Genomic DNA, 72,089 nt, shown 5'->3' on the forward strand with positions numbered 1-72,089 from the left:
TTAGAGTAATGACTTCATGGTTCTTCCATGTTGTGGTGAACAAGGCTTCTTTACTTCTAAAATACATGAGTTGTCCACCTCATGGATCATTTAATTATCAGATTCACTGACTAATATTGTTTCATTTACAAATTTGAATAATTTTTGAATTTGTGACTGAATATATCTATCCAAAGACATACTAATTTTAGATTTTTCTTTGGTTTCATAACAGTCAATATTTTATTTCAGAATTGTTGGGCTTCTATTGAGTTACTTATCTGCTTAGTTAGTTAATGCTTGTTGGTGACACTAGCTTATATGCATTAATACAGAAAGTACAGTATGTCCCATAAAATACAAAGAATGCTCAAAAATCTCTCAGGAAGCACGTAACAAATCTTCAGGCAAATTGAAATGTTGTTTGAATGAAAGAATAAACCAATGATATTTGATCAAGTTAGAAAATTCAGGAAAGTTTTCAACAAAGGGGAGGTACTATATATAAATTCTTGATACATGTGAGCATGCTGTATTTGGAGACTGTAGCGTTTCTAAAATTAGGGCTGTACAACAAATGCTCATTCATAACATTTTAAACATTGGGAAATTTTTGTTTCTCTTGTATGATGAAATATAATTCTAGAAATACAAACCCAAAATGTGTTTCTGTGTGTGAAATATAAACATTTAACCTCATCTTTTAAGTTTCACTTTTTTCAGACCCTGTTTCACATCTTTGTTCATTAGACTGTGAATCAGAGGGTTTAACATTGGAGTCACAAGACTGTTAAACAGTGAGGTCATCTTGTCTTGATCTAGAGAATTAGGATGAACTCGGCCTGGAATACATAAAGAGCATAGTTTTATGCTCTTTATGAGGAAAATTGCCACTGCAGTTAAGTGGGAGGTGCAGGTGGAAAGAGCTTTGAACCTCCCCTCAACAGAGTGGATCTTCAAGACTGAAAGGGTAGTATAACAATAAGACACAAGGGCTCCTGAAATGGTATTCAGTTCAATGAAGGTAAAACATTGAATAACACCAACTCATTGACCTGTATATCACAGCAGGAAAGAAGGTAAAGTGGAGGTAAGCCACAGAAGAAATGATTAGTCTCATTTGACCCACAGAAACATAAGCAGAATGTTAATGTTGTGTGTTTCAAAGCATCTTCCATTCTCACCAGGTAAACCCCAGGCATGAGCAGGGAACACACCCTGCTGGACATGCTGACTGCATAGAGCAAGGGGCTGCTGATGGCCTTATACCAGTCATAGGCCATCACTGCCAGTAGAAGAGATTCAGAATCTGTAGAGATACAGAAGACAAAGATCTCCAGAGCACAGCCACTGAAGGAGATTGAATTGTTTTAGACAAATTGGTCCACCAGCATCTTGGGCACAATTGCTGTGAATAGCAGAGATCACAGAAGAAGAGGTGACTGAGGCAAAAGTACATGGATGTGTGCAGCTGGGGATCCATCCTAATCAAGGTTATCATTACAAGATTTGCCAGAAAGTTAATGAGATAAATAAGAAGAACCGTGGTAAAAAGAGCCATCTTGTTCTTGGTGTTATCAGTAATTCCCAAGAAAATGAATTCAGGCAGAGAGGAACAATTCCCTCTATCCATCCTTCTTCGTTCTGATGTAAACTTTTAGAAAATGATCAAGAAAATGACACATGGATATAGAACACTTTTGCACAACTACAAGATATCATAAGGAAGAACGTGATCTTTCTCTGTATTTGTGTTTTTATAATTACAAAATAATCTAGATCATGGATATCCACTGTTTAAAGGTAGATAGCTATCTGTTCAGTTCAGTTCAGTCACTCAGTCATGTCCAACTCTTTGCAAACCCATGGCATGCAGCACGCCAAGCCTCCCTGTCCATCACCAACTCCCAGAGTTTACACAAACTCATGTCCATTGAGTAGGTGATTCCATCCAACCATCTCATCCCCTCTGTCATCCCCTTCTCCTCCTGCCTTTAATCTTTCCCAGCATCAGGGTCTTTTTAAATGAGTCAGCTCTTCGCATTAGGTGGACAAAGTACTGGAGATTCAACCTCAACATCAGTCCTTCCAATGAACACCTAGGACTGATCTCCTTTAGGATGCACTAGTTGGATCACCTTGCAGTCCAAGGGACTCTCAAGAGTCCTCCAACACCACAGTTCAAAAGCATCAATTCTTCGGCACTCAGCTTTCATTCCTTTTTTTTTTTTATTTTTAAGGGATAATAATTTTATTATTTGTGAATTACAGATAAGGTTTTAATTTTATTTTATTTTTTTAATATAAATGTATTTATTTTAACTGGAGGTTAATTACTTTACAATATTGTATTGGTTTTGCCATATATCAACATGAATCCGCCACAGGTATACACGTGTTCCCCATCCTGAACCCCCCTCCCTCCTCCCTCCCCGTATCATCCCTCTGGGTCGTCTCAGGTCGTCTGTGGGAGAGGGAGAAGGTGGGATGATTTGGGAGAATGGCATTGAAACATGTATAATATCATATATGAAACGAATTGCCAGTCCAGGTTTGATGCATGATACTGGATGCCTGGGGCTGGTGCACTCAGCTTTCTTTATAGTCCAGCTCACATCCGTACAAGACTACTGGAAAAAGCATAGCCTTGACTAGATGGACCTTTGTTGGCAAAGTAATGTCTCTGCTTTTTATTTATTTATTTTTAATTTTCTTTTTTTTTTTTAATTTTTATTTTTACTTCATTTTACTTTACAATACTCTATTGGTTTTGCCATACATTGACATGAATCCACCACGGGTGTACATGCGTTCCCAAACATGAACCCCCCTCCCACCTCCCTCCCCATAACATCTCTCTGGGTCATCCCCTTGCACCAGCCCCAAGCATCCTATATCCTGCATCAGACATAGACTGGCGATTCGTTTCTTACATGATAGTATGCATGTTTCAATGCCATTCTCCCAAATTATCCCACCCTCTCCCTGTCCCTCTAAGTCCAAAAGTACGCTCTACACATCTGTGTCTCTTTTGCTGTCTTGTATACAGGGTCGTCATTGCCATCTTTCTAAATTCCATATATATGTGTTAGTATACTGTATTGGTGTTTTTCTTTCTGGCTTACTTCACTCTGTATAATAGGCTCCAGTTTCACCCACCTCATTAGAATTGATTCAAATGTATTCTTTTTAATGGCTGAGTAATACTCCATTGTGTATATGTACCACAGCTTTCTTATCCATTCATCTGTTGATGGACATCTAGGTTGTTTCCATGTCCTGGCTATTACAAACAGTGCTGTGATGAACATTGGGGTACATATGTCTCTTTCAATTCTGGTTTCCTCGGTGTGTATGCCCAGCAGTGGGATTGCTGGGTCATAAGGCAGTTCTGTTTGCAATTTTTTTAAGGAATCTCCACACTGTTCTCCATAGTGGCTGTACTAGTTTGCATTCTCACCAACAGGGTAGGAGGGTTCCCTTTTCTCCACACCCTCTCCAGCATTTATTGCTTGCAGACTTTTGGATAGCAGACATTCTGACTGGTGTGAAGTGGTACCTCCTTGTGGTTTTGATTTGCATTTCTCTAATAATGAGTGATGTTGAGCATCTTTTCATGTGTTTGTTAGCCATCTGGAAGTCTTCTTTGGAGAAATGTCTATTTAGTTCTTTGGCCCATTTTTTGATTGGGTTGTTAATTTTTCTGGAATTGAGCTGCATAAGTTGCTTGTATATTTTTGAGATTAGTTGTTTGTCAGTTGCTTCATTTGCTATTATTTTCTCCCATTCAGAAGGCTGTCTTTTCACCTTGCTTATAGTTTCTTTTGTTGTGCCGAAGCTTTTAAATTTACTTAGATCCCATTTGTTTATTTTTGCTTTTATTTCCAGTATTCTGGGAGGTGGATCATAGAGGATCCTGCTGTGATTTATGTCGGAGCGTGTTTTGCCTATGTTCTCCTTTATTTAATCTGTTTTCTAGTTTCACCATAACTTTCCTTCCAAGGAGTAAGCGTCTTTTAGTTTCATGGCTGCAATCACCATCTGCAGTGATTTTGGAGCCTAAAAAAATAAAGTCAGCCACTTTTGTTTCCACCGTTTCCCCTTAAATTTAGATGTCATTCATGAGAAGGTTATTTTATACAAGTTCATCTCTGAGCATTGCTTTCCTTGTCTTAGGGAGGAGTTTTTGATAAATTTAACTCACATTACCTCTTCAGAATAATATGGAAGAAGCACAAGTGTTAGATCAGGCTTCAAGATCTAAGGACTAAGCATTTCCCATGCTGGAAAATATTTACTTGGATACAAAATATGATTTTTAAAATGATGTCAATTTTTCCATTTCTCAAGAAAGCATGCTTTGTTTAAGAGTCTTTGCCTTAGTTCCAGAAATAATAAGTATATCAAGGACTAAAAATAATTTAAAAAAATAATTGCTACTGCTTTTAGTCTATCTTGTATTTAGTATTTTCTGAGACGTGAAATAAGTATTATTCATCTAGTTTCCTAGAGTTTTTTTATTGCTTTCTCGCAATGCTCATTACCTATTTGTGGAGTTGTTGTTGTTAAAGGATGAATATCTTGATAAATGGAAGAAAACAATAAACATAAGTGAAAATAACAGAATTTGTCACATGCATTTGCATCCATTCATCTTTTTAATGACTTTTCTAGATTACAAAATGGAAATGAGTAGAAGAACATTAAATACTTCTAAGAAACATATACCTTGCTATTATACGTGTATATTTATATGTGATCATGTGTATATATTTTAATATATATGAGAATAGAATGTAAGTAATGAACTTTTTCCTTAAACCCTTCCTATACATGCACATGGTTCACATGGAGATGAATTTATCCGTTTTTATTTTTATTGTGATACCTACAAGAATTTTTCAATAAAACAAAACATACCTTAAATTTCTGCATACACTTGCCCAATGATGAAAGGATTAAAGGCTTTGCTATGAACCGAGAGTAAATAAAGTAAATAATAAATTGTTATATCATGGATATCAGCAAGTTTAGTCAGATTCTGCTGATTCTGAAAAGAAAATATTATTTCTAGTCATTAAATGTAGGTTTTAATAGGTAAGCTGACATAAAATGATTCACTTATAATTTTTTTTTCTCTAAAAGTTTTTTCTCCTACATTCTTTAAGTTAGTATCTGGAAACATACCTGAGATGAGGCCTTGGGTAGCTGAAAAATAGGCAAATAGCCTTTTCTTTACCAGGTACACTGGGATTTAAATCCCTGAATTTATTCCTCATACACTTTTATTAATTATTTTCCTGCTTTTGTATATTCCATTGTGAATTCAGAAACAACTTGGCAAAAGCTGAGTATTTGTGCTTCACTATTGTCACCAAATTGCTCTATGGTAAGAAGGATACTATTAATTTTTTAAAGGATTGTTTTACAGTTACCCTGAAACTATCTCCTCCTTTTCTAGTTAGAGAGGGAACCTAATGAAATTCAAAAAGGTCTCCTTCAATCATTTCCAGCACCTTTGGACTGTTCATTGTGTTTTTGAAATTTTATCCTCCATACCTCATTTAGGTATTTTCTGTATTTTCTTTAATATTGAAATATAACACATATACCATAAAATTTACCCCTCTAATATATACAGTTTGTTTTGTTTTTATTGTATTTTCAAGGTTTTTCAGTTATCACCAGCATCTGCATCCAGAAAATGTTCATCAGTCTCATAAGAAAACTACATCTATTAGCACTTGCTCCCTCTCTGAAACCTCCCCCACCCCTGAAACCTCTAATCTACATTCTGAGTCTGTGTGGTTTCCTATTCTTGGTCTTGAATAAAAACAGAAGCATGTAATATATTATTTTTTTTTTCCTGTCAGGCTGCTGTTCTTTAGTAAACTACTGTATTTTCTTCAGTAAAATATTTAGGTAAATATAATATCAGCCACGTTGTGCTTTTGTCAGAAATCTGTTTCATTAGTTAGCATAATAATATTTCATTTTATGGATATAACACAGTTTATTGATCCAGTCTCCAACTGGATGAACATTTGGTTATTTCAAGGAGTACATCAAGGCTGTATATTGTCACCCTGCTTATTTAACTTATATGCAGAGTACATTATGAGAAACGCTGGGCTGGAAGAAACACAAGCTGGAATCAAGATTGCCGGGAGAAATATCAATAATCTCAGAAAGTGAAGAGGAGCTAAAAAGCCTCTTGATGAAAGTGAAAGAGGAGAGCGAAAAAGTGGGCTTAAAGCTCAACATTCAGAAAATGAAGATCATGGCATCCGGTCCCATCACTTCATGAGAAATAGATGGGGAACAGTGGAAACAGTGTCAGACTTTATTTTGGGGCCCTCCAAAATCACTGCAGATGGTGATTGCAGCCATGAAATTAAAAGATGCTTACTCCTTGGAAGAAAAGTTATGAGCAACCTAGATAGTATATTCAAAAGCAGAGACATTACTTTGCCGACTAAGGTCCGTCTAGTCAAGGCTATGGTTTTTCCTGTGGTCATGTATGGATGTGAGAGTTGGACTGTGAAGAAGGCTGAGCGCCGAAGAATTGATGCTTTTGAACTGTGGTGTTGGAGAAGACTCTTGAGAGTTCCTTGGAGCGCAAGGAGATCCAACCAATCCATTCTGAAGGAGATCAACCCTGGGATTTCTTTGGAAAGAATGATGCTAAAGCTGAAGCTCCAGTACTTTGGCCACCTCATGCGAAGAGTTGACTCATTGGAAAAGACTCTGATGCTGGGAGGGATTGGGGGCAGGAAGAGAAGGGGACGACCGAGGATGAGATGGCTGGATGGCATCACGGACTTGATGGACGTGAGTCTGAGTGAACTCCGGGAGATGGTTATGGACAGGGAGGCCTGGCGTGCTGCAATTCATGGGGTCACGAAGAGTTGGACACGACTGAGTGACTGAACTGAACTGAACTGAACTGAACTCTTTAGCTATTAAGAATAATGATGCCATGTCATTCTGTCAGTGCTACCTTTCAAGCAGACTTCATCACCAGAGACTCTTTTATTCCCATCCTCCAACCACATGTCCAAGAATATTTCATTAACTTTGTAACTTCCTCATATTCTCTAAGTAGTGCACCCTTCTCTGAATTATGCTTATTTTATTCATGTAACAATCTCTTTACTACCTTTAAGGCCTGACGAATAAGGGCAATGTTTATTTTCTATTTTCTAAACCCCTTGATAAAAGGATTTGGGTAGGTAGTGCTTTTAAAATATTGATCACTCAGTACTTCTGTCTATTAAAGTGGAGAATGACATACAAAGAATAGAAATATACCTGTTTGGGGGATTTTTCTTTGGATATACATGGGCTTCCCTTGCAGCTCAGTTGATAAAGAATCTGCCTGCAATGCAGGAGACCTGGGTTAGATTCCTGAGTCAGGAAGATCCCCTGGAGAAGAAAATGGCAACTCACTCCAGTATTCTTGCCTGGAGAATCCCATGGACAGAGGAGCCTGGCAGACTACAGTCCATGGGGTTGCAAGAGTCAGACAGGACTTGGCGACTAAACAACAATAGCTCATATGTGCAAAAATGTCTACTTTAAAATAATTATGAATGGAGATGAGTTTTATACATCAGGAGAGTTCCACTTTTTTTCTTAAAATAATTTTCTTGAAATTATCCATATTAGTTCTTGGGAAAATATATATCAAAATTTTCACTTTAGGGTCTTCCTCAAATCCTTCTCAACAGAGAGCAATGAAATTCTCTGTACTCCTAAAACTCAGTCTAACATCTCAGTATCTTGTGTGATAAGGGTACCTCTTGAGGTCTTTGAATGAATCTTCCTTTCACAATGAACTGAATGATTTAAATGCCAATCACTCTCAATCGCTATGTGTGCTGTTGATGTACTGCTTCAGTCAGGGACTTTGTGTAAGTATATGCATAACAAATTTGAAAAGAGATTGTACATAAGCTGACAGATCTAATTAAAGCATTAAAGCTATTAATAAATCTATCTGAAATTAGAAATTGCAGAGTTCTACAATGGGAAAACGACAGTTTGGGTAGGTTAAATATAACTGTCTTTTTTTCACACTTTTTTTTAGAGATACATTACCTATTTATCCTCTCTTTGAATATTTGCTATACTTTAGCTGCTTTGCCCAACAGAAATTGGCAGAAATAATATAAGTTGGTTTTGCATTTCTCCCCTCCCCTGACTCTGCACTACACAGTATGTTGGATCTTATTTCCCAACCAGGGACAGAAATGTGCCTGCATTAGAAACATGGTGTTACCCATCGGGCCTCCAGGGGAACCCCTGTAAGTCAATCCTTCATTAAGCCTTTAAGAAGACAGTATCTGAAAGCCATGTGATACCAGGTAGGAAGTCCATCTAACCATCTGAGAATACCTTGTGACAGATTCTGAGATTTCTTAAAGGGGGAAGAGCTCATCTTTCCAGCCATTCTCATCCAGTGACAGATGTGAGTTACCTTATAACCTAGCCTATCCTTCCACTGAGTATTTCATGTGACCTCAGTCAATATGAGGATGAACAAAACAATGAATCAGTGATCATTATTTTAAAAGAAAGATAGTGCTAAGTCATGTCCAACTCTTGTGAGGCCATGAACTGTAGCCTGTCAATCTCCTCTGTCCATGGAATTCTCCAGGTAAGAATACTGGAGTAGGGTGATAGCTCCTTCTCCATGGGAACTTCCCAACCCAGGAATTGAATCCAGGTCTCCCTCATTGCAGGGTGATGTTTACCAACTAAGCTACACAGGAAGCTATTTAAGTCATGTGGTTTTGGAATACTATTTAGGTAGCAAGAAATAACTGCAGCAGTGTGGATATATAAATAAACTGTATTCTTGCAATGATATTGTGACTTCCTTGCTGGCTCAGATGGTAAAGCGTCTGTCTACAATGTGGGAGACCTGGGTTTGATCCATGGGTTGGGAAGTTCCCTGAAGAAGGAAATGGCAACCCACTCCAGTACTCTTGCCTAAAAAATCCCATGGACAGAGGAGCCTGGTGTCCACGGGGTCACAAAGAGTCAGACACAACTGAGCGACTTCACTTCACTTCACAGTGATATTTGCTACATTTGTGGATGCGTAAGAAGGATATGATATAAAAAGGGAAGTATAGAAATGGGGATTGAAGTAGAGAGAAATACATCAAAATTTTTAGTGCCAGTTTCTAAATTTTTAGAATCCCAAAGTAGAAAAGTTATTTTCTGTTTTTGCTCAAACTTTTATTTAAGTTGTCAATTCTCCCCCCAAAAAAATCATAATTTGTTATTTAACCAAGCAATTTATGGGAGATATAGGAATTAGTGAATACCATTTTTGATCTTACTTTAATGGGCTCAGTTTTTTTTTAATTTTTCATATCACACAAGTAGATCAAATAAAATATGCTTATTTTATTTTTTTTTGAGTTTTTTTTTTAATTTTTATTTTAATTTATGTTTCTTTACAATACTGTGTTGGTTTTGCCATACATTGACATAAATCCACCACGAGTGTACATGAGTTCCCAATCCTGAACCGTCCTCCCACCTCCCATCCTGAATCATCTCTCTGGATCATCTCCGTGCACCAGCCCCAAGTATACTGTATCCTGTATTGAACATAGACTGGCGATTTATTTCTTACATGACAGTATACATGTTTCAATGCCATTCTCCCAAGTCATTCCACCCTCTCCCTCTTCCACAGGGTCTAAAAGTCCCTTCTATACATCTGTTTCTTTTGCTGTCTCGCATACAGGGTTATCATTACCATCATTCTAAATTCCATATATATGTGTCAGTATACTGTATTGGTGTTTTTTTCTTTCCGGCTTACTTCATTCTGTATAATAGGCTCCAGTTTCATCCACCTCATTAGAACTGATGCAAATGTATTCTTTTAATGGCTGAGTAATATTCCATTGTGCATATGTACAACAGTTTTCTTATCCATTCATCTGTTGATGGACATCTAGGTTGTTTCCATGTCCTGGCTATTATAAATAGTGCTGTGATGAACATTGGGGTACACGTGTCTCTTTCAATTCTGGTTTCCTCGGTGTGTATGCCCAGCAGTGGGATTGCTGGGTCATAAGGCAGTTCTATTTGCAAGTTTTAAAGGAATCTTCACACTATTCTCCATAGTGGCTGTACTAGTTTGAATTCCCACCAACAGTGTAAGAGGGTTCCCTTTTCTCCACACCCTCTCCAGTATTTATTGCTTGCAGACTTTTGGATCACTGCCATTCTGACTGGCGTGAAAAGGAACCTCATTGTGGTCTTGATTTGCATTTCTCTGATAATGAGTGATGTTGAGAATCTTTTCATGTGTTTGTTAGCCATCTGGAAGTCTTCTTTGGAAAAATGTCTGTTTAGTTCTTTGGCCCATTTTTTGATTGATTCGTTTATTTTTCTGGAATTGAGCTGCATAAGTTGCTTGTATATTTTTGAGATTAGATGTTTGTCAGTTGCTTCATTTGCTATTATTTTCTCCCATTCAGAAGGCTGTCTTTTCACCTTGCTTATAGTTTCCTTTCTTTTGCAGAAGCTTTTAATTTTACTTAGATCCCATTTGTTTATTTTTGCTTTTATTTCCAGTATTCTGGGAGGTGGGTCATAAAGGACCCTGCTGTGATTTATGTCGGAGAGTGTTTTGCCTATGTTCTCCTCTAGGAGTTTTATAGTTTCTGGTCTTACATTTAGATCTTTAATCCATTTTGAGTTTATTTTTGTATATGGTGTTAGAAAGTGATCTAGTTTCATTCTTTTACAAGTGGTTGACCAGTTTTCCCAGCACCACTTGCTAAAGAGATTGTCTTTAATCCATTGTATATTCTTGCCTCCTTTGTTGAAAATAAGGTGTCCATAAGTGTGTGGATTTATCTCAGGGCTTTCTATTTTGTTCCATTGATCTATATTTTTGTCTTTGTGCCAGTACCATACTGTCTTGATGACTGTGGCTTTGTAGTAGAGCCTGAAGTCAGGCAAGTTGATTCCTCAAGTTCCATTCTTCTTCCTCAAGATTGCTTTGGCTATTCAAGGTTTTTTTTTTTTTTGTATTTCCATACAAATTGTGAAATTATTTGTTCTAGCTCTGTGAAAAATACCGCTGGTAGCTTAATAGGGATTGCATTGAATCTGTAGGTTGTTTTGGGTAGTATACTCATGTTCACTATATTGATTCTTCTGATCCATGAACATGGTATATTTCTCCATATTAGTGTCCTCTTTGATTTCTTTCATCAGTGTTTCATAGTTTTCTATATATAGGTCTTTAGTTTCTTTAGGTAGATATGTTCCTAAGTATTTTATTCTTTTCGTTGCAATGGTGAATGGAATTGTTTCTTTAATTTCTTTTTCTACTTTCTCATTATTAGTGTATAGGAATGCAAGGGATTTCTGTGTGTTGATTTTATATCCTGCAACTTTACTATATTCATTGATTAGCTCTAGTAATTTTCTGGTGGAGTCTTTAGGGTTTTCTATGTAGAGGATCATGTCATCTGCAAACAGTGAGAGTTTTACTTCTTTTCCAATCTGGATTCCTTTTATTTCTTTTTCTGCTCTGATTGCTGTGGCCAAAACTTCCAGAACTATGTTGAATAGTAGCGGTGAAAGTGGGCACCCTTGTCTTGTTCCTGACTTTAGGAGAAATGCTTTCAATTTTTCACCATTGAGGATAACGTTTGCTGTGGGTTTGTCATATATACCTTTTATTATGGAAACCTGTGGGACCCTATAAAAGCAGTGCTAAGAGGAAAGTTCATCGCAATACAGGCATACCTCAAGAAACAAGAAAAAAGTCAAATAAATAACCTAAAGTTCGATCCCTGATTTAGGAAGATTCCTTCGAGAAGGAAATGGCAATCCACTCCAGTACTATTGCCTGGAAAATCCCATGGACTGAGGAGCCTGGTAGGCTACAGTCCATGGGGTCACAAAGAGTCGGACATAACTGAGTGACTTCACGTTCACACCTAAAGCGACTAGAAAAGGAAGAAACGGAGAACCCTAGAGTTAGTAGAAGGAAAGAAATCTTAAAAATTAGGGCAGAAATAAATGCAAAAGAAACAAGAGGGACTATAGCAAAAATCAACAAAGCCAAAAGCTGGTCCTTTGAAAGGATAAATAAAATTGACAAACCATTAGCAAGAATCATCAAGAAACAAAGGGAGAAAATTCAAATCAATAAAATTAGAAATGAAAATGGAGAGATCACAACAGACAACACAGAAATACAAAGGATCATAAGAGACTACTATCAGCAATTATATGCCAATAAAATGGACAACATAGAAGAAATGGACAAATTCTTAGAAAAGTACAACTTTCCAAAGATGAACCAGGAAGAAATAGAAAATATTAACAGACCCGTCACAAGCATGGAAATTGAAACTGTAACCAGAAATTTTCCAGCAAACAAAAGCCCAGGTCCAGACGGTTTCACAGCTGAATTCTACCAAAAATTTAGAGAAGAGCTAACACCTATCTACTCAAAGTCTTCCAGAAAATTGCAGAGGAAGGTTAACTTCCAAACTCATTCTACAAGGCCACCAACACCCTAATACCAAAACCTGACAAAGATGCCACAAAAAATGAAAACTACAGGCCAATATCACTGATGAACATATATGAAAAAATATTTGACAAAATTCGAGCAATCAGAATCCAACAACACATTTAAAAGAACATACACCATGACCAAATGGGCTTTATCCCAGGGATGCAAGCATTCTTCAATACCCGCAAATCAATCAGTGTAATTCACCACATTAACAAATTGAAAAATAAAAGCCATATGATTATCTCAATAGATGCAGAGAAAGCTTTTGACAAAATTCAACATCCATTTATGATAAAAACTCTCCAGAAAGCAGGAATAGAAGGAAAATATGCTTATTTTAGATAAAATAACTCTTTAGATATGGTAATGAATTTCTGCCATATGGAGTGAAATGGCTTATTCATGGCAATCTAGTGACATACTTGCTTCTATCACCAGTCACATCCACAACTGGGTATTGTTTTTGCTTTGGTTCCATCCCTTCATTCTTTCTGGAATTATTTCTCCGCTGATCTCCAGCAACATATTGGGCACCTACTGACCTGGGGAGTTCCTCTTTCAGTATCCTATCATTTTGCCTTTTCATATTGTTCATGGGGTTCTCAAGGCAAGAATACTGAAGTGGTTTGCCATTCCCTTCTCCAGTGAACCACATTTTGTCACACTCGGTCATCTGGTGATAGAAGCAAGGTCCGATGCTGTAAAGACCAATAATGCATAGGAACCTGGAATGTTAGGTCCATGAATCAAGGCAAATTGGAAGTGGTCAAACAAGAGATGGAAAGAGTGAATGTCGACATTCTAGGAATCAGCGAATTCAAATGGACTGGAATGGGTGAATTTAAAGAAGATGACTATTATATCTACTACTGTGGGCAGGAACCCCTTAGAAGAAATGGAATAGCCATCATGGTCAACAAAAGAGTCTGAAATGCAGTGCTTGGATGCAATCTCAAAAACGACAGAATGATCTCTGTCTGTTTCCAAGGCAAACCATTCAATATCAAAGTAATACAAGTCTATGACCCAACCAGTAACGCTGAAGAAGCTGAAGTTGAATGCTTCTAAGAAGACCTATAAGACCTTTTAGAACTAACACCCAAAAAAGATGTCCTTTTCATTATAGGGGACTGGAATGCAAAAGTGAGAAGTCAAGAAACACCTGGAATAACAGGCACATTTGGCGTTGAAGTACAGAATGAAGCAAGGCAAAGGCTAATAGAATTTTGCCAAGAGAACACACCGGTCATAGCAAACATCCTCTTCCTACAACACAAGAGAAGACTCTACACATGGACATCACCAGATGGTCAACAACAAATCAGATTGATTATATCCTTTGCAGCCAAAGATGGAGAAGCTCTATACAGTCAGCAAAAACCAGACCGGGAGCTGCCTGTGGCTCAGATCATGAGCTCCTTATTGCCAAATTCAGACTTAAATTAAAGAAAGTATGGAAAACCACTAAACCATTCAGGTATGATCTAAACCAAATCCCTTATGATTATACAGTGGAGGTGAGAAATAGATTTAAGGGACTAGATCTGATAGATAGAGTGCCTGATGAACTATGGAATGAGGTTCGTGACATTGTACAGGAGACAGGGATCAAGACCATTCCCATGGAAAAGAAATGCAAAAAAGCAAAATGGCTGTCTGAGGACGCCTTACAAATAGCTGTGAAAAGAAGAGTGGTGAAAAGCAAAAGAGACAGGGAAAGATAAGAACATCTGAATGCAGAGTTCCAAAGAATAGCAAGAAGAGATAAGAAAGCCTTCCTCAGTGATCAATGCAAAGAAATAGAGGAAAAGAGCAGAATGGGAAAGACTAGAGATCTCTTCAAGAAAATTAGAGATACCAAGGGAATATTTCATGCAAAGATGCTCTTGATAAAGGACAGAAATGGTATGTATGGACCTAACAGAAGCAGAAGATATTAAGAAGAGGTGGCAAGAATACACGGAAGAACTGTACAAAAAAGATCTTCACGACCAAGATAATCACGATGGCATATCATCCACCTAGAGCCAGACATCCTGGAATGTGAAGTAAAGTGGGCCTTACAAAGCATCATTATGGACAAAGCTAGTGGAGGTGATGGAATTCCAGTTGAGCTATTTCAAATCCTGAAAGATGATGCTCTGAAAGTGCACTCAATATGCCAGCAAATTTGGAAAACTCAGCAGTGGCCACAGGACTGGAAAATGACTTTGATTTCAATCCCAAAGAAAGGCAATGCCAAAAAACACTCAAACTACTGCACAATTGCACTCATCTCAAATGCTAGTACAGTAATGCTCAAAATTTTCCAAGCCAGGCTTCAGCAGTAGGTGAATCGTGAACTTTCCGATGTTCAAGATGGTTTTAGAAAAGGCAGAGGAACCAGAGATCAAATTGCTAACATGCACTGGATCATGGAAAAAGCAAGAGAGTTGCAGAAAAACATCTATTTCTGCTTTATTGACTATGTCAAAGCCTTTGACTGTGTGGATCACAATAAACTGTGAAAAATTCTGAGAGAGATGGGAATACCAGACCACCTGCCTGCCTCTTGAGAAACCTGTATGCAGGTCAGGAAGCAACAGTTAGAACTGGACATGGAACAACAGACTGGTTCCTAATAGGAAAAGGAGTACGTCAAGGCTGTATATTGTCACCCTGCTTATTTAATTTATATACAGAGTACATCATGAGAAATGCTGGGCTGCAAGAACGACAAGCTGGAATCAAGATTGCTGGGAGAAATATCAATAACCTCAGATATGCAGATGACACCAGCCTTATGGCAGAAAGTGAAGAGGAACTAAAAAGCCTCTTGATGAAAGTGAAAGAGGGGAGTGAAAAAGTTGGCTTAAAGCTCAACATTCAGAAAACGAAGATCATGGCATCTGGTCCCATCACTTCATGGGAAATAGATGGGGGAAACAGTGGAAACAGTGTCAGACTTTATCTTTTTTGGCTCCAAAATCACTGCAGATGGTGATTGCAGCCATGAAATTAAAAGATGCTTACTCTTTGGAAGAAAAGTTATGACCAACCTAGATAGTATATTCAAAAGCAGAGATACTACTTTGCCAACAAAGGTCTGTCTAGTCAAGGCTATGGTTTTTCCAGTGGTCATGTATGTATGTGAGAGTTGAGCTTTCAAGAAAGCTAAGCCCTGAAGAATTGATGCTTTTGAATTGTGGTGTTGAAGAAGACTCTTGAGAGTCCCTTGGACTGCAAGGAGATCTAACCAGTCCACTCTGAATGAGATCAGCCCTGGGTGTTCTCTGGAAGGAATGATGCTAAAGCTGGAACTCCAGTACTTTGGCCACCTCATGTGAAGAACTGACTCATTGGAAAAGACTCTGATGCTGGGAGGGATTGGGGGCAGGAGGTGAAGGGGACGACAGAGGATGAGATAACTGGATGGCATCACCGACCCGATAGACGTGAGTTTGAGTGAATTCCAGGAGATGGCGTGCTGTGATTCATGGGGTCACAAAGAGTTGGACACGACTGAGTGACTGAACTGAACTGAACTGAGTGACACCATATTTTGATTGGACTTTATTAGATTTCAAACTATGTTTTTTTCTGCTATACTGTTGCTTGTAAGATACAACTCCAGAAGAGTTTGGGTGAACTGATAAAATATACTAGAGATAGACTATTTATGCTTTTATCTAAAATAAGAATTCTCTGTAGCTTTTTATCCACCATGACATCTTTTCCTAACTATCATGATGTCTTACAACACTACCTTTAAAAAGAGAGGCATATTTTAGACTTTAGTGCCATTCTAAAATATTTTCACATAAGGAAATTTTCCAATGGTAGTGAGAAAACCTAAGAACATTAATTACTGTTAACTTTGCAGTTTCAATGAATTATTATGAATGTCTTTCAGTCTTATAAGATTTTTCAGATATATGGTCAAAAACCACAGTTTCTGAAGGTACAGATTATTCTGAAGGAAATAGTTAAATATCAGGAACTCATAGTTCTTTACTCCTAGTATAATCAATATGCATGTCTTACTAGAGACATTATTTTAGTATCCACATCATGCTACGTACCTTCTCAAAAATCTGTTGTGTGTATGCATGCAACCTATATACTATATAGTATATGTACAGCAGATGATATCTCTGGTCTAATTTTGCTACTGAGATATAACTAATCCTCAAAAATGCTATCTAGCATTTCTAGCTTGCTATGTATTTGTTTATTTCCCTAAACAACATGGGCATTGTGGATGTAGTGGATAGAATGCTCAATCCATTAGCAGAAAATGCTCACAGAGTGAAATAAATAAGGCTTTAAGTAGGTGGCTGTCTGTGATTCTCAAAGAGACAGAGACATTCAACCAGGACCAAGAAGAGGAAAGAGGGGAAAGAAATTAACATATAGAAAATGACAGAAAAATGAACAGTTGATAATGACTGCACAATGATATAGTTTACCCAGGTATTTTCCATTGGCACTTAAAAACTTTTCTTCTTTTTTTCAAGCTTTATTCAGATAAAATTGACAAATAGCATGTGTAAAATATTCAAAATGAAGATGTAATATATGTATGCATTATGACATGATTACCACAATAAAATTAATTAACACATTCATTAATTCACATAGTTACAGCTTAGAGTATGTGTTTGATCAGGACAGTTAAGATCTACTCTTCTAGCAAATTTCAAGTTTACTGTACAGAAGTGTTAACTAGAATCATGTATGTTAGATCCTCATAACTTATTCATTGACGGATTTATTCACTTTGAATAACATCTCCAATCTCTTCCACCTTTTAGACTCTGGAAACAACCAATCCACTCTCTATTTCTATGAGTTCATCCTTTTTAGATTCAACACATATGTAAGATTATACAGTGTTTACCTTTTACTGTTTGACTGATCTCACTTAGCATGGTGCCTTCAGGTTTTTTTTCCATGTTGTGGAAAACAAGGATATGATACTTCTAAAGGACATGGGCTTGTCCACCTTAAATTCCATCTAATTGTTCCATCCTCTGACTAATATCCTTTCATTTCCTAACTTGAATGATTTTTAGATCTGAGACTGAGTGTATCTATCCAAAGATATGCTAGTTTTGCTTTTAGATTTAAGTTTATAACCCTTATTTTTTTAATTTCATGAGAATTTGGGGAATCTTATGAATTTTTTAGCTAGCTACCAAATGCTTATGTTTAGCACTAGCTTATATTCATTAGTACAGAAAGTATAGTACATGCCATAGAATATTAAAAAAAAAAATTCAAACATCTGTCAGTAAACACATGAGAAGTATCTAGTAATTGAAATAGTACATAAACGAAAGAATGAATCAATACAATGTGACAAAATTAGAACACCCAGGAAAGTTTTCAACAAAGAGAACGTGCCATATATAAATTCTTGATGCATATGAGCATGCTGTATTTGGAAGTTGTAATGTTTCTAAAATTTGGACTTTATAACCAGTGCTTATTATTAATTTTATGTATTTAGTGAGACAACTTCTTTTCTCTTGTATGATGCAGCATAATTTTACAAATACAACGTTTTTATGTGTGTGAGAGAGAAATATAAACATTTAGCATCATCTTTTAAGTTTTATTTTTTCTAGGGCTTGTATCACATCCTTGTTTCTTAGGCTATAAATCAGAGGGTTTAACATTGGAGTCACTAGAGTATAAAACAATGAAGTCATTTTGTCTTGATCTAGAGAGTAGGATGAACTCGACCTGAAATATGTAAAGAGAATAATTCCCTGGAGAATTGCCACTGCAGTTAGGTGGGAGGTGCAGGTAGAGAATGCTTTGAACCTCCCCCCTACAGAGTGGATCTTCAAGACTGAAAAGATGATATAAAAATAAAAGACAAGAACTCCTGAAATGGTACTCAGTTCAATGAAGCCAAAAACAAGGAATAATGCCAACTCATTAACCTGTATATCAGAGCAGGAAAGGAGGAAAAGTGGAGGTAAATCACAGAAGAAATGGTTAATCTCATTTGACCCATGGAAACTTACGCAGAATGCTAATGTCGTGTGTATCAGAACATCTGCCATTCTTACCAGGTAAACCCCATCCATGAGCAGGGGGCACACCCTGCTGGACATGCTGCCCTCATAGAGCAAGGGGCTGCTGATGGCCTTGTACTGGTCATAGGCCATCACTGCCAGCAGGAGACACTCAGAGTCAGCAAAGATATAGAAGACCAAGAATTGCAGAGTACAACCATGGAAAGAGATTGACTTATTCTTGGCAAATAGGTCCACCAGCATCTTGGGACCAATGGCTGTGGAATAGCAGAGGAGAGGTGGCTAAGGCAAAAGTACATGGGAGTGTGCAGCTGGGGATCCATCCTAATCAGGGTTATCAATCCAAGATTTGCCAGAAGATTGATGAGATAAACAAGGAGAACCATGATAAATAGGGTCACTTTGTTCACAGTGTTATCAGTAATTCCCAAGGAAATGAATTCAGTCATGGAGGAGCAGTTGTCTCTGTTCATCCTTCTTTGTTCTTGTCTGCACTCTTAGAAAAATATTTTTAAAAATAAATAACAAAGATACATGGATAGGTAACTCTTCTGCACATCTGCAGAATATCATAAGGCAGAACACTTTCTTTCTATAGTTGTGTTTTGTATTCAGAAAAGCATCCAATCATGTGTCCACTCTTTAAAGAGGCAAAGCTATCTATTGGGGCTTCTCTGTTGGTTCAGACAATAAAGAATCTGCCTGCAACATGGGAGACCCAGGTTTGATCCCAAAGTCAGGAATATCCCTTGGAGAAGGGAATGGCTACTCATTCCAGTATTCTTGCCTGAAGAATTCCATGGACAGAGGAGCCTGGTGGGCTTCAGTTCTTGGGGTCACAAAGAGTCCAGCATGACTGAGTGACTAACACTTCTTCAGCTATCTATTATCCAATAATAAAAATCACCTAGAATAGACTGTTGAGAAACTGAACCAAATCTATTGTGCCATTTATGAGGCATGTTACTTCCTACAAGGTCATGTCAGAGTCTGACTTTTTTTATCTCAATGGCTACATTTGAATTAATTTACCTCTCTTTTCCTCTTCAAAATAATATGAACAAGACTCTAATGTATTAGAGATGTTGAGCTGTAAGACAGGTCTAAGGATTCTCTACACTTGGAAGTATTTACATGGAAACAAAATGGGATTACGGTTTTAATGTTTCTCACTACATGATTGGTTGAAGAATATTTGTATTAATCCCTGAAATAATGACCATGTCATTGACTAATAATAATGATCACTATTTTGTTACTGGTTTTATGTTGTGTTTAATAGTTAGTGAGATATCTAAGTATTATCAACCTTTATTCCTAGTAATTTATTATTGATTTGTCACAATACTCTTTACCCCTTTGCACAGATAGTTATCAAAACTCAAGTTGCTTGATAAGTGAAAGAAAAGATCTAAAAGGAATTGAAAACAACAGCACACATTTGCATCTGTTTGGATTTTAAATGGGCTCTAATATTATAAAATGGAATGAGATGAGAGACAATAAATTTTTCTGAGATACACGCGTAGCCTCTCTTATGTATGTGTCTTTATGTGTGTGTCATGTTTGATATGCTTATTTTTATTAATTGTAGTAAAATTGTTTCACAATGTTGTGTTGGTTTCTGCCATACAACAAAGCAACTCAGCCATAATTATAAATATATTACCTCCCTCTTGATTTGTATATGTTTTTGATGTATATGAGAATAGAATGTATTTAATGAACTTCTTCCTTAAGCCTATATAGGTATGACATTTTTTCACATGAGAATTAATTTGCAAGTTCTTACTTTTACTGTGGTAGTTGTATTATTTATTAAACAAAATGAAACAAGCCTTCAATTCATGTATACACTTATCCAATGATAAAAGAAGTGAAAGACTTTTTGTGAGCCAAAAAGAAAATAAAATCATTAAGAACTTATACTGTGGTTATTAACAAGTTCAAGAATATGGTTCCCAATCAGAGAAGTCAATATTGTTTCTGGCAAAAAAATGCAGTGTTAAGTTAATTGAGTAAGTAAGCATAAATATTTCACTTACAAATATAAATACATTTTTTTCTTTCTCAGAAAGTTATTTTCTCTTATATTCTTTAAGATAGGACCTGGAAACCTACCTGAAATGAGCCAGTCTTGGGTAGCTAAATGATAATTGGTAGATGGTCTTTTATTTTACCAGGTATGCTGCTGCTAAGCTGCTAAGTCACTTCAGTCGTGTCTGACCCTGTGCAACCCCATAGACGGCAGGCCACCAGGCTGCCCTGTCCCTGGGATTCTCCAGGCAAGAACACTGGAGTGGGTTTCCATTTCCTTCTCATGAAAGTGAAAAATGAAATTAAAGTCTTTCAGTCGTGTCTGACTCTTCACGACCCCATGGACTGCAGCCTACCAGGCTCCTCCATCCGTGGGAATTTCCAGACAAGAGTACTGGAGTGGGTTGCCATTACCTATGGGGACTTGAACCTCTGAGTTATTGCCCTTAGGTTTTGATGTTAGCAAACATTTCATTAATTATGATTCTGCTTCTGTGTATTCCCCTGTGAACTGAGTTCTGAAGCTTCACTATTGTTGCCAAATTGATTTATGGTAGGAGAAGGCGATGGCACCCCACTCCAGTACTCTTGCCTGGAAAATCCCATGGACGGAGGAGCCTGGTGGGCTGCAGTTCATGGGGTCGCTAAGAGTCGGACATGACTGAGTGACTTCAGTTTCACTTTCACTTTCATGCATTGGGAGAAGGAAATGGCAACTCACTCCAGTGTTCTTGCCTGGAGAATCTCAGGAACGAGGGAGCCTGGTGTGCTGCCATCTATGGGGTTGCACAGAGTCCGACATGACTGAAGCTACTTAGCAGCACCAGCAGCAGCAATAAAGCTGAAACTCCAGTACTTTGGCCACCTCATGCGAAGAGTTGACTCATTGGAAAAGACTCTGATGCTGGGAGGGATTGGGGGCAGGAGGAGAAGGGGATGACAGAGGATAAGATAGCTGGATGGCATCACTGACTCAATGGACGTTAGTCTGGGTGAACTCCGGGAGTCGGTGATGGACAGGGAGGCCTGGCGTGCTGCAATTCATGGGGTCGCAAAGAGTCGGACACGACTGAGTGACTGAACTGAACTGAATATACTGTCAGGAAGCATTTAACAGGAGGCTTCCTGTGTGCTGTTTTGGATCTGTCACGAATCCTCTGTTCCTTATTCATTCCTGAGTATTCAGGAATTAAGAGGAGTTGGCAAGCCGCTCCTGGGGCTGAAGAATGCATGCACTTCCTTCATTAGTTTTTCCATATGGTGATAAGTAACTATTTTTGACCCTCTTCCTTTTTATGAACCGTATGGTAAAAGTGTTTATTTACAACCCTCTCTCTTTAATATGAATTGCCTTATGATAAAGTCTGGACTTTTGATTTTTATCTTTGCTGAAAAAAGTTACCTTGTAAGATAGCATATATACCCACACTATGTGGAATAAAACATCTCTGCTCCATCAGAGCTTGGGTACCCATGTCTTTCTTTCCTCTCTCTCTCTCTCTCTCTCTCTCTCTCTGTCTCTCTCTCTCTCTCTCTCTCAGGCTAATTCTTTGGAGTGCAGAAGCCTGCTGAGCTCACTTTCTTGCCCAGGCTTCTAAGACACTCTTGAGAAGGTGCACTGTAACTTCATCCCCATGAGAGGGTGCCTGGTGCCTATGTGTAGCAGTGCAAGCTCCATGTCAAGAGCTTTATTGGCTTTCTGCATAAACCAAGGAATATCAGCCTCTTTCTCACTCTCTTTTACTTTCTCATCATCGACTCCAGACCATCAGGTTCTGGTCCATTAAAGAACCCTGACAATATACGATTGTATACACTTCCCACATCTTCTTTATCCATTCCTCTGTTGTTGGGCATTGAGGTTGCTTCCATGTCCTGGCTATTGTAAATACTGATACAATGAACATTGAAGTGCATGTATTTTTTCAAATATGGCTTTCTCCATGTATATGCCCATGATGGCATTGGTGAATCATATGGTAGATCTGTTGTTATTTTTTAAGGAATCTCCATACTGCATTCTAAGTAGCTGCACCAACTTACTTTCCTACCAACAGTGTAGCAGAGTTCCCCCTTTTTCCACACTCTCTCCTGCATTTATTATTTGTAAATATGATATTGCTTAAAAGTAAATCTACAAAAAGGGCCCAAATGAACTTATCTACAAAACAGAGTTGCAGATGTAGAAAACAAACTTATGGTTACCAGGAAGTAGTGGGAGACTGGGATTGACATATATGTCCTAGTACATAAAGTATATAATTAATGCTGCTGCTGCTAAGTTGCTTCAGTTGTGTCTGACTCTGTGCGACCCCATAGACAGCAGCCCACCAGGCTCTGTCTGCCATCCCTGGGGATTCTCCAGGCAAGAACACTGAAGTGGGTTGCCATTTCCTTTTTCAATGCATGAAAGAGAAAAGTGAAAGTGAAGTTGCTCAGTAATGTCCGACTCTTAGCGAACCCATGGACTGCAGCCTACCAGGCTCCACCATCCATAGATTTTCCAGGCAAGAGTACTGGAGTGGGGTGCCATTGGCTTCTCCACTGTAATGGCCTATATGGGAAAATAATGTAAAAAAAAAAGTGTGAATATATGTATAAGTATAATAGATTCATTTTCCTGTATAGCTGAAACTAACAGAACATTGTAAATCAACTATACTCAATAAATATTTTTAAATAAATTTATTTTCTCACTATTCTGGAATCTAGATGTCTGAAATCAATGTAACAGCAGGATTGTTTTCTGATGCCTCTCTTCTTCATTTGTAGATGGCAGCCTTTATCCTCTGCCTTCAAGCTATCTTTTTTTAATGAATTTCAGTGCACATGCTGAAGAAGCTGAAGTTGAACAGTTCTATGAAGACCTACAAGACCTGTTAGAACTAACACCCCAAAAAGATGTCCTTTTCACTATAGGGGACTGGAATGCAAAAGTAGGAAGTCAAGAAACACCTGGAGTAACAGGCAAATTTGGCCTTGGAATACGAAATGAAGCAGGGCAAAGACTAATAGAGTTTTGCCAAGAAAATGCACTGGTCATAGCAAGCACCCTCTTCAAACAACATAAGAGAAGACTCTACACATGGACATCACCAGATGGTCAACACCAAAATCAGATTGATTATATTCTCTGCAGCCAAAGATGGAGAAGCTCTATACAGTCAACAAAAACAAGACCAGGAGCTGACTGTGGGTCAGATCATGAACTCCTTATTACCAAATTCAGACTCAAATTGAAGAAAGTAGGGAAAACCGCTAGACCATTCAGGTATGACCTAAATCAAATCCCTTATGATTATACAGTGGAAGTGAGAAATAGATTTAAGGGCCTAGATCTGATAGATAGAGTGCCTGATGAACTATGAAATGAGGTTCGTGACATTGTACAGGAGACAGGGATCAAGACCATCCCCATGGAAAAGAAATGCAAAAAAGCAAAATGGCTGTGTGGGGAGGCCTTACAAATAGCTGTGAAAAGAAGAGAGGTGAAAAGCCAAGGAAAAAAGGAAAGATATAAGCATCTGATTGCAGAGTTCCAAAGAATAGCAAGAAGAGATAAGAAAGTGTTCTTTAGCGATTAATGCAAAGAAATAGAGGAAAACAACAGAATGGGAAAGACTAGAGATTTCTTCAAGAAAATTAGAGACACCAAGGGAACATTTCATGCAAAGATGGGCTCGATAAAGGACAGAAATAGTATGGACCTAACAGAAGCAGAAGATATTAAGAAGAGGTGGCAAGAATACACGGAAGAACTGTACAAAAAAGATCTTCATAACCCGGCTAATCATAATGGTGTGATCACTCATCTAGAGCCAGACATCCTAGAATGTGAAGTCAAGTGGGCCTTAGAAAGCATCACTATGAACAAAGCTAGTGGAGGTGATGGAATTCTAGTAGAGCTATTTCAAATCCTGAAAGATGATGCTGTAAAAGTGCTGCACTCAATATGTCAGCACATTTGGAAAACTCAGCAGTGGCCACAGGACTGGAAAAGGTCGGTTTTCATTCCAATCCCAAAGAAAGGCAATGCCACAGAGTGATCAAACTACCGCACAATTGCACTCATCTCACATGCTAGTAAAGTAATGCTCAAAATCCTCCAAGCCAGGCTTCAGCAATATGTGAACCGTGAACTCCCTGATGTTCAAGCTGGTTTTAGAAAAGCAGAGGAACCAGAGATCAAATTGCAAACATCCGCTGGATCATGGAAAAAGCAAGAGAGTTCCAGAAAAACATCTATGCCTGCTTTATTGACTATGCCAAAGTCTTTGACTATGTGGATCACAATAAACTGTGGAAAATTCTGAGAGAGATGGGAATACCAGACTACATGACCTCACTCTTGAGAAATCTGTATGCAGGTCAGGAAGCAGCAGTTAGAACTGGACATGGAACAACAGACTGGTTCCAAATAGGAAAAGGAGTACATCAAGGTTGTATATTGTCACCCTGCTTATTTAACTTACATGCAGAGTACATCATGAGAAACGCTGGACTGGAAGAAACACAAGCTGGAATCAAGATTGCTGGGAGAAATATCAATAACCTCAGATATGCAGATGACACCACCCTTATGGCAGAAAGTGAAGAGGAACTAAAAAGCCTCTTGATGAAAGTGAAGGAGGAGGGTGAAAAAGTTGACTTAAAGCTCAACATTCAGAAAACGAAGATCATGGCATCTGGTCCCATCACTTCATGGGAAATAGATGGGGAAACAGAGGAAACAGTGTCAGACTTTTTTGGGGGGACTCCAAAATCACTGCAGATGGTGATTGCAGCCATGAAATTAAAAGACGCTTACTCCTTGTAAGGAAAGTTATGAGCAACCTAGATAGCATATTGAAAAGCAGAGACATTACTTTGCTGACTAAGGTCCGTCTAGTCAAGGCTATGGTTTTTCCAGTAGTCTAGTATGGATGTGAGAGCTGGACTGTGAAGAAAGCTGAGTGCTGAATAATTGATGCTTTTGAACTGTGGTGTTGGAGAAGACTCTTGAGAGTCCTTTGGACTGCAAGGAGATCCAACCAATCCATTCTGAAGGAGATCAACCCTGGGATTTCTTTGGCAGGAATGACGCTAAAGCTGAAACTCCAGTACTTTGGCCACCTCATGAGAAAAGCTGACTCATTGGAAGACTTTGATGCTGGGAGGGATTGGGCAGCAGGGGGAGAAGGGGACGATAGAGGATGAGATGGCTGGATAGCATCACTGACTCAATGGATGTGAATCTGAGTGAACTCCAGGAGTTGGTGATGGACCGGGAGGCCTGGTGTGCTGCGATTTATGGGGTCTCAAAGAGTTGGACACGACTGAGTGACTGAACTGAACTGAACTGAATCTCTTCTTGCTTACTTAGTCTCTGAGTCGTGTCCAATACTTTGTGACCACATGAACTGTAGCCCAACATGTTCCTCTGCCCACGGGATTATCCAGACAAGAATGCTGGAGTGGGTTGCCATTCCCTTCTCCATAATTTCTTCTTACATGGTCAACAATTATATTAGATAAGATCTGCCCTAAAGGCATCACTTTCAGTTAATTGCCTCCTCAAGGACTATCTCCAAAGCAGTTACATTCTTATCTCCTAGGGACTAAGACTTCAATATGCAAATATTGGATTTATTTGCATACACACAGAGAGATATATACATGTGTAGTCTTCATATTAAATGTATATTGTCATTTTCTGTCTCCATATAATTCAAAAGGGACAGGTTCCCATTATAATTATAAGTGATCTTACTAGCTTGAGCAAATGCAACTCATGCAGAGTAAAACCACACCTCATATATTCCAATCCACTTTCCATGGAGTCAATGGCAACTAACTTCACATTAAAACCGAAACAGATGAAACTCTGCTTCATCTACACATTTGCAGCAAACTAAACCCAGCATTTAATTCTGAGAGTGCAGATGATGGAGCAAATTCCTGATGCCATTATATACTGTTTAAGATGGTACATTTTTTTGCTTTTACTTTTTTTTCATCCACAGCATGGTCACTAAACCCACATTTTATTTCTTCATATCATACAGAGACTGCGCACATGCTTGCTAAGTCACTTCAGTCGTATCCTACTGTTTGCGACCTATGGAGTGTAGCCCACCTGGCTCCTCTGTCCATGGAATTCTCCAGGCAAAAATACGAGAGTGGACTGCCATGCCCTCCTCCAGAGGATCTTCCCAATGCAGGAATTCATCGTGTGTCTCTTATTCCCCCTGCATTGGCAGATAGGTTCTTTACTACTAGTACCACCTGAAAGCCCATACTTCTTGGCATTAGTATTTATCAGGATTATCAGTTCAGTGCAGTCATTGAGTCATGTCTGACTTTGCTACCCCATGGACTGCAGCATGTCAGGCTTCCCTGTCCATCACCAACTCCCAAACTCATTGAATCAGTGATGCCATCCAATCATCTCATCCTCTGTCATCTCCTTTTTCTCCAACCTTCAGACTTTCCCAGCATCAGGGTCTTTTCCAGTGTGGCAGCTCTTCACATCAGGTGGCCAAAGTATTGGAGTTTCAGCTTCAGTATCAGTCTTTCCAATGAAAATTCAGGACTGATTTCCTTTAGGATGGACTGGTTGTATCTTCTTTCAGTCCAAGCAAATCTCAAGAGTCTTCTCTAACACCACAGTTCAAAAGCATCAATTCTTCAGTGCTCAGCTTTCTTTATGGTCCAACTCTCACATTCATACATGACTACTAGAAAAACCATAGCCTTGAATAGATGGGCCTTTGTTGGCAAAGTAATGTCTCTTCTTTTTAATATGCTGTCTAGGTTAGTCATAATTTTTTTCCACGAGTACGCCTCTTTTAATTTCATGGCTGTAATCACCATTTACAGTTATCTTGGCGCCAAAAATATTGTCTAACACTGTTTCCACTGTTTTCCCATCTATTTGCCATGAAGTGATGGGGCCAGAAGCCATGATCTTAGCTTTCTGAATGTTGAGCTTTAAGGCAACTTTTTCACTTTCCTGTTTCACTTTCCTCAAGAGGCTCTTTAGTTCTTCTTCACTTTCTGCCATAAGGGTGCTGTCATCTGCATATCTGAGGTTATTGATATTCTTTCTGGCAATCTTAATTTCAGCTTGTGCTTCTTCAAGCCCAGTGTTTCTCATGATGTACTCTGCTACTGCTAAGTCATTTCAGTCGTGTCTGACTCTGTGCGACCCCATAGATGGCAGCCTGCCAGGCTTCCCTGTCCCTGGGATTCTCCAGGCAAGAACACTGGAGTGGGCTGCCATGATGTACTCTACATATAAGTTAAATAAGCAGGTGACAATATACAGCCCTGATGTAATCCTTTTCCTATTCGGAACCAGTCTGTTGTTCCATGTCCAGTTCGAATTGTTGCTTCCTAACCTGCATAGAGATATCTCAAGAAGCAGGTGAGATGGTCTTGCATACCCATCTCTTTCCGAATATCCCACAGTTTGCTGTGATCCACACAGTCAAAGGCTTTGGCATAGTCAAGAAAGCAGAAATAGATGTTTATCTGGAACTCTCTTGCTTTTTTGATGATCCACTGGATGTTGGCATTTTAATTTCTGGTTCCTCTGGCTTTTCTAAAACCAGCTTGAACATCTGGAAGTTTGTGGTTCATGTATTATTGAAGCCTGGCTTGGAGAATTTTTATCATTCCTTCACTAGCGTGTGAGATGAGTGCAACTGTGCGGTATTTTGATCACTCTTTGGCATTGCCTTTCTTTGGGATTGGAATGAAAACTGACCTTTTCCAGTCCTGTGGCCACTGCTGAGTTTTCCATATATGTTTGCATATTGAGTGAAGCACTTTCACAGCATCATCTTTCAGGATTTGAAATAGCTCAACTGGAATTCCATCACCTCCCCTAGCTTTGTTCATACTGATGTTTCCTAGGTCCACTTGACTTTGCATTCCAGGATGTCTGGCTCTAGTTGAGTGATCACACCGTCGTGATTAACTGGGTGATGAAGATTTTTTTATTTAGTTCTTCTGTGTATCCAGGCCATCTTTTCTTAATATCATCTTCTTCTGTTACGTCCATATGATTTCTGTCTTTTATTGTGCTCATATTTGCAGGAAATGTCCCCTTGATATCAATAATTTTCTTGAAGACATTTCTAGTCTTTCTCATTCTACTGTTTTCCTCTATTTCTTTGCACTGATCACTGAGGAAGGCTTTCGTATGTCTCCTTGCTATTCTTTGGAACTCTGCATTCAAATGGGTATATATTTCCTTTTCTCTTTTTCTTTTGGCTTCTCTTCTTTAAAAGCTATTTTTAAGAGCTCTTCAGACAACCATTTTGCTTTTTGTGCATTTCTTTTTCTTGAGGATCATCTTGATCCTTGGCTCCTGTACAATGTCATGAACCTTTGTCCATAGTTCATCAGGCACTCTGTCTATCAGATCTAGTCACTTAAATCTATTTCTCACTTCCACTGTATAATCGTAAGGGATTTGATTTAGGTCACATTTAGGTCATACCTGAATGGTCTAGTGGTTTTCCCCACTTTCTTCAATTTGAGTCTGAATTTGGCAATAAGGAGTTTATGTCACAGTCAGCTCTTGGTCTTATTTTTGCTGACTGTATAGAGCTTCTCCATCTTTGGCTGCAAAGAATATAATCAATCTGATTTCAGTGTTGACCATCTGGCAATGTCCATGTGTAAAGTCTTCTCTTCTGTTGTTGGAAGAGGGTGTTTGCTATGACCAGTGCATTTTCTTGGCAAAACTCTATTAGCCTTTGTCCTGCTTAATTCTGTACTCCAAGGCCTAATTTGCCTGTTACTCCAGGTGTTTCTTGACTTCCTACATTTTTATTCCAGTCCCCTATAATGAAAAGGACATCTTTTTTGTATGTTAGTTCTAAAAGGTCTAGTAGGTATTCATAGAATCATTCAACTTCAGCTTCTTCAGCATTACTGATCATGGCATAGATTTGGATTTTCAAGATATTGAATGATTTGCCTTGGCAATGAACAGGGATCATTCCGTCGTTTTTGAAATTGCATTCAAGTACTGCATTTTGGATTCTTTTGTTGACTATGATAGCTACTCCATTTCTTCTAGGGATTCTTGCCCATAGTAGTATATACAATGCTCATCTCAGTTAAATTCACTCATTCCGCCCATTTTAGTTTGCTGATTCTTAAAATGTCAATGTTCACTCTTGCCATCTGCTGTTTGACCACTTCTAATGTTCCTTGATTCATGGACCTAACATTTCACATTCCTATGCAATATTTCTCTTTACAGCATCAGACCTTGCTTCTATCACCAGTAACTTCCATAACTGAGTGTTGTTTTTGCTTTGGCTCCATCTCTTCATTCTTTCTGGAATTATTTCTCCACTGATCTCCAGTAGCATATTGGGCACCTACTGATGTAAATCAACCTAAGTCGACCAAAATTGAACTAAAATTATTAAAATAGATAGTCATGGCTCCTCATTAATTTCTGTAATTGGGCCAGTTTACAGCCCCATAAACTTTTCAATGAAGGGGAGTCTGGGTCCTCTAAAAAAGGGCTTGCAACAATAGCCAGAATTTTTATTTTTAGCATTTATTCCACCTTCCCAAGAGGGACTCACAGATTTTATCAAGGTAAATTCACTTGGGAAAAGGAAATAACTATAATTTTCTAAAACTACTGTACACTTTATTTGGGGGGCTCCAAAATCAGTGCAGGTGGTGACTGCAGCCTTAAAATTAAAAGACGCTTGTTCCTTGAAAGTAAATCTATGACCAATCTAGACAGCATGCTAAAAAGCAAAGACATTACTTTGCCATCTAAGGTCTGTCTTGTCAAAGCTATTGTTTTTCCTGTAGTCATGTATGGATATGAGAGTTGGACTATAAAGAAAGTTAAGCACTGGAGAATTGATGCTTTTGAACTGTGGTGTTGGAGAAGACTCTTGATACTCCCTTGGACTACAAGGAAATCTCACCAGTCAATACTAAAGGAAATCAGTCCTGAATATGCATTGGAAGGACAGATGCTGAAGCTGAAACTCCAGCACTTTTGTCATCTGGTGTGAAAAACTGCCTCATTGGAAAAGACCCTCATGCTGGGAAAGTTTGAAGGTGGGAGAAGGAGACAACATAGGATGATTTGGTTGGATGGCATCACTGACTTGATAGACATGAGTTTGAGTAAGCTCCTGGAATTGTTGATGGACAGGGAAGCCTTATGTGCTGCAGTCCATGAGGTTACAAAGAGTTGGACACAACTGATCGACTTAACGGAACTGAGCACTGGTTGTGAAATGACATTGATTCCAAGAGACCCAAATTGTCACTGTGGTCATCCAGCCACAGTAGAACCTTATGGGGGCCAAATTGTCAACAGAACTTTAGCTCAGTTTCACCTCATAGTGAGTCCAGGGAGTTCCTGAACTCATTCTATGGTTATTTTCCAAGTTCCAGAATGTATAATTAGAATATATATTCTTAGCAATTGGCAGCACCCCCACATAGGTTCCCTAAAATGTGGATTAAGTGGTTTCATGGTGAGATATTCCAAATGGAAGAGATTAAAACTGACCATTTCCAGAAAATTTTACAATAGTACTGCATTCCTGGAGGTATTACAGAGATGAATGCTATCCGAGTGCGTGCATGTGTGCTAAGTAGCTTCAGTTGTATCCTACTTTTGAGACGCTTCTCAACTCAACAGAAGGCCTGACAACGCTGTTATAACTTAAAAGGAAAGCAGAGTTCCATGCCTCAACACGAGATAAGGCCTGACTGTCTTCTTGAAACTCTATAGGAACCCTGAGATCTCTGTGGCAACTGGGGACATACCCTGAGTTTCCTGCCTCAACTCAAGATGAGGCCCTATTTCCCTGAAGTGACTCAAGAGGAATACTGAGGTGCCCCTCACAACTCGAAAGGAGGCTTGACTTCCCTGAGGCCACATGAGAGGTTCCCTGACGTCCCCGTCACAACGGGAGAGGAACCCAAAGCTTCCTGCCACAATTCAAGAAACATCACGAGATACCCCCTTCAATGCAAGATGAGGCCCGATTCCCTGCAGTGACTTGAGATCAATCCCACGCTCCCCTCGCAACTCGAAAGGAGAACTGACTTCCCTGAGGCAACATGAGAGGTTCCCTGAGGTTGCCATCACAACTCAAGAGGAACCCCAAGCTTCCCGCCACAGCTCGAGAAAAACCACGAGATTCCTCCCTCAATGCAAGATGAAGTCCTTTTACCCTGCAGCGCCTTGAGAGCAATACCGAGTTCCCGCTCGAAACTCGAAAGGAGGCTTGACTCCTTTATGCAAATCAAGAGGTTCCACAAGATACCTGTCGCAACTTGATAGGAACCCCAAGTTCTCTGCCACAGAGCAGAGAAGAGCACCGTGTTCCCCACCTCATCGCGAGATGAGGGTCTAGTCCCCTACTTCGACTCAAGAGGAATCCCAACTTTCCCCTCAAACATCAAGAGGAGGCCTGTCTTGCCTATTGAAACTCGAGAGGAACCCTATGGTTCCTGCCACAAGCTGAAAGGAAACTGAGTTCCCCCTCAAATCGAGATAAGGCCTGATTCCCCTGCACCAACTCAAATGGAACCACGATACCCCCTCACATCACGAAGGAAGGTCTGACTCCCCTGTTGCACCTCTAGAAAAAGCCCAGTTCACCATCTGAACTCGACATGAGGCCTGACAACTCGGGAAGAAAGTGGAGTTCCATGTCTCAACTTGAAATGAGGCCTGACTTCCCCCTCGAACTTGGTAGGAACCCCGAGATCCCTGTGGTAATTGGAGAGGAACACTGAGTTACCAGCCTCAACTAGATATCAGGCCCTATTACCCTGCAGCAACTCGAGAGGAATCCTGCAGTGCCACTCGCAACTCAGAAGGAGGCCTGATTTCCCTGAAGCAACATGAGAGGTTCCCTGAGGTCCCTGTGGCAACCCGAGAGGAACAAAGCTTCCTGCCGCAACTCGGGAAACACGACGAGATTCTCGCCTCAATGTGATATGAGGTCCAATTCCCTGCAGTGACTCTAGAACAATCCAGCACTTCCCCTCACAATTGAAAGGAGACTTGACTTCCCTGAGTAAACACAAGAGGTTACCTGAGATCCCCGTGGCAACTCGAGAGGACCCCAATCTTCCCTCCGCAACTCGAGAAAAACCATGGGATTCTCCCTTCAATGTGTGATGAGGCCTTTGTCCCCAGCAATGCTTCGAGAACAATCCCAAGTTCCCACTCGAAACTCGAAAGGAGGCTTGACTCTCTTTATGCAACTCAAGATGTTCCCAGAAACACCCGTCGCAACTTGAGAGGAACCCCGAGTTTCCTGCCGCAACTCAAGAAGAGCCTCGTGTTCCCCACCTCATCCCGAGATGAGAGCCGATTCCCCTGCTTCAATTCCAGAGGAATCCCGACTTTCCCTTCACACCACAAGAGAAGGCTGGTCTCACCTATGGAAACTTGAGAGGAACCCCACAATTCCTGCCACAAGTGGAAAGGACACCAAGTTCCCCCTCAACTCGAGATAAGGCTTGATTCCCATGCACCAACTCAACTGGAACACCGAGTATCCCTCACAACACAAACGGAGGTCTGACTCTCATGTTGCACCTCTAGAAAAAGCCAAAGTTCTCAGCCTGAACTTGGCAGGGGCGAGAGGAAACCAGAGACCCATGCCTCAACACGACATGAGGCCTGACTCCCCTCTTAAAACTCGATAGAAACACAGAGATCCCTGTCACAACCTAGAAGAACCCTGAGTTTCCTGCCTCAATTCGAAATGAGGACCTATTTCCCTGCAACGACTCAAGAGGAATCCCGAGGTGCCCCTCGCAACATGAATGGAGACCTGACTTCCCCAAGGCAACAATAAAGGTTCCCTGAGGTCCCCGTCACAACTCAAGAGGAACACAAAACTTCCCGCTGCAATTCGAGAAACACCACGAGATTCCCCCCTCAATGTGAAACGAGACCCAATTCCCCTGCAGTGACTGGAGAGAAATCCTGTGCTCTCCCTCATAACTCAAAAGGAGACTTAACTTCCCTGAGGCAATATGAGAGGTTCCCTGAGGTCCCCATCACAATTCGAGAGGGACCCCAAGCTTCCTGCTGCAACTCGAGAAAAACCACAAGATTCCCCACTCAATGTGACATGAGGTCCTTTTGCTGCAGTGCCTTGGGAGCCATACCTAGTTCCCTCTCGAAATTCTAAAGGAGGCTTGACTCCCTTTATTCATCTCAAGAGGTACCCTGAGATGTCCATTGCAACTGGAGAGGAACCCCGTGTTTCCCGCCTCAATTGGAGATGAGGACCTATTCCCCTGAAGTGACTTGAGAGGAATGCCAGGTGCCCCTCACAACTTGAAAAGAGGTCTGATTTCCCTGAGGCAACATGAGAGGTTCCCTGAGGTCCCCATTGCAACTTGAGAGGAACCCAAAACTTCCCACCACAACTCGAAAAACACCACGAGATTCCCCCCTCAATGTGAAATGAGGCCCTATTCCCCTGCTTCAGAGGAATCCTGACTTTCTCTTTGCACCTCAAAAGAAGGCCTGTCTCACCTATTGAAACTCAAGAGGAAACTCATAGTTCTCGCCACAAGTCAAAATGACACCGAGTTCCCACTCAGCTCGAGATAAGCCTGATTCCCCTGCATGGACTCAAATGGAACCCCAAGTATCCCCTCACAACAATAAGAGAGGTCTACTCCCCATTGCACCTCTAGAAAAAACCCAAGTTTTCCACCTGAACTCGATAGGAGTCCTGACACTGCTTTTACAACTCGAGAGGAAAGCAGAGTTCCATGCCTCAACACAAGACGAGCCCTGACTCCCCTGATGAAACTCGATAGAAACCCCAAGATCCCTGTTGAAACTGGAGAGGTACCCTGAGTTTCCCGTCTCAACCTGAGATGATGCCCTATTCCCCTGCAGTGACTCAAGAGGAATCCCGAGGTGCCCCTCACAACTCAAAAGGAGACGACTTCCTTGAGGCAACACGAGAGGTTCCCAGAGTTTCCTGTCCCAACTCGAGAGGAACCCCAAGCTTTCCACCGCAACTCTAAAAAAACCACAAGATTCCCCACTCGACACAATATGAGGCCCATTTCTCCTTCATTGCCTCGAGAGCAATCCTGAGTTACCTCTCAAAACTCGAAAGGAAAAAAAAACTCGAAAGGAGGCTTGACTCCCTTTTATGTAACTCAGGAGGTTCCTCGAGATACCCGTCGCAACTTGAGAGGAACCCTGAGTTTTGCGCCACATCTCAAGAAGGGTCCTGTGTTCCCAACCTCATCTCGAGATGAGAGCCGATTCCCCTGCTTCCACTCAAGAGGAATCCCGACTTTCCCCTCGCACCTCAAGTGGAGGCCTGTCTCACCTATTGAAACTCGAGAGAAACCCCGCATTTCTTGCCGCAAGTTGAAAGGACAATGAATTCCCGCTCAACTCGAGATAAGGCCAGATTCCTCTGTCCCAACTCCAATGAAACTCCGAGTCTCCCCTCACAACCCAAAGGGAGGTCTGACTCCCCTGTTGCACTTCTAGAAAAAGCACAAGTTACCTGCCTGAACTCGACAGGAATCCTGACTCCCTTTTTACACCTTGAGAGGAAAACAGAGTTCCATGCCTCAACACGAGACAAGCCATGATGCCACCTGTTGAAACTAATAGGAAACCTGTGATCCCTGCTGCAACTGCAGAGGAACCCTGAGATACCAGTCTCAACCTGAGATGATGCCCTATTCCCTTGCAGCGACTCAAGAGGAATCCCATGATACTCCCACACAATTGAAAGAAGACTTGACTTCCCTGAGGCAACATGAGAGGTTCCCTGAGGTCCCTGTTGCAACTTGAGAGACCCCAAAGCTGTGCAGTGCAACTCAATAAAAAACACGAGATTCCCCCCTCAATGCCAGATGAGGCCCAATTCCACTGCAGTGACTTGAGAGCAATGCTTCACTCCCCCCTCACAACTCTAAAGGAGACTTGACTTCCCTGAGGCAACATGAGAGGTTACCTGAGGTCCCCATTGCAACTCGAGAGGAAAACAAAGATTCCCTCCACAACCTGAGAAAAACCACGAGATTACCCCCTCAATGCGAGATGAGGCCATTTTCCCCTGCAGTGCCTTGAGAGCAATCATGAGGTCCCTCTAGAAACTCAAAAAGGAGGCTTGACTCTTTTTTTGCAACTCAAGAGTTTCCCCACAATACCCTTTGCAACACGAGAAGAACCCCAATTTTCCAGCCACAACTAAAGTAGAGCCACGTGTTACCCTCGTCATCTCAGATGAGGGCCAATTCCCCCACTTTGACTCAAGACGAATCCCGGCTTTCTTCCCTCACCTCAAGAGGAGGCCTGTCTCATCTATTGAAACTCAAGAGGGACCCCACGGTTCCTGTCACAAGTCAAAAGGACACCGAGTTCTGCCTCAACTCGAGATAAGGCCTGAATCTCCTGCACCAACTCGAATGGACCCCCAACTATCCCCTTACAGTAATAAGGGAGGTCTGACTCCCCTGTTACACTTCTAAAAAAAAGCCCAAGTTCCCCACCTGAACTCGACAGGAGACCTGACACCCCTTTTACAACTCGAGAGGAAAGCAGAATTTCATGCCTCAACATGAGACAAGGCCTGACTCCCCTCTTGAAACTTAATAGGACTCCCGAGATCTCTGTTGAAACTGGAGTAGAACCCTGAGTTTCCTGCCTCAATTCGTGATGAGGCCCTATTCCCATGCAGCGACTCAAGAGGAATCCCAAGGTGCCCCTTGCAACTTGAAAGAAGGCTTGACTTCCCTGAGGCAACAGGAGAGGTTCCCAGAGGGGCACGTTGAATTTCCAGAGGGACCCAAGCTTCTGGCCACAACTGGAGAAACACCACGACATTCCCCCCTCAATGCGAGATGAGGCCTGATTCCCCTGCAGTGACTTAAGAGCAATCCCATGCTCTACCTCACAACTCGAAAGGAGATTTGACTTCGCTGAGGCAACACGAGAGGTTCCCTGAGGTTTCCATCACAACTCAAGTAGAAACCCACGCTTCCCTCAGCAACTCGACAAAAACCACAAGATTCTCCCCTCAAAGCGAGATGAGGCCCTTTTCCCCTGCAGCACATCGAGTACAATCCTGAGTTCCCTCTCGAAACTCAGAATGAGTTTCCTTTTATGCAAGTTAGGAGGTGCCCCAAGATACATGTTGCAACTCGAGAAGAACCACAAGTTTCCCATCACAATTCCAGAAGAACTACGTGTTCCACACCTCATCTTGAGATGAGGCCCTATTCCCCTTCAGCAACTCAAGAGGAATCCCGAGGTACCCCTCACAACTTGAATATTGGCCTAACTTCCATGAGGCAACATTTGAAGTTCCTGAGGTCCCCACCGCAACTCAAGAGGAACACAAAGCTTCCCTCTGCAACTAGAGAAACACCACAAGATTCCCCCTCAATGGTAGATGAAGCCTTATTCCTCTGCAGTGACTCGAGAGAAATCCCGACGTATCCCTTGAAACTTGAATGGAGGCCTCACTTCCCTTAGGCAACATGAGAGATTCCCTGAGGCCCACTTCACAAATGGAGAGAAATCCAAATCTTCCCGGCGCACCTCGAGAAACACCACTATATTTCCCACTCAATACGTGATGAGGGCCAATTCCCCTGCAGTGACTCAAGAGCAATCCCTCGCTACCCCTCACAACTCAAAAGGAGACTTGAATTCCCTGAGGCAACATGAGAGGCTCCCTGAGGTCCCCGTCACAACTCGAGAGGAACCCAAACCTTCCAGACGCACCATGAGAAAACCACGAGATTCCCCCTTACCGCAAGATGAGGCCCTTTTCCCCTGCAATGCCTCGAGAGCAATCTCGCGTTCCCTCTCGAAATTTTAAAGGAGGTTTGAGTCCCTTTATGCAACTCAAGAGGTTCCCACAGATAACTCTGGAAACTCCAGAGGAACCCCGAGTTTTCCACCACAACTCGAGAAGAGCCCCTTATTCCCGACCTCATCTCAAGATGAGGACTGATTCCCCTGCTTTGACTCAAAAGGAATCCCAACTTTCCCCTCTCACCTCAAGAGAAGGCCTGTCTCACCTATTGAAACTCGACAGAAACCCCATGGTTCATGCTGCAAGTCAAATGGGCACCGAGCTCCCCCTGAACTCGAGATAAGGTCTGATTCCCCTGTTGTGACTTGAATGGAACTCTGAGTATCCCCTCAAACATGAAGAGAGGTCTGATTCCCCTGTTGCACCTCTATAAAAAGCCCAAGTTCCCCATCTCAACTCAACAGGAGGCCTAAACCGACATTTACAATTTGAGAGGAAAGCGGAGTTCATTGCCTCAAAACGAAATGAGGCCTGACTCCCCTGTTGAAACTCGACAGGAACTCCCAGATCCCTGTTGAAACTGGAGAGGAACCTGGAGTTTCCCACCTCAACTGGAGATAAGGACCTATCCCCCTGCAGAGACTCAAGAGGAATTCTAAGGTGCTCCCTCACAATTTGAGAGGAGACCTGACTTCCCTGAGGCAACAAGAGAGGTTCCCTGAGGTTCCCTAAGGTCCCTGTCACAACTGGAGAAAGTTCAGTTCAGTCACTCAGTTGTGTCTGACTCTTTGCAATCCCATGAATCGCAGTACGCCTGGCCTCCCTGTCCATCACCAACTCCCAGAGTCTATAGAAACTCATGTCCATTGAGTCAGTGATGACATCCAGCCATCTCATTCTCTGTCGTCCCCTTCTCCTCCAGCCCCCAATCCTTCACAGCATCAAGGTATTTTCCAATGAGTCACTTTTTGCGTGAGGTGGCCAAAGTTATTGGAGTTTCAGCTTCAAAATCAGTCCTTCCAGTGAACACCGATTACTAATCTCCTTTAGGATGGACTGCTTGGATCTACTTGCAACCCAAGGGACTCTCAAGAGTCTGCTCCAACACCACAGTTCAAAAGCATCAATACTTCGGTGCTCAGCTTTCTTTATAGTCCAACTCTTACATCCATACATGACTGCTGGAAAAACCATAGCCTTGACTAGATGGACATTTGTTAACAAAGTAATGTCTCTGCTTTTTAATATGCTATCTAGATTGGTCATAACTTTCCTTTCAAGGAGTAAGCGTCTTTTACTTTCATGGCTGCAAACCCCAAGCTTTCCACCTCAACTCAAGAAAAATCACAAGATTAACCCATCAATGCTAGATGAGGTCCATTTCTGCTGCATAGCCTAGAGACCAATTCTGAGCTCCCTCTCGAAATTCAAAAGGAGGCTTGACTCCCTTTATGCAACTCAAGAGGCTCCCCAAGATACCCTTTGCAACTCAAGAAGAACCCCGAGTTTCCCACCACAATGCAAGAAGAACACCATGATCATCACTTCATCTCGAGATGAGGGCTGATTCCCCTGCTTTGACTCGAGAGGAATCCAAACTTTCCCCTCCCACCTCAAGAGGAGGCCTGTCTAAACTATTAAAACTCAAGAGGTACCCCGTGGTTCCTGCTGCAAGTCAAAAGGAAACTGAGGTCTCCCTCAACTTGAGATAAGACCTGATTCCCCTGCACCAACTCGAATGGAGCCCCGAGTATCCCCTCACAACATGAAGAGAGGTCTGACTACCCTGTTGTACCTGTAGAAAAAGTCCAAATTCCCTGCCTCAACTCGACAGAAGGTCTGACACCCCTTTTACAACTCGAAAGGAAAATGGAGATCCATGACTAGAAATGAGATGAGGCCTAATTCCCCAGGTGAAACTTAATATTAATCCCAAGATCCCTGTCGCAGCTGGAGAGGTACACCGAGTTTCCCGCCTCAACTCACGATGAGGCCCTATTCCCCTGTGGTGAAACGAGAGGAATCCTGATGTGCTCCTCACAACTCAAAAGAAGGCCTGACTTCCCTGAGGAAACACAAGGTTCCCTGAGGTCCCCGTCACAACTTGATAGGAACCCTGAGTTTCCTGGTGCAACATAGAGGTGCCCCATGCTCCCCAACTCATCACGAAATGAGGGCTGATTACCCTGCAGTGACTTGAAAGAAATCCCAAGGAGCCCCTCACAACTTGAAAGGAGGCCTGACTTCCCTGAGACAACATGAGAGGTTCCCTGAGAGCCCCATCACAATTTGAGAGGAACCCCAGGCTTCCCATCGCAACTCAAGAAGAGCACTGTGTTCCCCTCTTCATCTCAAGATGAGGGCCGATTCTCCTTTTATCACTCAGGAGGAATCCCAACAATCCCCTCGTACCTCAAGAGGTGGCCTGTCTCACCTATTGCAACTCAAGAGGAACCCCGAGTTTCCTGCCACAATTTGAAAGGACACGCTGTTCATCCTCATCTCAATATAAGGCCAGATTGCCCTTCAGTGACTCGAATGGAACCTCGAGTTTCCCCTCACAACACGAAGAGAGGGCTGACTTCCCTGTTGACCTCTAGAAAAACCCCGAGTTCCCCGCCTCAACTTGACAGGTGGCCTGTCACCACTTTACCACTACAGAGGAAGGCAGAGTTCCATGCCTCAACATGAGACAAGGTCTGACTCCCCTATTGATACTCGATAGGAACCCTGAGGTCACTATCACAACTGCAGAGGCATTCCAAGATGCCTCTCACAACTCAAAAGGAAGACTGACTTCCCTGAGGCAACATGAGTGGTTCCCTGAGATCCTCGTTGCAACTCATGAGGAATCACAATCTGCCCGCCTCGACTCAAAAAAAAAAAAAAAAAGCCCCAAAAGACACCGAGTTCCCCCTCAACTTGAAATGAGGCCTGATTCTCCTGCAGCAACACTTATGGAACACCGACTATCACATCACAACATGAAGGGAGGTGTGATTCCCCTGTTGCACCTTTGGTAAAGGCCCAAGTTCCCCACCTGAAGTCAACAGGAGTCCTGACACCCATTTTACAACTCAAGAGGAAAGTGGAGTTCCATGCCTCAATACGAGACAAGGCCTGACTCCCCCACTGAAACTCAATAGGAACCCCAAGATCCCAGTTGCAACTGGAGAGGAACCCTGAGTTTCCAGCCTCAACTAAAGATGTGGCCCTATTCCCCTGCAGCAACTTGAGAGGAATTCCATGGTGCTCTTCGCAACTTGAAAGGAGGCCTGATTTCCCTGAGGCAACATGAGTGGTTCATTGAGGTCCCCGTCACAACTCAAGAGGAATCCAAAGCTTCCCACAGTAACTCAAGAAAAAACATGATATTCCCCCCTCTAAGCAAGATGACGCCTGATTCACCAGCAGTGACTCGAAAGCAATCCCGAGCTCCCCTTCACAAAAGGAAAGGAGACTTGACTTCACTGAGGAAACATGAGAGGTTCCCAGAAGTCCCCGTCACAAGTGGAGGGGAACACCATGCTTCACCACAACTTGTGCAAAACCACAAGATTCTCCCCTCAAAGTGAGATGAGGCCCATTTCCCCTGCAGCGCATCAAGAGCAATCACAAGTTCCCTCTCAAAACATAAAAAGAGGCTTGACTCCCTTTTTTCAAGTTAAGAGGTGCCCCAAGATTCACGTTGCAACTCGAGAGGAACTCCATCACAATTTGAGAAGAGCCATGTGTTCTACACCTCATCTTGAGAAGAGGGCCCCTTGCAACTTGAATGGAGGCCTGACTTCCCTTAGGCAACATGAGAGGTTCCCTGAGGTCCCCTTCGCAAGTCAAGAGGAATCCAAATCTTCCCGCCTCAACCCAAGAAACACTACTAGATTTCCCACTCAATGTGAGATGAGGCCCCAATCCCCTACAGTGACTCAAGAGCAACCTCTCACTATCCCTCACTACTCAAAAGGAGCCTTGAATTCCCTGAGGTAACATGAGAGGCTCCCTAAGGTACCCGTCACAACTCAACAGGAAACCAAGCTCTCCATTGCACTTTGAGAAAAACCACGAGATTCCCCCCTCAATGCGAGATGAGGCCCTTTTCCCCCTTCAAGGCCTTGAGAGCAATCCTGAGCACCCTCTGGAACCTCAGAAGGAGGCTTGACTCCATATATGCAACTGAAGAGGTTTCCCGAGATATCTGTCGCCACTCGAGTGGAACCCAAGTTTCCTGCCACAATTCGAAGATGGCCAGTGTTCCCCACCTTATCTCGAGATGAGGGCCAATTCCCCTGATTCGACTTGAGAGGAACCCTGCCGTTCCTGCTGAAAATCAAAAGGACACTGAGGTCCCCTTCAGTTCCAAATAAGGCCTAATTCCCTTGCACTGACTTCAATGAAACACCGAGTATTCCCTCACAACACAAAGGGAGGTCTGACTGTGTTGTTGCACCTCTAGTAAAAGGCCAAGTTCCCCGCCTGAACTCAATAGGAGGCCTGACACCACTTTTACAACTTGAAAGGAAAGCAGAGTTCCATGCCTCAAAAGGAGATGAGTCCTGACACCCCTGTTGAAAATTGATAGGAAATCTGAGATCCCTGTCGCAACTGGAAAGGAACCCTGAGATTTCCACCTCAGCTCGAGATGAGGCCCTATACCCCTACAGCACCATGAGAGGTATCCTGAGGTGCTCCTGGCAACCTGAAAGCAGGTGATTTCCCTAAGGCAACATTAGAGGTTCCCTGAGGTCCCAGTTGCAAGTAGAGAAGAACCCAAACCTTTCCACCACAGTTTGAGAAACACCACTAGATTCTGCCCTCGATGCAAGATGAGGCCCGACTCCCCTGCAGTGACTAAAGCACAATCCCATGCTCCTCCTCGCAACTCAAAAGGAGACTTCACTTCCCTGAAGCAACACGAGAGGTTCCCTGAGGTCCCCATTGCAAGTCGAGGGGAACCTCAAGCTTCCAACAGCAATTCAAGAAAAACCAGGAGATTCCTCCCTCAACGGGAGATGAGACCCTTATCCACTGCAGTGCCTCGAGAGCAATACCGAGTCCCCTCTCGAAAGTCGAAGGATGGTTCAACTCCCTTTATGCAACTCAAGAGCTTCCCCAGAATACCAGTCGCAACTCGAGAGGAATCCCGAGTTTCCCACCACAACTCGAGAAGTTTCTCATAGCGAGATGAGGACCAATTCCCCTGCTTTGACTGGAGAGGAATCCCAACTTTCCCCTCACACCTCAAGAGGACGCCTGCCTCACCTATTGAAACTCAAGAGGAACCCGTATTTCCTGCCCTAAATCGAAAGGACGCTGAGTTCCCCCTCACCTCAATATAATGCCTGATTCACCTGTACTGACTCGAATGGAAGCCCGAGTAGCCCTTCACAACATGAAGGGAGGTTTGACTCCACTGTTGCACCTCTAGAAAAAGTCCAAGGTCCCCACCTGAACTCAGCAGGAGGCCTGACACACTTTTTACAACTCGAAAGCAAAGCAGAGTTCCATGCCTCAAAAGGAGATGAGGCCTGACTCTCCTGTTGAAACTCGATAAGAACCCTGAGATCCCTGTCACAACTGGAGAGGAACCCTGAGTTTCCAGACCTAACTCGAGATGAGGCCTTATTTTCATGCAGCGACTTGAGAGGAATCCTGAGGTGCCCCTCACAACTTGAAAAGAGGTCTGACTTCCCTGAGCCAGCATGAGAGGTTCCCTGAGTTCTCCGTCAGAACTTGAGATATACCTGAGGCTTTCTTCTGCAACTCTAGAAACAGCAAGAGATCACCCCCTCAATGTGAGATGAGGCCCAATTCCCCTGCATTGACTCGAGAGCAATCCAATGCTCCCCCTCACAACTAGAAAGGAGACTTGACTTCCCTGAGGCAACACGAGAGGTTCCCTGAGTTCCCCACTGCACCTCGAAAGGAACTTGAGCTTCCCACTGCAAATCGAGAAATACCATGAGATTCCCACCTTAAATCGAGATGAAGCCCTTTGGCCGTGCAGCGACTCCAGAGCAATTCGAAACTCGAGAGGAGGCTTGACTCCCTTTATGCAGCTCAGGAATTTCCCCAAGATACCCATCGCAACTCTAGAGGAACCTCGAGTTTACTGTTACAACTTGAGAAGAGACCCGTGTTCCCCACCTCACCTCAAGATGAGGGCCAATTCCCCTGCTTTGCCTTAAGAGGAATCCCAACTTTCCCCTTCCACCTCAAGAAGAGGTCTGTCTCACCTCTTGAAACTCGAGAGGTACCTCATGTTTCCTGTTGCAATTCGAAAGGACACTGAGATCGCCCTCAACTCGAGATAAGGTCTGATTCCCCTGAACCGACTGGAATGGAACCCCGATTATCCCCTCACAACACGAAGGGAGGTCTGACTCCCATGTTGCACAACTAGAAAAAACACAAGTTCCCCACCACAACTCAACAGGAGTCTTGACACACCTTTTACAACTCAGAGGACAATGGAGTTTCATGCCTCAAAATGAGATGAGGCCTGACTTCTGTGTTGAAATTCGATAGGAACCCTGAGATCCCTGCTGCAACTGGAGAGGAATCCTGAGTTTCCCGCCTCAATTCGAAATGATGCCTATTCCATTGCAGCGACTCGAGAGGAATCCCAGGATGCCCCTCACAACTTGAAAGGAGGCCTGGCTTTCCTGAGGCAACATGAGAGGTTCCTGAGGTCCTCGTCACAACTTGAGAGGAACCTAAAGCTTCCCCCCACAACTAGAAAAACATCACGAGATTTCCCTCCAATGACAGATGAGGCCCTATTCCCCTGCAGTGACTCGAAAGCAATCCCTCACTACCCCTCACAACTCAAAAGGAGACTTGAATTCCCTGAGGCAACACAAGAGGCTCCCTGAGGTCCCTGTCGCAACTCAAGAGGAACCCCAAGCTTTCCAATGCTTCTTGAGAGAAAACACGAAATTCCCCCCTCAGTGCAAGATGAGGCCCTTTTTCCCCTGCAGTGCTTTGAGAGTAAGCCCGAGTTCCCTCTCTAACCTCAGATGGAGGCTTGACTCTCTTTATGCAACTGAAGAGGTTCTCTGAGATACCCGTGGCCACTCGAGTGGAACCCCAAATTTCCCACCACAATTCAAAGAGGGCCCTGTGTTCCCCACCTCATCTCGAGATGAGAGCCGATTCCCCTGATTCGACTCGAGAGGAGCCCCTTGGTTCCTGCCGCAGGTCTAAAGGACACCAAATTTTGCCTCAGCTCGAGATAAGGCTTAATTCCCCTGCACCGACTCACATGGAACCCCGAGTATCCCCTCACAATATGCACAGAGGTCTGAATCCCCTGCTGCACCTCTATAAAAAGACTAAGTTCCCACCCTGAACTCGACAGGAGGCCTGACACCCCTTTTACAACTTGAGAGGAAAGCGGAGTTTCATGCCTCAAAAAGAGACGTGTCCTGATGCCCTTGTTGAAAATTGATAGGTACCCTGTTATCCCTGTCACTACTGGAGAGGGACCCTGAGAGTCCAGCCTCAGCTTGAGAAGAGGCCCTATTCCCCTGTAGTGCCACGAGAGGAATCCCGAGGTGCCCCCGGCAACTTGAACACAGGTCTGATTTCTCTGAGGCAACATGAGAGGTTCCCTGAGGTCCCAGTCGCAAGTTGAGAGGAAACTAATGCTTCCCGCCACAACTCAAGAAACACCAATAGATTCCACCCTCAAAGTGAGATGAGGCCCGATTCTCCTGCAGTGAGTAGAGTGCAATGCTGGACTCCCCCTCACAACTTGAAAGGTACTTGAATTCCCTTAGGCAACACAGAGCTTCCCTGAGGTCCCTGTCACAACTCGCGAGGAACCCCAAGCTTCCTGCCTCAACTCAATAAAAACTATGAGATTCCCTCCTCTACCCGAAATGAGGCCCTTTTATCCTTCAGCACCTCGAGAGCAATTCCAAGTTCCCTCTCAAAACTCGAAAGCAGGCTTGACTCCCTTCGTGCAACTCAAGAGGTTCGCCGAGATGCCCATCCCAACTCTAGAGGAACCCCGAGTTAACCACCACAACTCAAGAAGAGACCCATGTTCCCCACCTAATCTTGATATGAGGGCCAATTCCCCTGCCTTGACTCAAGAGGAATCTTGACGTTCCCCTCCCACCTCAACAAGAGGCCTGTCTCACCTATTGAAACTTGAGAGGTACCGCACATTTCCTGCTGCAGGTTGAAAGGACACTGAGGTCCCCCTCAACTCGATATAAAGGCTGATTCCCCTGCACCGACTGGAATGGAACACTGAGTATCCCCTCACAACACAAAGGAAGGTCTGACCGCCTGTTGCATGTCTAGAAAAAGAACAAGTTCCCTGCCTGACCTCGACAAGAGGCCTGACACCCCTTTTACAACTCAAGAGGAAAGCGGAGTTCCATGCCTCAAAATGAGATGAGGCCTGACTCCCCTGTTGAGACTGATTGGAACCCCCAAATCCCTGTTGAAACTGGAGAGGAACCCTGAGTTTCCAGGCTCAACCTGAGATGAGGATCTATTCCCCTTCATCGACTCAAGAGGAATCCCAAGGTGCCCCTCACAAATTGAAAGGAGTTCTGGATTCCCTGAGGCAACATGAAAGGTTCCCAGAGGTCTCTGTCACAACTCGAGAGGAACCCAAATCTTCCCGCTGCAACTCAAGAAAAACAATGAGATTCCCCTCTCAATACAAGATGAGGCCTGATTCCCCTGCAGTGACTTGAGAGCAATCCCAAGTTCCCTCACAACTCAAAAGGAAGCTTGACTTCCTTTATGCAACTCCAGAGGTTCCCCGAGGTACCCGTTGAAACTCGAAAGGAAACTTGAATTTCCCACCACAACTCAATAAGAGAGTTGTATTCCCCACCTCATTTGGAGATGAAGGACGATTCCACAGCTTCGACTCAAGAGGAATCCCAACATTCCCCTCGGACTCAGAGAAGGCTTGTCTCACCAGTTGCACTTCGAGAGGAACACCACGGTTCCTGCTGGAGGTGGAAAGGACACCAATGCCCCCTTCAAATCGAGATAAGGCTTGATTCCACTGCAGCAACTCAAATGGAATCCCAAGTTTGCCCTCACAACACGAAGGGAAGTCTGAATCCCCCTCTGCACCTCTAGAAATAGCCTGGTTCCCCACCTCAACTCAACAGGAGGCCTGACACCCCTATTACAACTCGAGAAGAAAGCAGAGTTCCATGCCTCAACACAAGATGAGGACTGACTCCCCTGTTGAAACTCAATAGGAACCCCAAGATCCCTGTTGCATTTGTAGAGGAAACTTGAGTTTCCTCCATCTACTCAAGATGAGGCCATATTCCCCTGCAGTGACACAAAAGGAACCCTGAGGTGCCCCTCACAACTTGAAAGGAGGCCTGACTTCCCTGAGGCAACACAAGAGGTTCCCCAAGGTCCCCGTCTCAACTCGAGAAGAACACCAAGCTTCCTGCTGCAATTTGAGGAACACCACGAGATTCCCCCCTTACCGCAAGATGAGGCCCAATTATGCTGGAGTGACTAGAGAACAGTCCCATGTATCCCCTTGCAACTCAAAAGGCAGCTTGACTCCCTTTATGCAACATCAGAGGTTCCCCGAGATACCTGTCACAGCTGGAAAGGAACTCCGAGATCCTGCTCAAGTTGTAAGGGCATCATGTTCCCCACTTCATCTGGAGATGAGCGCTGATGTCCCTGCTTCAACTCTAGAGCAATCCTGGCTTTTCCTTCGCACCTCAAGAGGAGGCCTGTCTCAGCTATTGAAACTCAAGAGGAACCCCACGGTTCCTACCACAAGTTGAAAGAACACCAAATTCCCCCTCAACTAGAGATACGGCCAGATTGCCATTCAGCGACTCAAATGTCAGCGACAACATGGAGGGAGGTCTGACTCTCCTGTTGCACCTCTTGAAAAAGCCCAAGTTCCCCTCCTGAACTTGACAGGAGGCCTGACACTCCTTTAACAACTTGAGAGGAAAGCGGAGTTCCGTGTGTCAACACGAGACGAGGCCTGACTCCCCTCTTGAAGCACTATAGGAGCCTCGAAATCTCTGTTGCAACTGGAGAGGAACACCAAGAGTACCATCTCAACACGAGATGAGGCCCTATTCTCATGCGGTGACTCAAGAGGAATCTCAAGGTTCCCCTCGGAACTCGAAAGGAGGCCTGACTTCCTTGAGGCTACACGACAGATTCCCTGAGGCCCGTTACAATAGAGAAGAACACAAAGCTTCCTGCCACAACTTGAGAAAAACCACAAGATTCCCTGCTCAACAAGAGATGAGGCCCGTTTCCCCAGCAGTGATGCGAGAGCAATCCCACATTCCCCCAGCAACTCAAAAGGAGGCTTGATTCTATTTATGCAACTGCAAAGGTTCTCCATGATACAGGTCTCAACTCAAGAGGAACCCCAAGCTTCTTGCCACAACTCGAGAAGAAACCCATTTTCCCTTCCGTATCTCAAGATGTGGCCTGATTCCCCTGCAGCAACTCAAGAGGAATCCCAAGAACACGCTCACAACTCAAAATGAGGCTTCACTCCTTTTTTGCAACTCGAGAGGATCTCCCAGATACCCATCACAACTCAAGAGGAACACCGAGTTCCCCCTCGCAACTGGAAAGGAGTCCTGACTCCCCTGAGGCAACTCAAGAGGTTCCCTGAGATCCCCATTGCAACTCGAGAGGAATCCCGAGCTTCCCACCACAACTCAAGAAAAACCATGAGATCCCTCCTCAAACTGAGATGAGATCTGACTCTGCAGCGACTCGATTGCAATTCTGAGTACCCCATCACAACTCAAAATGAGGTTTGACTTCCTTTTTGCAACATGAGAGATTCCCCCAAATTCACATCACAATTTGAGAGAAGCCCTGAATTTAGTGCCTTAATTCAAGAGGAACCCCATGTTCCCCACCAGATCTTGAGATGAGGCCCACTTCCCCTGCTTCGACTCTAGAGAATCATGAGTTCCCAGTCACAAATTGAAAGGAGGCCTGAATCCCTTGTTGAAACTCTAGAGGTCTCCAAGATATTTGTCACAACTAGAAAGAATCCCTGAATTGCACATCGCAACTTGAGAGAAACCCCGAGTTTCCCACCACAATTTGAAGAGAATCCCATCCATGTTCCCTGCCTCAATTTGAGATGTGGCCCAATTCCCCTGCAGTGACTCAACAGGAACCCCAAGTTCCTCATCCCAACTCGACACAAGCCCCAAGACCCTGATGCAACTGCTGAGAATTCCAAAGAGAAGCCTACCAGACCCCAATTTGAGAAGAGCCCTTGACCGCAATCAGAGAGGTAGCATCATACTAAAACTAAGCAGGAGGCCAACCCTGCCACAAACAGACAGTAGCTTCCTGCACTTTGTTACTAGAAAAAGCGCCACTTCTCATCACAACCATAGAGGAGTCAATCACCTCCCAATTTGAGAAGAGCACTCTACCACATCTAGACAGGAGACCAACTACCGCAATTAAAGAGGAGTTCCCCTGCCACAACTAGCGAGGCAGCAGAAAACCACAACTAGAGACGAGCCTACCCACAGCAAATAAAAATTGAACTCCCACTGCAATTAGAGGGGAGTCAATGCTGCATCTAGAGTAGCCTTTGCACATTGAACTTAGACAGGGACCACTTGCAGATAGCTACAAGAGAGGATATGCTTCACTGAAGCTCAAGAGGAGTCTGAACTACAACTCTAAAGGAACCCAAGGTCATATGCTGCAACTCAAAAGGCACTCAGAGTTCCCCACTGCGATTTCACAGGATCCCTAAGCTGGAACAAGAAAAGGGGCCACCACACCAAATGACGGAGGGCCTCTCCATCCAAAGCTGAAGTGGATTCCCAAGGCACAACTAGAGAGGTGTCCACCAGGATATTACACCTAGACAGAAGACATTCTGCCTCCAATGGAGACAAGCACCCTTAAGGAAGTCAAGTGGAAGCCCTCACAACAAGAGAGCGGCAATCCCATGAATAGGAGTGAGGAACCCATAGCGCCAAAAGCCTAGAGGACCTCCAAAATGGAGACACACACACCCCAATCAGAGAGGACACAGTCTCACCCCTCAAGAGGAGCCCTCCACAACTTGAGAGGAGCCCACTGGACATCACACACAGAGAGAATCCCCTCCTCTGCTAATACAGACGAACCTCACATCACAAGCAGAGAGAAGCTTGCACACCACCACTAGAAAGACTTGAAACCCTCCCCCCACTGCAACTATTGAGTTGACTGCGACCACAACGATAGAGTAGTTCCTCGTCAAAACTAGTGAGCAGTCACCCATCAGTGCAACAAGACAGGGGCCACCCTACACATCCCTGCTAGAGAAGAGTCGCCGCAAGAGAACTCAACAGGAGGCCCAACCACAAGTCGCCAGAAACCCTGAGTACCAGCCTAGCTTGAGAAGAACCCTGATATCCACACCACGACTCCAGTGGAATCCTGCATCTGGTGTTGCAAAAGCAGAGGAACACTGATTTCTCACTGCACCTGGAAAGGAGCTCTGAGTCCCCTCAACAACTCTCCAGTAAACTCTGTTTCCAGGAACGACTAGAGAAGAACTCTGGGGTTCTGCTGCAATTCAAGAGAAGTCTCAACTCCCATACTGCAACTCAAGAGGAAACACAGGTTTCCCACCTCAACTCGAGTGGAGTCCTGACTTCCCTGTTGCCACTCGAGAGGCATCCTCAAGATCCCCATCTCAACTCGAGAGGAACCACGAGTTTCCAGTCGCAAGGTGAAAGGACGACTAGTTACTCCTCAACTCGAGGTAAGTAAGGCCTGACTCCCCTGCAGTGACTCGAATGGAACCCCGAGTTTCCCCTCACAACACGTAGAGAGGTCCGACTCCCCTGTGGCAACTCAAGAAAAATCCTGAATTCCACTCTGCAACTCAACAGGAAGCCTGACACCCCTTTTACAACTCGAGAGGATACCAGAGTCCCATGCCTCAATGTGAGAGGAGTCCTGACTCCCATGTTGCAGCTTGAGAGGAACCCCAAGATCCCTGTCACAACTGGAGAGGAACCCTGAGGTTCCCGCCTCAGCTCAAGATGACGCCCAATTCACCTGCAGTGACTTGAGAGGAATCGTGACTTCCTCCTTGCAACTCGAAAGTAGGCCTGATTCCCCTGAGAGAACTCACACGGTTCCTTGAGATCCCCATCACAACTTGAGAGGAACCTTGAGATATCCATCGCAACTCGAGAGGAACTCCAAGTTTCCCCCCTCAACCGAGAATGAGGCCCGATTCCCCTGCAGTGACTCGTGATGAATCACGAGTCCCCCACACAACTTGAAAGGTGGCTTGACTCCCTTTTTCAACCCAAGGTCTTCCGCGAGATACCCATCACAACTCGAGAAGAACACCATGTTCTCTACGTCATCTCAAGATGAGGGCCGATTCCCCTGCTTCCACTCGAGGGGAATCCCGACTTCCCCCTCGAATCTCAAGAAGCAGCCTGTCTCACTAATTGCAACTCGAGACAATTACCAAGTTCCCAGTCGAAACTCGACAGAAACACTGAGTTTCCTGCCACAACTAGAGAAGACTCCCGAGATTCCCCACCTCAATTTGAGTTGTTGCCTGATTCCCCTGCAGTGATTGGAGAGCAACCCTGAGTTCTCCGGCCCAGCTCAACACAGGCCCCAAGGCCCTGATGCAACTGCAGAGGTTTCCCAAGAAGAACCTGCCCCACCACAATTAGAGAAGAGCCCTCTACTGTGACAAGAGAGGAAGCCTCATGCCACAGCTAAGCAGGAGCTGTGCCCCCCACTTCTGCTACAAATAGACAGTAGCTTCCTGCACTTCACTAGAAAAACTTCCCGTTCTCATTACAACCATAGAGGGTTCACCCACCTCCCAATTTGAGAAGAGGACTCTACCTCATCTAGAGAGGAATCAACTACCACAATTAAAGAGGAGTTCCCCTGCCACAACTACAGAGATGACTGCAAATGACAACTAGAGATGAGCCAACCCCAGCAAATAAAGGGCCAACCACCACTGCAATTAGAGTGGAGCCCATGCCCCATCTAGAGAGAAGCCTCCCACACATTGCACTTATACAGGGACCACTTGCACTTTGCTACGAGAGGATTTGCCTGATTGAATCTCAAGAGGACTCTCCACCACAGCTCTAAAGGAACCCCGAGTCACATGCTCTACCTCAACAGGAAATGAGGCCTGATAGCCCTTTTACAACACAAAAGCAAATTGGAGATCCGTGACTCAACGTGAGAGGAGTCCTGACTCTCCTGTTGCTAATCCAGAGGGACCCCAAGATCCCTGTGACAACTGGAGAGGAACACCGAGTTTTCCACCTCAACTTGAGATGAGTCCCAATTTCCTGGCAGATTCTCCAGAGGAATCCCAAGTTCCTCCAGGCAACTTGAAAAGAGGCCTGACTCTCCTAAGGCAACTCAAGAGGTTCTCTGAGATCCCCATTGCAACTAGAGAAACCTCCAAGATGCCCATCGCAACTTGAGAGGAACACCGAGGAATGAGACCCGATAACCCCTGTAGCAACTTGAGAGGAACCCCGAGTTTCCCCTCACAACTCAAAAGGAAGTCTGACTCCACTCAGGCAACTCGAGAGGTTCCCTGAGATCCCTGTCACAACTCAAGATAAATGCCAAGATCCCCGTTGCAACTCCAGTGGAATCCCGAGTTTCCCACCTCAACACTAGAGGAGTCCCAATAAACCCAGCAGTGACTGGAGAGGAATCCCGAGTTCCCCCTCGCTACTCGAAATGATACTTCACTCCCTTTTGGCAAGTCAAAAGGTTCCAGGGGAACCCATTGCAACTCAAGAGAAACCCCGAGTTTCCAGCTGCAATGGGAGAAGAACCCCATGTTCCCCACCTCCTCTTGAGATGAGGCCCAAATGCCCTGCTTTGACTCAAGAGGTTTCCCGAGTTCCACATCACAACTCGAGGCACACCCTGAGGTTCTCGCCACAACTTGAGGGAAACCCCGACCCACCTCAATTGATAGGAGGCCTGACACCCCTTTTACACCTCGAGAAGAAACCGGACTTCCATGCCTTAATGTGAGAGGAGGCCTGACTCTCCTTTCTCACTCGAGAGGAATCCTGATATCCCCATTGCACCTTGAGAGAAACCCAAAGATCCTGATCGCAACTTGAGAGGAACCCCGAGTTTCTGCTTCAACTTGAGAGGAGGCCTGACTCCCCTGGTGCAACTCAAGAGGAGCCACAGGTTTCCCACCTCAACTCAAAAGGAGTACTCACTCCCCTGTTGCCACTCGAGAGGAATCCTAAGATAGCCATCAAAACTCAAGAGGAACCCCGTGTTTTCTGCTGCAAGTTGCAAGAACACCGAGTTCCACCTCAAGTCGACATAAAACCTGATTCCCTGCAGTCACTTGAATCAGTTCACTTAAGTTCAGTGGCTCAGTCAGGTCCGATTCTTTGCGACCCCATAAATTGCAGCACGCCAGCCCTCCCTGTCCATCACCAACTCCTGGAGTTCACTCAAACTCGTGTCCATCGAGTCAGTGATGCCATCCAACCATCTCATCCTCTGTCGTCCCCTTCTCCTCCTGCCCCCAATCCATCCCAGCATCAGAGCCTTTTCCAATGAGTCAACTCTTCGCATGAGGTGGCCAAAGTACTGGAGTTTCAGCTTTAGCATCAGTCCTTCCAATGAACACCCAGGACTGATCTCCTTTAGAATGGACTGGTTGGATCTCCTTGCAGTCCAAGGGACTCTCAAGAGTCTTCTCCAACACCACAGTTCAAAAGCATCAATTCTTCATCACTCAGCTTTCATCACAGTCCAACTCTCACATCCATACATGACCACAGGAAAAACCATAGCCTTGACTAGACGGAATTTTGTTGGCAAAGTAATGTCTCTACCTTTGAATACGCTATCTAGATTGGTCACAACTTTCCTTCCAAGGAGTAAGCGTCTTTTACTTTCATGGATGCAATCACCATCTGCAGTGATTTTGGAGCCCCCCAAAATAAAGTCTGACACTGTTTCCACTGTTTCCCCCATCTATTTGCCATGAAGTGATGGGATCAGATGACATGATCTTTGTTTTCTGAATATTGAGCTTTAAACCAACTTTTTCACTCTCCTCTTTCACTTTCATCAAGAGGCTTTTTAGTTCCTCTTCAATTTCTGCCATAAGGGTGGTGTCATCTGCATATCTGAGGTTATTGATATTTCTCCCAGCAGTCTTGATTCCAGCTTGTGCTTCTTCCAGCCCAGTGTTTCTCATGATATACTCTGCATATAAGTTAAATAAGCAGAGTGACAATATACAGCCTTGACATACTCCTTTTCCTATTTGCAACCAGTCTTCTGTTCCATGTCAAGTTCTAACTTTTGCGTCCTGACCTACATATAGGTTTCTCAAGGGACAGGTCAAATGGTCTGTTATTCTCATCTCTTTTAGAATTTTCCACAGTTTATTGTGATCCACACAGTCAATGCTGTGAGAGTGCTGCACTCAATATGCCAGCAAATTTGGAAAACTCAGCAGTGGCCACAGGACTGGAAAAGGTCCATTTTCATTCCAATCCCAAAGAAAGGCAATGCCAAAGAATGCTCAAACTACCACACAACTGCACTCATCTCACATGCTAGTAAAGTAATGCTCAAAATTCTCCAAGCCAGGCTTCAGCAATACGTGAACCATGAACTCCTAGATGTTCAAGCTGGTTTTAGAAAAGGCAGAGAAACCAGAGATCAAATTGCCAAAATCTGCCGGATCATCGAAAAAGAAAGAGAGTTCCAGAAAAACATCTATTTCTGCTTTATTGACTATGCCAAAGCCTTTGACTGTGTGGATCACAATATACTGTGGAAAATTCTGAAAGAGATGGGAATTGCTGGAGGCATCAGAGGGCAGACACACAAACCATAATCAAAGAAAACTAGTCAATCTAGTTACACAGACATAGCCTTGTCTAAATCAATGAAATGAAGCCATGCTGTGTGGGGCCACCCAAGACGAGTGGGTCAAGGTGGAGAGGTCTGACAGAATGTGACCACTGGAGAAGGGAATGGCAAACCACTTCAGTATTCTTGCCTTGAGAATCCCATGAACAGTATGAAAAGGTAAAATGATAGGTTACTGAAAGAGGAACTCCCCAGGTCAATAGGTGCCCAATATGCTCCTGAAGATCAGTGGAGAAATAACTCCAGAAAGAATGAAGGGATGGAGCCAAAGTAAAAACAACCAGTTGTGTATGTGCTGTAAAGAGCAATATTGCATAGGAACCTGGAATGTTAGGTCCATGATCAAGGCAAATTGGAAGTGACTTGAATGGAACCCCCAAATTCCACTCAAAACATGTGGGATGACTGACTCACCTGTTGCAACTCAAGAAAAAAAGCTAGTTCCCCACCTCAACTTGAGAGGAAGCTTGGTAATGCTTTTACAACTCGAGAGGAAACCACAGTTCCATGCCTCAATGTGAGAGGAGGCCTGACTCCCCTGTTGCAATTTGAGAGGACCCTCGAGATCCCCATTGCCACTGGAGAGGAAACCCAAGATTCCCACCTCAAGTTGAGATGAAGGGCAATTCCTCTGCAGTGACTTGAGAGGAATCCTGAGTTCCCCCTCATAACTCGAAAGATGCCAGACCCCCCTGAGACAACTCAAGAGGTTCCCTGAGATCTCCATCGCAACTTGAGAGGAACCCTGAGAGACCCATCGCAACTCAAGGGAAACCCCGAGTTTCCTGCCTCAACTTGAGATGAAGCCCAATTGCCCTGAAGTGACTCAAGAGGAATCCCGAATTCCCCCTCACAACTCTAAAGGAGGCATAAATTTCCTGATTCGAACCGATAGGTTCCCTGAGATGCCCGTTGCAATTCGAGAGTAACCCCAATCTTCCCGCTGCAACTGGAGAAAAACCACGAGATTCCCTCTCAACCTGAGATGAGGCCCAATTTACCTGCAGTGATTCGAGAGGAATCCTGAGATCCACCTCACAACTCGAAAGGAGGCTTGACTCCCTTTTTGCAACTCGAGAGGCTCCCCAAGATACCCTTTGCAATTCGAGAGGAACCCTGAGTTTCCCACCACAACTCGAGAAGAAACCCATGTTTCCCACCTTATCTCGAGATGAGGCCCAATTCCCCTGCTTCAACTCTAGAGGTATCCCGAGTTCCCATTCGCACCTCAAGAGGAGGCTTGACTCACCTGTTGCAACTTGAGAGGATCCCTGAGTTCCCCACTACAACTAGAGAGAAACCCTGAGTTTCCCACCACAACTCGAGAAGAACCCTGAGCTTCCACATCTCAATTCAAGATGTGGCCCGATTACCCTGCAGTAACTCTAGAGCAACCCCGACTTTCCCGTCCTAACTCTACATGAGCCCCAAGACCCTGATGCAACTGCAGGGGATACTCAAGAGGAGCCTACCCCACCAAAATTCCAGAGGAGCCCTCTACCACAAACAAAGAGGAAGCATCATACCATAACTTAGCAGGAGGCCCACCCTGCCAAAAATAGCCAGTAGCTTCCTGCACTTTGCCACTAGAAAAAGTGCCCCTTCTCATTACAACCATAGAGGAGTCACCCACCTCCCAATTTGAGAAGAGCACTCTACCACATCTAGAGAGAAGCCCAACTACCACAGTTAAAGAAGAGTTCCTGACACAACTAGTGAGGTGGTTGCAAATGACAACTAGAGATAAGCTCACCACAGCAAATAAAGAGCGGACCCCCACTGCAATGAGAGTGGGGCCCTTGTCGCAACTAGTGAGTAACCTCCCGAACATTGCATTTAGACAGGGACCAGCTTTCACATCACTACTAGAGAGGATCTGCCACACTGTAGCTCAAGAGGAGCTACACAACTTCGAGTTCCCCACTGCGATTTCACAGGATTCGTAACATGTAACAAGAAAAGGGGCCACTGGAACAAATGACGGAGGGGATCTCTGGCCAAAACTGAAGTGGATTCTCCAGGCACAACTCGAGAGGTGTCCCCCAGGATATCACATCTAAAGGGAAGACCTTCTGCCTCCGATGGAGATGAACTCCCTAAAGGAAATCGAGTGGAGGCCCTGACAACTAGAGAGCAGTGATCCCGTGAATATAAGTGAGGAATCCATAATACCAAAAGCAGAGAGGAACTCCCCTATTAGACATGCACACCCCAAACAGAGAGAACACAGCCTCACCCCTCGAGAGGAGCCTTCCACTGCAACTTGAGAGGAGCCCACTGGACATTTCATGCCAAGAAGATCCCCTCTTCTGCTAATACAGACGAACCTCACACCACAAAGAGAGAGGAGCTTGCACACCATCACTAGAGAGAACTGAAACCACTGCTACTACAGAGTTTACCCCAGCCACAACGTTAGTGTAGTTTCAGGTCAAAAGTAGTGAGCAGCCACCCAACACTGCAACAAGACAGGAGACACCCTGCACATCCCTGCTAGAGATGAGTCGCCCTGAGACAACTCAACAGGTGGCCCCACTGCAGTCGAGAGAAACCCTGAGTACCCTCCAACTTAAGAGGAACCTTGAGTTCACTGCCATGACTCGAGAGTAACCCTGAGTCCCATGCCACACCTTGAAAGCAACACTGAGGTTCCCAAGAGGAGCTCTGAGTCCCCTGATGCAACTCAAAAGGAATGCTGGTTTTGCCCCCTAAACTCAAGAAGAGGCCCTTCTTCCATGTTGCAACTCAAGAGGAAACCCAAATCCCCACCTCAACTCGAGAGGAGGCTTGACCTATCTCCACTGTTGCCATTCAAGAGGAATCCTGAGTTCCCTACTGCAACTTGAGAGGAGGCCTGACTCCCCCGATGCAACTCGAGAGGAACCTGAGTTTCCCCTTGCAACTCGAGAGGAGTCCTGACTCCCATGTTGCAACTTAAGAGGAAACCCGAGTTCCCGGACTCAACTTGAGAGGAGGCCTGACTTAATTCCCCTGTTGCAACTCGAGAGAAACCCTGCGATCTGCATCACAACTCTAGAGGAACCCCAATTTTCCCAACACAACTCGAGAGAAACACTGAGTTCCCCCCCCCTCAACTTGAGATGATGCCTGACTCCCCTGTTTCAACTCAAGAGGGCACCCGGTTTCCCCACTGTAACTCAAGAGGAGGCCCAACTCCCCTATTGCATCTTGAAAGGTAACTCGGGTCCGCGGCTATAACTCGAGAGGAGACCTGATTCTCCTGCAGCAACTCCAGAGGATCGCTGAGTTCCCCATCACAACTCAAGGCAAGCCCTAATCCCACTGATACAACTCCAGACGTTTCGCAAGAGGAGCCTACCCCAACACAATTCGAGAGGAGCACTCTACCGCCACAAGAGAGGAAGCCCCATAGCACAACTAAAGAGGAGGCCCCCCTGCCACAGCCAGACTATCCTCATGCACATCACAACTAGAAAAAGTGCCCCTGCTCATCACAAGCAGAGACAAATCTCACCACTCACAGAAGCCACCCTGCACATCCCTGCTAGAGACAAGTCGGCCCAAGACAGCTCAAGATGGGGCCACACTGCACGTAGAGAGGAAACTTGAGTACCCCCAAAACTCGAGAGGAACACCAACTTCCCATGCTCGGCTAGAGTGGAACCCTGAGTACTGCACTGAACCTCGAGAGGAACCCCTTGTCTCCCACCACAACTCAAGAGGAGGCCTGAGTTCCCCACTGCAACTCAGGAGGAGGTTCAATTCCCATGCTGCAACTTGAAAAGAATCTCGAATTCACCACTGCAACTAGAGAAGAGGCCCAACTCCTCTATTGCAACTCGAGAGGAAAACCGATTTTCCCACCTCAACTAGAGAGGAGGCCTGACTTACCTCAACTAGTAGATGAGACTACTCGAGAAGAACCCTGGGATCCCCATCACAACTCGAGAGGAAATCCGAGTTTCCCACCACAACTCGAGAAGAACCCCAAGTTCCCTACCTCATCTGGAGTTCCCCTCCTGGGACTCGAGAGGAACACTGAGTTCCCCATCACGACTCGAGATGAAGCCCAAGATGCCTCAGGGAACTCCAGAGGATTCCCAAGAGTAGCCAACCTCACCACAATTCGAGAGTAGCAATCTATCATAATAAGAGAGAAAGCCCATATCACAACTGAAGAGGAGGCACCCTCTTCCGCAACTAGAAGGTAGCCTCCTGCACATTGCAACTAGAAAAAGTGCCGCTTCTCGTCACAAACACTGAAGAGTCACCCTGCTAACAATTTGAGAAGAGCATCTACCACAACTAGAGAGGAGGTCAACTACCACAGCTAAAGAGGAGCCCCCTGTCACAACTAGAGAGGAATCTGCAAAAAACAAGTAGTGAGGAGACGAGCCACCATAAATAGTGGACCCTCCCTGCAATCAGCGGAAATTAGAGAGTAGCCCCCCGCACACTGCAACTGGACAGGGGCAAGCCTACACATCGTTACTGGAAAGGAGCTGCCTCGTTACTGCAGCTCGAGAGGGGCTCCACCACAACTCTGAAGGAACCCCGAGTCACCTGGTGCAACTCAAGAGGCACCAAGAGTTCCTGGCTGCAGTTTAACAGGAGCCCTATGCCATAACAAGAAAAGAGGACACTGGACAAAAGGAAGGAGGCTCTCACTGGCCAAAACTGAAATGGATTTCCCCTTTAAAAGGAGACTGGAGACCCCCAAGATATCCACCTAGAGAGAAGCCCTTCTGCCACAAATAGAAATGAGCTACCTGAAGTAATTCAAGAGGAGTCCCTAAAAACTAAAGAGAAGTAATCCCACTAACATTAGTGAGGGACCCCTAGCACCAAAATTATAGAGGGCATACTTCCTGGAGCCACCTGCACCCCAACCAGTAAGGACACAGCTCCAGACCTCAAGAGGAGCCCTCCACCACAACTCGAAAGGATCCCACTGGACATCACACATCAAGAGGACCCCCTCTGCTGCTAATAGTGATGACAAGTAGAGAGGTGCTTGCACACCACCACTAGAGAAATTTGAACGCACCACAACTACAGAGTTGATCCTGACAATGATAGAGAAGTCCCATGTCAAAATTAGTGACTAGCCACCCATCATCGCAACAAGGCAGGAGCCACCTGCACATCTCTCTTAGAGACGAGACACCACAAGACAATTTGAGAGGCTGCCCCACTGCAAGTCAAGAGAGACCCTGAGTATGTCCATAACTCGAGAGGAACACCGAGTTCCCTGCCATGGCTCAAGTGGAACCCTGAGTCATGTGCTACCACTCAAGAGGAACACTGAGCTCCCACTCCAACTAGAGAGATTTGAGTCCCCTGCTGCAAGGTGAGAGGAACCCCTAGTTCCCTGTTGCAACTCTAGATGAGCCCTAAGCCCCCAGATGCAACTCCAGAGGATTCCCAAAAGGAGCCTGCCCCACAACTATTCAAGAGGAGCACTCTACCGCCACAAGAGAAGAAGCCCCATACCACAGGTAAGAGTAGCCCACCGCTGTTGCCACAACTATAGAGTAGCCTTATTCATACCAAATATAGAAAAAGCACCCCATCTCATCACAACCAGAGAGGTGTTACCCCACTCACAATATGAGAAGAGCACTGTACCACAAGAGACGAGCCCAACTACCTCAACTAAAGATGAGCCCTCCCCCCCCCCCCCAAAACGAGAGAGTAGTCTGCAAACAACAACTAGAGAGGAGCCATCCGTCCATAAGTATAGTAGACCCTCACTGCAATTAGAGTAGAGATCTATGCTGCAACTAGAGAGTAGCTTCCTGCACATGGCAACTAGACAGAGGCAAACCTTCATATCACTACTAGAGAGGACCTGTCCCACTGCAACTCGAGAGGAGGCCCAACTCCCCTGGTGCAACTCAAGAGGAACACCAAGTTCCCCCACGGAACTCGAGTGGGGGCCCAACTCCCCACTTGTAACTCGAGAGGAGCCATAGTTCCCTGCCTCAACTCTTGACGGGGCTTGGCTCCCCTGTTGCAACTTGAGAGGAACCCCTAGATCCCTGCTGCAACTTCACAGGAATCCAGTTTCCTGCCGCAACTTGAGAAGAACCCTGAGTTCCCCACCTTGACTCGAGTTCACGACTGATTCACCTGAAGCGACTCAAGAGGAACCCCGAGTTCACCACCTCACTAGAGATGAGCCCCAAGCCCCCTGATGCAACTCCAGAGGATTTCCAAGAGGAGCCAATCCCATCACAATTTGAGAGGCGCACTCTACCACAAAAAAAGAGAAAGCCACATACCACAACTAAAGAGTGGACACCCCCCCTCCCCGCTGCCACGACTAGAGAGTAGCCTCTGGCACATTGGAAATAGAAAAAGCACCCCTTGTCATAATAAACAGAGAGGAGTCACCACCTCACAATTTGAAAAGAGCATCCTACTGCATTTAGAGAGGAGCCTAGATACCACAATTAAACAGGAGTCCCTGTGCCACAACTAGAGAGCAGTTTGGGGGGGAAAAAAAGGAACGAGAGGACAAGTCACCACGAATAAAGAGTGGATCCTCACTGCAATTAGAGCAGAATCCCATGCAGCTACTAGAGAGTAGCCTTCTGCAGATTGCAGCCTCACAGGTACCAGCCTGCACATCGCTAGTAGAGAGGATCTGCCACACTGCAGCACAAGAGGAGTCTCCAACAGAAATCTAAAGGAAACCTAAGTCACCTGCTTCAACTCAAGAGGCACTCCGAGTCCTCACTGCAATTTGACAGGAATCCTAAGCTGTAACAAGAAAGGGGGGCACTGGACAAAATGACAGAGTGGCTCCCCAGCGAAAACTAAACCATATTTCCGCAAAACAACTAGAGTGGGGTCCCTGAGGATATCACAGCCAGAAAGATGCCATTCTGCCACAAATAGAGATGAGCTCCCTGAAGTAAGTTAAGTGGAGTCCCTCACAACTAGAGAGAAGCAATCCCAGGAATATTGTGACGAAACCCTAGGGCTAAAATCAGAGAAGGACATCCCCATGGAGCCACCCACACCTGAACCAGAGAGGACAAAGCCCTGCACCTCGAGAGGAGCCCTCCACCACAACTCAAGATGAGCCCACTGGATATCACACATCGAGAGGAGCCCCTCTGCTGCTAATAGAGAGGAAGTTCACACCACAAGTAGAGAGGAGCTTGCACACCACAACTAGAGAGAATCGAATCCACCACAATTACACTGTTGACCCTGACACAATAGAGAAGTTTCATGCCAAAACTGGTGGGTAGCCACCCGACATTGCAACAAGACAGGAGCCACCCTGCACATTACTTCTAGAAATGAGTCAACCCAAGACAAATCAAGAGGAGGCTCCACCGCAAGTTGAGAGGAACCCTGAGTACCCCCCACCTTGAGAGTAACCCTGAGTTCCCTGCTGCAGCTCCAGTGGAACCGAGTCATGTGCTGCCACTCGAAGGAGCTCCGAGTTCCCCACTGCAACTACAGAGGAAGACCGACTCCCCTGCTAAACTCGAGAGGAACCTCTCAAGTTTCTCCTTGAAACTAGAGAAGAGGTCGAAATCCACTGTTGTAACTCGAGAGGAAACCTGAGTTCCCCATCTCAACTCGAGAGAAGGCCTGACTTCCCTGTTACAACATGAGAAGAAAGCTGAGCTCCACTCCCCTCAACTTGAGAGGAGACCTGACTCCCCTGTTGCAACTCGAAATGAACCCCAAGATCCCCACTTTAACTCAAGATGAGGCCCAATTCCCCTACAGCAACTTGAGAGGTACACTGAGTTACTCATTGCAACCTGAGACAAAACACAAGCCCCCTGATGCAATCCAGAGGAGTCCCTAGAGGAGCCTACTCCACCACAATTCGAGAGGAGCACTCTACCACAAAAAGAGAGGAAGCCCCACAACACAACTAAATCGGAGGCCCCCCTCCACAACTAGAAAGTAACTTCCTGCACATCACAAATAGAAAAAGAGCCCCTTCTCATCACAACCAGAGAGGAGTCACCCACACACACACAATTTGAGAAGATCACGATACCACAACTAGAGAGAAGCCCACCTAACAGAAGTAAAAAGGAGCCCCCCGCTCCCCCCAGCAAAACTGGAGCAGAATCTACAAATGACTAGAGAAGAGCCGACCCACCACAAATAAAGTGTGGACCCTCACTGCAATATGAGTGAAGCCCCACGCCAAAAATAGTGCAGCCTTCTGCACATTGAAACTAGACAGGGTCCAACATGCACATCGCAATTAGAGAGGATTGGCCCCACTGCAGCTCGAGAGGAAACTCCACCACAACTCTATAGGAAGCCCATGTCACCTGTTGCCTCTCAAGTGTCACCCCGAGTTCCCAGCTGCAATTTGACAGGAGCCTTAGACTGTATCCAGGAAAGGGGCCATTGGCCAAAATGACTGAGGGGCTCCCCAGCCAAAACCGAAGCAGATTCCCCCGGCACAACTAGAGTGGTGTCCCCCAGGATATCACAGCTAGAGATAAGCCTTTTTGTAAAAAATAGTGACGAGCTCCCAAAAATAGAGACGAGCTCCCAGAAGTAAGTCGAGTGGAGTCCCTCACAACTAGAGAGCAGCAATACCACTGATATTTGTGAGGAACACCTAGCACCAAACGAAGAGAGGACCCCCTACTTGAAGCCACCCACACCCCAACCAGAGAGGACACAGCCCTTCACCTCGAGAGGAGCCCTCCACCACAACTCAGGAGGAGCCAACTGGACATCACACATGAGAGGAGCCCATCTGCTGCTAATAGAGATAAACCTCACACAAGTGGAAAAGAGCTTGCACACCACAACTAGAGAGTAATGAACCCACCACAACTACAGAGTTGACCCTGACAACAATGATAGAGAAATCCCATGTCAAAGTTAGTGAACAGCCATCCAACATCCAATAGCCATGTTGTTGCAACATCCTGCCTTGCAACAAGACAGGAGCCACCATGCAAATTCCTGCTAGACATAAGTCAACCCAAGAAAACTCAAGAGGAGGCCCCACTGCAAGTCAAGGGGAACCCTATGTACCCTTCCCAACCGCCCCGGCAAGTCGAGAGGAACCTCGAGTTCCCTGCCTCAGCTCGAGTGGAAGCCGAAGACCCCTGATGCAACTCAAGAGGAACCCCCAGCTGCCCACCACAACTCTAAAGGAACTCGAGAGGCGGCCTAACTCCCCTGTTGCAACTTGAGAGGAAAAACGAGATCACCATCGCAACTCAAGAGGAACCTTGAGTTCCCCGCAGCAACTCTAGAGAAGGTCCAACTTCCATTTGCAACTTAAGAGGAACACCAAGATCCTCGAGGCAACTCAAGAGGAACCTCAAATTTCCCACTGGAACTCGAGAAGAAACCCTAGTTCACTGCTGCAAATCTAGAGGAGGCCTGATTCCCCTGCAATGACTCAAGAGGAATGCCGAGGTCCCTGTTACAACTCAAGATGTGTCCCAAGCCCTTGATGTAATTCCAGAGGATTACCAATAGGAGCCTCAGTTCAGTTCAGTTCAGTCACTCAGTCTTGTCCAACTCTGGCGACCCCATGAAATCGCAGCACGCCAGGCCTCCCTGTCCATCACCAACTACTGGAGTTCACTCAGCCTCATGTCCATTGAGTCAGTGATGCCATCCAGCCATCTCATTTGCTGTTGTCCCCTTCTCCTCCTGCCCTCAATCCCTCCCAGCATCAGAGTCTTTTCCAATGAGACAGCTTTTTGCATGAAGTGGCCAAAATACTGGAGTTTCAGCTTCAGCATCATTCCCTCCAAAGAAATCCCAGGGCTGATCTCCTTCAGAATGGACTGGTTGGATCTTCTTGCAGTCCAAAGGACTCTCGAGAGTCTTCTCTAACACCACAGTTCAAAAGCATCAATTCTTCAGTGCTCAGCTTTCTTCACAGTCCAACTCTCACATCCATACATGACCACTGGAAAAACCATAGCCTTGACTAGACGGACCTTTTTTGGCAAAGTAATATCTCTGCTTTTAAATATGCTATCTAAGTTGGTCACAACTTTTCTTCCAAGGAGTAAGCGTCTTTTAATTTCATGGTTGCAGTCACCATCTGCAGTGATTTTGGAGCCCCCCAAAATAAAGTCTGACACTGTTTCCACTGTTTCCCCATCTATTTCCCATAAAGTGATGGGACCAGATGCCATGATCTTCACTTTCTGAATGCTGAGCTTTAAGCCAACTTTTTCACTCTCCACTTTCGCTTTCATCAAGAGGCTTTTAGTTCCTCTTTACTAATAGGAGCCTACTCCACCACAATTCGAGAGTAGCACTCTTCAGCAACAAGTGAGGAAGCCCCATACCACAACTATAGAGGAGCCCCCCGCTGCCACAAACAGAGTAGCTTCTTGCACATCAGAACTAGAAAAAGCGCCCCTGCTCATCACAACCAGAGAGGAATCTCCTCCCTCACAATTGGAGAAGAACACTCTTCAACAACTAGAGAGGAGACCAACTACCACAAGTAAAGATGAGCTCCCCTTTAACAACTAAAAAGGAGTCTGCTAATGACAACTAGAGAGAATAAAATCCACTATAAAGAGTGGGCCCTCACTGCAATTAGAGTGGATCCCCCTGCCACAACTAGAGAGTAGCCTCCTGCATGTTGAAACTAGAAAGGGGCAAGCCTGCATATCATTACCGGAGAGGATCTGCCCACTGCGGCTCATGAGGAGGCTCCACCACAACTCTAAAAGAACCCAGAATCACCTGCTGCAACTCAAGAGGCACCCTGAGTTCCCCACTGCAATTTGACAGAAGCCCTAGGCTGTAACCAGAAAAGGGGCCACAGGCCAAAATTATGGAGGGGCTTTCCAGCCAAAACTGAAGCAGATATCCCCAGCACAACTAGAGTGGAGTACCCCAGGATATCACACCTAGATTGAAGCCCTTCTACCGCAAAGAGAGACAAGCTCCCTGAAGTATGCCGAGTGGAGTCCCTCACAACTAGAGGCAAGCAATCCCATTAATATTAGTAAAAAAAAAAAAAAAAAAAAAAAAAAAACCTAGCGCTGAAGTTGTAGAGGATATCCCCTGTGGAGACACACACACCCTTACCAGAGAGGACAAAGCTCCACACCTCAAGAGGAGCCCTCCACCTAAACATGAAAGGAACCCACTGGACATCATATATATAGAGAAACACCTATTCTGCTAATAGAGATAAACCTCACACAAGTAGAGAGGAGCTTGCTCGCCACAACTTGAGAAAATTGAACCCACCACAACTAGAGTTGACTGTGACCACACGATAGAGAAATCTCATACCAAAACTAGTGAGTAACCACCAGACATTAAAACAAGACAGGAGCCATTCTGCACATCCCTGCTTGTGATGAGTAACCCAAAGAGAACTCAAGAGGAATCCCTAAGGCAAGTCAAGAGAAATATTGAGCACACCCCAACTTGATAGGAACCCCAAGTTCCCTGCCACAGCTGAAAGCGATCCCTGAGACACGTACTGCAACGCGAGAGGACACTCAGTTCAGCTGCTACTTGAGAGGAGCTCTGCACCCTGCTGCACTCAAGAGGAACCATGAATTTCCTTCCACAACTTAGAGGAACCGCGAGTTCCCTGCTGCAACTGGAGAGGAGGCACAACTTCCCTGTCACAACTGGAGAGGAACCCCGAACTCCCCCTTCCAACTTGATAGGAGGCCCAACTCCCCTGTGGCAATCCGAGAGGAAACCTGTGTTCCCTGCATCATCCCAGAGAATACCTGACTCCCCTGTTGTAACTCGAGAGGAACACAGAAATTCCCTTCACAACTCAAGAGGCACCCCTAGTTCCCCACCACAGCTCAAATGGAACCCTGAGTCCTGCAGTGCAAATTGAGAGGAACACTGAGTTCCCCCTGCAACTCAAGGGGACCTTTGAGTCTGCTGCTACAAATCAAGAAGACCCTTGAGTTTCCTGCCGCCACCCAAGATGAACCCCAAGTTCCCCCCTGCAACTCTAGTAGAACCAAGAGTTCCCTGTCGCAACTCAAGAGGAAGCCTGACTCCCCTCTTGCAACTCGGGATGAACCCCAAGATCCCCGCTGCAACATGAGATGAACACCGTTTCCTAATACAACTCAAGATGAGGCTGCATTCCCAGCAGCAACTTGAGAGGAACACTGAGTTCCCTATCACAACTCGAGACAACCCCCAAGTCCACTGATGCAACTCCAGAGGATTCCCAAGAACCTACCCAAGCACATTTCGAGAGGACCTCTCTACTGCAACAACAGAAGAAGCCCCATACTGCAACTAAAGAGGAGCCCCACCGCCACCCACCCCACCCCACCCCCCACCCCCCACCCCCGCGCGACAACTACAGAGTGGGCTCCTGCGCATCGGATCTAGAAAAAGCATCCTTTCTCATCACAAAAAGAGAGGAGTGACCCGCATCACAATTTGAGAAGAGCATGCTACTGCAACTAGAGAGGATCCAACTACCACAACTAAAGAGGAGCCCGTCTGTCACAGCTAGAGAAGAGTCTGCAAATGACAAATAGAGAGGAGTTGACCCACCATTAGTAAAGTGGATCCTCACCGAAATTAAACTGAAGTCCCTTGTTACAACTAGAGAGAAGTCTCCCTCACATTAAAATAGACAGGGTCCAGATTACATATCTCTACTAGAGAGGATCGGACCCATTGCAGCTCGAGAGGAGGTTCCATTACAACTCTAAAGGAATCCCAAGCCACCTGCTGCAATTCAAGGGGGACCCTGAGTTCCCTGCTACAATTTGACAGGAGCTCTAAGCCATAACAAGAAAAGGAGCCACTGGCCAAAATGATGGAGTGGCTCCCAGGCAAACTGAAGTGGATTCCACCGGCATAACTAGAGTGGAATCCCCTGAGATAACACTCCTAGAGAGAAGCCCTTCTGATGCAAGTAGAGATGAGCTCCCTGAAGTAAGTTGAATGGAGTTCCTCACAACTAGACAGAAGCCCCAAGACAACTCGGGAGGAGGCCCTACCGCAAGTTAAGAGGAACACTGAGTATTCCCACAAATCAAGAGGAATCCCGAATTCCCTGCAATGGCTCAAGTGGAACTGTGAATCCTGCGCTGCAACTCAAGAGAAACACTGAGCTCCCACTGCAACTCGAGAGGAGCTCTGAGTCCCCTGCTGAAAATAGAGATGAAACCTGAGTTCCCCAGCTCAACTCGAGATGAAGCCCAACTCCCATGCTGCAAATTGAGAAGAAACCCGAGTTCCCCACCACAACTCAAGAGGAGGACTGACTCCCCTGTTGCAACTCGGGAGGAACCCTGAGATTCCTGCTACATCTTGAGATGAACCCCAAGTTTCTGCCAAACTCGAGAAGAAACCCAAGGTCCCCGCCTCAACTAGAGATGAGGGCTGATTCCCCTGCAGTGACTCAAGAGGAACCCTGAGTTCTCCATCACAACTCAAGACAAGACACAAGCCCCCTGATAACAACTCCAGAGGACTCCCAAGAAGAACTTACCCAAGCACAATTCAAGAGGAGCTCTCTACAGCAACAAGAGAGAGAGGCCTAATGCCGCAACTAACAAAGAAGCCCCCTCTGGCACAACTAAAGAGTAACTTCCTGCACATCGCAAATAGAGAAAGAGCCCCTTCTCAGCATAACCAGAGAGTACTCAATCCCCTCACAATTTGAGAAGAACACTCTAACACAACTAGAGAGAAGCCCAACTACCAGAACAAAGAGGAGCCCCCCCCTGCTACAAAGAGAGGAGTCTGCATATGACAACTAGAGAGGAACTGACACATCACAACTAAGAGTGGAACTTCACTCTAATTAAAGTGGAGCCCCATACCGCAACTAGAGAGAAGCCTTGCACAAATTGCAATTAGACCTGGGCCAGCTTCCACATCACTACTAGAGAGGATCTGCCCCACTGCAGCTCGAGAGGAGGCTCCAATACAACTCTAAAAGATTCCTGAGTCACCTATTATAACTCAAGAAACACCCTGAGTTTCCCACTGCAATTTGCAAGAGCCCTAGCCTGTAACAAGAAAAGGGATCACGGGCTAAAATGACAGAGGGGTTCCCCAACCAAAACTAAAGCAGATTCCCATGGCACAACTGGAGTGGAGCTCCCCAGGATATCATACCGTAGAGAAGCCCTTCTGCCGCAAGTAGAGAAAGCTCACTGAAGTAAGTCGAGTAGAGTCCCTCACAACAAGAGAGAAGCAATCCCACTGCTATTAGTGAGGAACCCCTAGTGCCAAAAGTAGAGAGGACTCTACACCCCCATGGAGTCACCCACACCACACCAAAGCAGACAAGCCCTGCACCTTGAGAGGAGCCCTCCACCAAAACTCGAGAGGAGCCCACTGGACATCACACGTAGAGAGGAGCCATTCTGCTGCTAACAGAGACGAACTTCACACCACAAGCAGAGAGGAGCTTGCACTCCACCACTGGAGAGTTGAACCTACCACAACTACAGCTTACCTCAACCACAATGATAGGGAAGTCCTGTGCCAAAACTAGTGAGTTGCCACACAACATTGAAACAAGACAGGAACCATCCTGCACATCCTTGCTGGAGACGAGTTGCTGCAAGACAACTCGAGAAGAGGCCCCATTGTAAGTCGAGAGGAACCCTGAGTATCCCCGTAAATCGAGAGGAATCCCAAGTTCACCACCATGAATCAAATGAAACCCTGAGTCTAGCACTGCAATTTGAGAGGAACAGAGAGTTGTCACTGCAACACAAGAGGTACTCTGAGTCACCTCTTTTAACTCAAGAGGAACACCGAGTTCTCCAAAGCAACTCAAGAGGAGGCCTGACTCCCCTGCTGAAAGTCGAGAGGAACCCCAAGTGCCCCCTCACAATTCGAGTGGAGGCATGACTCTTCTGTTGAAACTCAAGAGGAACCCCTAGTTTCCCAGCACAATTTGAGAAAAACCCCGAGTTCCCCACCTCACCTCGAGATGAGCCCTGATTCACCATCAGCGACTCGAGAGGAGCAGGGAGTAACACGTTGTAACTAGAGACGAGCCACAAGCTGCCTGATGCAACTCCAGAGGATTGTTAAGAGGAGCCTACCCCAACACAATTCGATAAGTGCACTCTAATGAAACAAGAGAGGAAGCCCCAAACCAAAACTAAAGAGGAGGCAACCCTGCCAAAACTAGAGAGCATCCACCTGCACATTGGAACTAGACAAAGCACCCCTTCTCATCACAACCAGAGAGGAGACACACCCCCTCACAATTTGAGAAGAGCATTCTACCGCAACTAGAGGATCTCAACTACCACAACTAAAGAGGAGGCCCATGCCACAACTAGAGAGGAGTCTGCAAAGGACAACTAGAGTGGAGCCAACACAGCAGAAATAAAGTATGGACCCTCACTGTAATTAGAGGAGAGGCATGTGTAACATCTAGAGAGTAGCCTCCCGCACATTGCAACTAGAGAGGGGCCAGCCTAAACATCGCAACCAGAGAGGATATGCCCCACGGCAGCTCAGGAGACTCCAGCACAACCCTAAAGGAACTCAGAGTCAACTGTTGCAACTCAAGAGGCACCCCAAGGTACACACTGCAATTTGACAGGATCCTTAGGCTATATCAAGAAAAGGGTGCCAAAATGACAGGGCTTCCCTGGCCAAAACTGACGTGGATTACCCCAGCACAACTAGAGTAGAATCCCCCAGGATATCACAAATAGAGAGAAGACCTTCCGCCTCAAATGGATACGAGCTCCCTAAAGAAAGTCAGTTGGAGGCCCTCACAGCTAGAGGGAAGCAACCCCACTTATATTAATGAGGAACCCCTAGCTCAAAAACTAGAGAGGACCTCCTCTGTGGAGGCACCCACACCAAAACCAGAGAGGAAACAGCCCCACACCTCGAGAGGAGGCTCTGGACATCACACATAGACAGGAGCCCCTCTGCTGCTAATACAGACAAATCTCATACCACAAGTAGTTAGGAGCTTTCACACCACCACTAGAAAGAATTGAACCCACCACAAGTTCAGAGTTGACCCCGACAACAATAATAGGAAAGTCCCATTCCAAAACAACTGAGTATACACTCAACATTGCAACAAGACAGGAGCCACCATGCACATCACTGCTCGAGATGAGTCACCCCAAGAGAACTCGACAGGAGGCCCTACTGGAAGTCGCAGGGAACCCTGAGTACCAATCAAGCTCAAGAAGAACCCCAAGTTCCCCAACACAACTCCAGTGGAATCCTGCATCCCACACTGCAACTCCAGGGGAACACTGATTTTCCACTGCACATGGAGAGGAGCCCTGAGTCCCCAGCAGCAACTCTAGAGGACACCCCGAGTTTCCAGCAACAACTAGAGAAGAACCCCGAGTTTCTGTTGAAACTTTAGAGGAGGCCCAACTCTCCTGCTGCAACATGAGAGGAAACACAAGTTCCTCATCTCAACTTGAGAGGAGTCCTGACTCCCCTGTTGCTACTAGGAGGAATCCTGAGATCCTGATCAAAACTAAAGAGGAACCCCAGGTGTCATCCCACAAATCAAAAGAAAACAGAGGTCTCCTTCAACTCGAGATAAGGCCTGATTCCCCTGCAGTGACGAGAATGGAACACCAAGTTTCCCCTCACAACACGAGAGGAGGTCTTACTTCTCTGTTGCAAACCAAGAAAAACACAAAGTTCCCCACCTCAACTCAATAGAAGGCCTGTCATACCTTTTACAACTCGAGAGGAAACCGGAGTTCCATGCCACAAGGCAAGAAGAGGCCTTACTCCCCTGTTGCAACTCGAGAAGTACCCTGAGATCTCTGTCACAACTGGAGAGGAACCCTGAGTTTTCTGCCTCAACTCAAGATGAGGCCCTATTTCCCTGCAGAGACACAAGGAATACCAAGTTCCCCCTCGCAACTCAAAAGGAGACCTGACTTCCTTGAGGCAACTAGAGAGGGTCCCTGAGACCCCCATCAAAACTTGAGAGGAACCCTGAGCTTCCCGCCACAAGTCGATAAAAACAAGATCCTACCTTAACCCGAAATGAAGCCCAATTCCCCTGCAGTGACTTGAGACAAATCCCGAGTCCCCCTTTGCAACTCGAAAGGAGGCTTGACTCCTTTTTTTGCAACTTGAGAGGTTCCCCAGGATACCTATCACAACTCAAAAGGAACCCTGAGCTTCCCACAACAACTCGAGAAGAACACCATGTTCCCCACCTCATTTCGAGATGAGGCTCATTTCCCCTGCTTCCACTTTAGAGGAATCCCGAGTTCCCCCTTGCCCTTCAAGAGGGGAACTGACTCACCTGTTTCAACTCAAGAAGATCCCCAAGTTCCCCATTACAACTGGAGAACAAAAACGAATTTCCCACCTCAACTCAACAAGAACCCCGAGTTCCCCACCTCAATTTGAGATGTGGCCTGATTCCCCTGCAGTGACTCAACAGGCACCCCGAGTTCCCCATCCCAACTCTACTCGAGCCCCAAAGCACTCATGCAACTGCAGAGCATTCCCAAGAGCAACCCACCCCACCACAATTCGAGAGGAGCACTCTACCACAATAAGAGAAGAAGCCTCATAACACAACTAAGCAGGAGGCAGGCCCTGCCACAAATAGACAGGAGCTTCCTGCACTTCACAACTAGAAAAACTGCCCCTTCTCATGACAACCATAGAGGAATCACCCACCTCCCAATTTGAGAAGAGCACTCTACCACATCTAGAGAGAAGCCCAACTACCACAATTAAAGAAGAATTCCCCTGCCACAACTAGAGAGCTGGCTTCAATTGAGAACTAGAGACTAGTCAACCCAC

At 44.8% G+C, this 72,089-nt stretch overlaps 2 pseudogenes; both read right to left on the reverse strand.

The window, feature by feature from the left end:
* Window positions 1-675: 675 nt before the first annotated feature.
* LOC128067869 (olfactory receptor 5W2-like) lies at window positions 676-1,615 on the reverse strand (annotated as a pseudogene).
* Window positions 1,616-18,129: 16,514 nt separating this feature from the next.
* LOC128067873 (olfactory receptor 5W2-like) lies at window positions 18,130-19,049 on the reverse strand (annotated as a pseudogene).
* Between the last annotated feature and the right edge of the window lie 53,040 nt (window positions 19,050-72,089).

The sequence above is a fragment of the Budorcas taxicolor genome, chromosome 23, assembly GCF_023091745.1.
Source record: "Budorcas taxicolor isolate Tak-1 chromosome 23, Takin1.1, whole genome shotgun sequence".
In the NCBI taxonomy this organism is placed as follows: domain Eukaryota; kingdom Metazoa; phylum Chordata; class Mammalia; order Artiodactyla; family Bovidae; genus Budorcas; species Budorcas taxicolor.